We start from the raw sequence: 65,729 nt of genomic DNA, 5'->3' as shown, positions 1-65,729 counted from the left end.
TCAAAACAGATACAACTCTCATATATCACCTCCCTTAAACTCTAAACTTTCTCATGAAGACAAGAAAGTTTCAATTCAAGGTGGCCTGAAGGCTATTCCATGAGCTGGGGGGTCATAAAACTTAAACGCATTTCTCTCCAGGTCAGTGGAGACCTGCAGGACCTCCAGAAGCAGCCAGTCCAGAGAGTTGGTCTGAACATGGCTGAATCTCCAGTTAATGGTGAGCTACAAAAAGTAGCCAATGAGTCAGGGACTCCCAGACTCCCAGCCAACAGAAGTATACAAAATGCAGTGATGTGTATGAATATTGTCCCCAGTGATAAAACACAGTGCTGAATGATGAATTTAAAGGTTTTAAAGCAGAGGCAGCCGCATGGATGTAGACTATACCACCATAATCAAGTACTGGGAGAAGCGTTGCTTGAACAATCTTTCTTCTACTTTCCAGAATTCTAGGATTCTCAACTTTTTTGTCACTTTGTCAATGTGTGTTTTAAAAGACAGCTTATTGTCAATCCAAATAAGTACTTATAATGGAGAACGTGCTCAATTTGGGCTCCCTTCAATGTGCAAATATCTAGGTTGTCAGAGTCAATATTATAAGACCTAGAGAACAACATAAACTTGGCTTTATTAGCATTTAGCACTGAGATCAGCAAGTGATTTTTTAATTGAGTCAAAACCATGCTGAAGGTCATGAATGGGCTCCTGTACTGAAGGGAGAACAGGGGTAAATAGCCGTATCACCTGCTTAGAGATGAATGTTGCCGGTTTTAACAGATAGACCAATATTATTTATAGTTGATGTCGGAAGTTCACATAGACCTTAGCCAAATACATTTAAACTCAGTTTTTCACAATTCCTGACATTTAATCCTAGTACAAAGTCCCTGTCTTAGGTTGGTTAGGATCACCACTTTATTTTAAGAATGTGAACAATGTGCCACAACTTTGGAAATATGCTTGGGGTCATTGTCCATTTGCGACCAAGCTTTAACTTCCTGACTGATGTTTTGAGATGTTGCTTCAATATATCCGCATTAATTTCCTCCCTCATGGTGCCATCTATTTTGTAAAGTGCACCAGTCCCTTCTGCAGTAAAGCACCCCCACAGACCAGAGGATATTTCTCCAAAAAGTATGATCTTTGTCACCATGTGCAGTTGCAAACCGTAGTCTGGCTTTTTTATGGCGGTTTATGAGCAGGGGCTTCTCCCTTGCTGAGTGGCCTTTCAGGTTATGTCGATATAGGACTCATTTTACTGTGGATATAGATACTTTTGTACCTGTTTCCTCCAGCATCTTCACAAGGTCCTTTGCTGTTGTTCTGGGATTGATTTGAACTTTTCGCACCAAAGTACGATCATCTCTAGCAGACAGAACGCATCTTCTGCCTGAGTGGTATGACGGCTGCGTGTTCCCATGGTGTTTATACTTGCATATTATTGTTTGTACAGATGAACGTGGCACCTTCAGGCATTTGACAATTGCTCCCAAGGATGAACCAGACTTGTGGAGGTCTTTTCTTTTGATCTTCCAATGATGTTAGGCAAAGAGGCATGGAGTTTGACGGAGACCTTGAAATACATCCACAGGTACACCTCCAATTGACTCAAATTATGTTAATTAGCCTATCAGAAGCTGGAATTTTCCAAGTTGTTTAAAGGAACAGTCAACATATTGTATGTAAACTAACTCCTGACCCACTGGAATTGTGATACAGTGAATTATGATTCAGTGAATTATAAGTGAAATAATCTGTCTGTAAACAATTGTTGGAAAAATGACTTGTGTCATGCACACAGTAGATGTCCTAACCGACTTGCTAAAACTATAGTTTGTTAATTAACAATACATTTGTGGAGTGGTTGAAAAACGAGTTTTAATGACTCCAACCTAAGTGTATGTAAACTTCCAACTCCAACTGTAAATAGTGAAGAACAAGACCCAAAATGGCCCCCTGTGGCACAGCTTTTGTAATATTGAGGAAACTAGATTTGATACAGTCAGTAAGCACACATTATGTCCTCTCTGTTTAGTAGTTCTTGTGTACTTGAATTGGCAGAAATGGACAGAACCAAATCCCTGCTTTACCCATATATATTATACAGTTATTATTGTTATTACACACTCAGTTCAACGCAACATGCCATTTTTTCAAAGATTTTACAATGCTACAGTTCATTTAAGGAAATCAGTCAATTGAAAGAAATTCATTAGGCCAATTCTATGGATTTCACATGACTGGGAATACAGATATGCATCTATTGGTTACAGATACCTAAAAAAAAGTAGGTGCGTGGATCAGAAAACCAGTCTCCTTCGCATAGAGTTGATCAGGCTGTTGATTGTGGTCTGTGGAATGTTATCCCATTCCTCTTCAATGGCTGTGTGAAGTCGCTGGATATTGGCGGGAACTGGAACACACTGTTGTACACAGAGCATCCCAAACATGCTGAATGGGTGACATGTCTGGTGAGTATGCAGGTCATGGAAGAACTGGATCATGTCATAGTATCTCTGTGCATTCAAATTGCCTTCGATAAAATGCAATTGTGTTCGTTGTCCGGAGTTTATGCCTGCCCATACCATAACCCTACTGCCTCCATGGGGCATTCTGTCCACAACGTTGACATCAGCAAACCGCTCGCCCACACGGCGCCATACACAATGTCTGCCAACCTCCCGGTACAGTTGAAACCATGATTCATCCATGAAGAGCACACTTCTCCAGTGTCCCATTGGCAATTGAAGGTGAGCATTTGCCCACTGAAGTCGGTTATGATGTCAAACTGTAGTCAGACCCTGGTGAGGACGACGAGCACGCAGATGAGCTTCCCTGAGACGGTTTCTGAGAGTTTGTGCAGAAATTCTTTGGTTGTGCAAACCCACAGTTTCATCAGTTGTCTGGGTGGCTGGTCTCAGACCCTCCTGCAGGTGAAGAAGCTGGATGTGGAGGTCTTGGACTGGCGTGGTTACACGTGGTTACACATGTGGTTGTGTGGCCGATTGGACATACTGCCAAATTCTCTACAGTGACGTTGGAGGCGGCTTATGGTAGAGATATTACTATTCAATTCTCTGGCAACAGCTCTGGTGGACATTCCTGCAGTCAGCATGCCAGTTGCACGCTCCCTCAAAACTTGAGAAATCTGGGGCATTGTTTTGTGTGACTAAACTGCACCTATTAGAGTGGCCTTTTGTTTACCCCAGCACACGGTGCACCTGTGTAATGATCATGCTGTTTAATCAACTTCTGGAAATGCCGCACCTGTCAGGTGGATGGATTATCTTGGCAAAGGAGTAATGCTAACTAACAGGTATGTAAACAAATATGTGCACAACATTTGAGAGAAATGTTCATCCCCTTTGGTGAAAGTATTCATCCCCTTTGGTGTTTTTCCTATTTCTATGCATTACAACCTGTAATTTAAATATATTTTTATTTGGATTTCATGTAATGGACATACACAATTGGTGAAGTGAAATGAAAATGTACTTCTTTCAAAAAAAAAAATGTAAAACTGAAAAGTGGTGCAGGCATATGTAATCCTCCCTTTGTTATGAAGCCCCTAATAAGATCTGGTGCAACCAATTACCTTCAGAGGTCACATAATTAGTTAAAAAAGTCCACCTGTGTGCAATCTAAGTGTCACATGATCTGTCACATGATCTCAGTATATATACACCTGTTCTTAAAGGCCCCAGAGTCTGCAACACCACTAAGCAAGGGGTACCACCAAGCAAGCGGCACTATGAAGACCAAGGAGCTCTCCAAACAGGTCAGGGACAAAGTTGTGGAGAAGTACAGATCAGGGTTGGGTTATAAAAAAATATCAGAAACTTTCAACATCCCACGGAGCACCATTAAATCCATTCTTAAAACATTTAAAGAATATGACACCACAACAAACCTGCCAAGAGAGGGCCGCCCACCAAAACTCCCGGACCAGGCAAGGAGGGCGTTAATCAGAGAGGAAATAAAGAGACCAAAGATAACCCTGAAGGAGCTGCAAAGCTCCACAGCGGAGATTGAAGTATCTGTCCATAGGACCACTTTAACTTCTCTAGGGTAGGGGGCAGCATTTGGAATTTTGGATGAAAATCATGCCCAAATTAAACTTCCTTCTACTCAGGCCCAGAAGATAGGATATGCATCTCAATAGTCGATTTGGATAGGAAACACTTTAAAGTTTCCAAAACTGTTAAAATAATGTCTGAGTATAACAGAACTGATTTGGCAGGTGAAAACCTGAGAAAAATCCATTCAGGAAGTAGGATTTTTTTGTGTGTACTTTTCTATTCAATTCCATTACAGTTTCCATTGACTTAGGACTCAAATTGAATTTCCTATGCCCTCCACTAGATGTCAACAGTCTTTAGAAATTGTTTCAGGCTTGTATTCTGAAAAATGAGGGAGTAAGAGCAGTCTGAATGAGAGGACCCTGCCGTGTCACTGAGCTTTTTCATGCGCATGCCCGAGACAGTGCCTTTCTTGTTTACCTTTTATATTGACAACGTTATTATTCGGTTGAAATATTATCGATTATTTAGGCTAAAAACAACCTGAGGATTTGAATATAACATCGTTTGACGTGTTTCTATGAACTTTACAGTTACAATTTGGATTTTTTTGTCTGCCTGTTGTGACTGCGTTTGAGACTGTGGATTACTGAAGAAAACATGCGAACAAAACAAAGGTTTTCGGATATAAAGAGAGACTTTATCGAACAAAAGGAACATTTATTGAATAACTGAATGTCTTCTGAGTGCAACAATATGAAGATCATCAAATCAAATCAAATCAAATTTATTTGTCACATACACATGGTTAGCAGATGTTAATGCGAGTGTAGCGAAATGCTTGTGCTTCTAGTTCCGACAATGCAGTAATAACCAACAAGTAATCTAACTAACAATTCCTAAACTACTGTCTTATACACAGTGTAAGGGGATAAAGAATATGTACATAAGGATATATGAATGAGTGATGGTACAGAGCAGCATAGGCAAGATACAGTAGATGGTATCGAGTACAGTATATACATATGAGATGAGTATGTAAACAAAGTGGCATAGTTAAAGTGGCTAGAGATACATGTATTACATAAGGATGCAGTCGACGATATAGAGTACAGTATATACGTATGCATATGAGATGAATAATGTAGGGTAAGTAACATTGTATAAGGTAGCATTGTTTAAAGTGGCTAGTGATATATTTACATCATTTCCCATTCAATTCCCATTATTAAAGTGGCTGGAGTTGAGTCAGTGTCAGTGTGTTGGCAGCAGCCACTCAATGTTAGTGGTGGCTGTTTAACAGTCTGATGGCCTTGAGATAGAAGCTGTTTTTCAGTCTCTCGGTCCCAGCTTTGATGCACCTGTACTGGCCTCGCCTTCTGGATGATAGCGGGGTGAACAGGCAGTGGCTCGGGTGGTTGATGTCCTTGATGATCTTTATGGCCTTCCTGTAACATCGGGTGGTGTAGGTGTCCTGGAGGGCAGGTAGTTTGCCCCCGGTGATGCGTTGTGCAGACTTCACTACCCTCTGGAGAGCCTTATGGTTGAGGGCGGAGCAGTTACCGTACCAGGCGGTGATACAGCCCGCCAGGATGCTCTCGATTGTGCATCTGTAGAAGTTTGTGAGTGCTTTTGGTGACAATCCGAATTTCTTCAGCCTCCTGAGGTTGAAGAGGCGCTGCTGCTCCTTCTTCACGATGCTGTCTGTGTGAGTGGACCAATTCAGTTTGTCTGTGATGTGTATGCCGAGGAACTTAAAACTTGCTACTCTCTCCACTACTGTTCCATCGATGTGGATAGGGGGGTGTTCCCTCTGTTGTTTCCTGAAGTCCACAATCATCTCCTTAGTTTTGTTGACGTTGAGTGTGAGGTTATTTTCCTGACACCACACTCCAAGGGCCCTCACCTCCTCCCTGTAGGCCGTCTCGTCGTTGTTGGTAATCAAGCCTACCACTGTTGTGTCGTCCGCAAACTTGATGATTGAGTTGGAGGCGTGCGTGGCCACGCAGTCGTGGGTGAACAGGGAGTACAGGAGAGGGCTCAGAACGCACCCTTGTGGGGCCCCAGTGTTGAGGATCAGCGGGGAGGAGATGTTGTTACCTACCCTCACCACCTGGGGCGGCCCGTCAGGAAGTCCAGTACCCAGTTGCACAGGGCGGGGTCGAGACCCAGGGTCTCGAGCTTGATGACGAGCTTGGAGGGTACTATGGTGTTGAATGCCGAGCTGTAGTCGATGAACAGCATTCTCACATAGGTATTCCTCTTGTCCAGATGGGTTAGGGCAGTGTGCAGTGTGGTTGAGATTGCATCGTCTGTGGACCTATTTGAGCGGTAAGCAAATTGGAGTGGGTCTAGGGTGTCAGGTAGGGTGGAGGTGATATGGTCCTTGACTAGTCTCTCAAAGCACTTCATGATGACGGAAGTGAGTGCTACGGGGTGGTAGTCGCTTAGCTCAGTTAACTTAGCTTTCTTGGGAACAGGAACAATGGTGGCCCTCTTGAAGCATGTGGGAACAGCAGACTGATATAGGGATTGATTGAATATGTCCGTAAACACACCAGCCAGCTGGTCTGCACATGGTCTGAGGGCGCGGCTGGGGATGCCGTCTGGGCCTGCAGCCTTGCGATGGTTAACACGTTTAAATGTTTTTAAATGTTCAAAGGTAAGTGATTAATTTTATCTCTATTTCTGACTTGTTTTCTGACTTGTGTAACTCTTCTACGGCTGGTTACTGTTTGTAATGATTTGTCTGCTGAGCTGTGTTCTCAAATAATTGTAAGGTATGCTTTCACCGTAAAGCATTTTTTAAATCTGACACCGTGGTTGGTTTCACAAGTTAATCTTTAAACCTATGTAAAATAGTTGTATATTTCTGAATTTTTATAATGAGTATTTCTGTATTTGAATTTGGCGCTCTGCAATCTCACTGGATGTTGGCCAGGTGGGACGCCCACATACCCTAGAGAAGTTAAGCCGAACACTCCACAGAGCTGGGCATTACGAAAGAGTGTCCAGAAAAAAATAAGCAAACATGTTTGGTGTTCGCCAAACGGCATGTGGGAGACTCTCCAAACATATGGAAGAAGGTACTCTGGTCAGATGAGACTAAAATGTAGCTTTTTGGCCATCAAGGAAAATGCTATGTCTGGTGCAAACCCAATACCTCTCATCACCCAGAGAACGCCATCCCAGCATCATGCTGTGGTGATGTTTTTCATCAGCAGGGACTGGGAAACTGTTCAGAATTGAAGGAATGATGGATGGAGCTAAATACAAGGAAATTCTTGAGGGAAACCTGTTTCAGTCTTCCAGAGATTTGAGACTTGGGCTGAGGTTCACCTTCTAGAAGGACAAACACCCTAAGCGTACTGCTAAAGCAACACTTGAGTGGTTTAAGGGGAAACATGTAAATGTCTTGGAATGGCCTAATCAAAGCCCAGACATCAATCCAATTGAGAATCTGTGGTATGACTTAAAGATCGCTGTACACAAGCGGAACCCATCCAACTTGAAGGAGCTGGAGCAGTTTTGCCTTGAAGAATGGGCAAACATCTCAGTGGCTAGATTTGCCAAGCTTATAGAGACATACCCCAAGAGACTTGCAGCTGTAATTGCTGCAAAAGGCTCTACAAAGTATTGGATTTGGGGGGTTGAATAGTTACGCACGCTCAAGTTCTGTTTTTTGTCTTATTTGTTGTTTGTTTCACAATAAAACATATTTGTTATCTTCAAAGTGGTAGGCATGTTGTGTAAATCAAATGATACAAACCGCCATAAAAATCCATTTTAATTCCAGTTTGTAAAGCAACAAAATAGGAAAAATGCCAAGGGGGTGAAGACTTTTGCAAGCCACTGTAACCATTTGGTAGTAATACAAGCTATGCATTCCATATTCTATGAGGTAAAACATGTTAAGGTGGAATTATCCAGGTGCTGTCTGTTCGTTAAAGCATTCTGTCACACATGGTCTTTCTCTTTTCCTCCAACCCAGCCTTTATAGACATACACACTCTGCCGTCCCATGGCCACGCCAGTGTCCTGGGCCATTGGGATGATGCCCAATGATGACCTCTGGCCCACTGTGCCCCCACCAACCTAGACCCCTGTTTCCCTGTGGGTGAGAGGGCACTCTACCAGCTGAACCCCTCAACATTCCACAACAACAGCAGAGCTGGAGCTCAGGCGGTCTGCCAGCTAAGGGGCCCCAGCCCAGCCATGCCCAGGGAAGCTCTACCTCTCGGCCCTTTCATGTCTGTCCAAGAGAGTGGTCACTGGGACTCATGTGGGTCTGGATGGAGGGAGGGAGAGACCCAGTGAAAAGTGGGGCAGCTGCAGACAGACAGGCAGAGGGTCACAGGAGAGAGAACAGAGCAGCTGTAGCCACAATCAAAGGTAAGCAGCAGGACAGACTTTTCAGAGGGGAGACAACGTGGTCAGAATTGTCCATTTTGGGTCAGCGACAACAGCATTCAAGTGATAAATGTGTCCCCAAAGTGATAGATGGCAAGATGAGCATCAAAATAAAGTGTTGGGCAATTCCATGATACAGTAGCGTACAGTAGAATAGAGTAGAATAAAGTAGAGTACAGTAGAGTAGACAACAGTACAGTAGAGTACAGTGGAGTACAGTAGAGTACAGTAGAGTAGAGTACAGTAGAGTAGAGTACAGTAGAGTAGAGTACTGTAGAGTACAGTAGAATACAGTGGAGTAGATTACAGTAGAGTAGAGTAGAATACAGTAGAGTACAGTAGAAATCAGTGGAGTAGAGTACAGTAGAATACAGTAGAATACAGTAGAGTACTGTAGAGTACTGTAGAGTAGAGTACACTAGAGTAGAGTACTGTAGAGTAGAGTACACTAGAGTACAGTAGAGTAGAGTACAGCAGAGTGCAGTACAGTAGAGTAGAGTACAGTACAGTACAGTAGAGTAGAGTACAGTACAGTACAGTAGAGTAGAGTAGAGTAGAGTACAGTACAGTAGAGTAGAGTACAGTAGAGTAGAGTACTGTAGAGTAGAGTACAGTAGAATACAGTGGAGTAGATTACAGTAGAGTAGAGTAGAATACAGTATAGTACAGCACATAACAGTGGAGTAAAGTATAGTATAGTGCAGTAGAGTGCAGTAGAGTAGAATACAGCAGAATATAGTAGAGTACAGTAGAGTAGAGTACAGTAGAGTAGAGTACTGTAGAGTAGAGTAGAGTACAGTAGAGTGCAGTAGAGTAGAGTAGAGTACAGTACAGTAGAGTAGAGTACAGCACAGTATAGTACAGCACATAACAGTAGAGTAAAGTATAGTATAGTAGAGTACAGTACAGTAGAGTGCAGTAGAGTACAGTAGAGTAGAATACAGTAGAGTAGTGTACAATAGAGTACAGTACGGTAGAGTACAGTACGGTAGAGTACAGTATGGTAGAGTACAGTACGGTAGAGTACAGTACGGTAGAGTACAGCACATAACAGTAGAGTAAAGTAGATTAGAGTAGAGTACTGTACTTTTCTTTTTTTTACTGTACTGTACTATACTGTAGTGTACTATGCTCTCCAAACTCGTGAATCATAGACGTCTATGATTGGTTCAGATTTGGTCCAGACTGGAATCATGGATGTCTATGTTTGGGTCAAATCAAGGCAGACCGGAACAAAAATCAACATCTATGGACGTTGAAGTTAAACTCGGTCTGGATGTGCCAAAAACGATGTCTGTGGACGTTACCATCAAGCCCAGTTTGGTAACTGATAACAGCATTTCTAGTTTTAATTACTTAACAATTCATAAACAAACTTGATATCAGTAAAAACACTATAACTAATTGATAGATCTACCTTTAATTGTTACTTCTATGAACTTTCATTATCCTCCCTCCTCATGAGAAATGGGAAAATGTCTTTAAGGTACATTATGTGTGTTTTTGGTGAGGGTATTACAAGACACAAGGTAATGTTTCAAACTTACACAAGGCAAATCATTTCTCCAAAGCTGCATATAAGTGTTGCTATTAGTTGGAAGGGGTCTTTACAATATAGTGTTATGTTGTATTTCTGATACCTTTTAAGTATTTTTCTCATAGATGTTTTCCAATACCCCTTTTACGTCTGTTTAACCAGAAATCAATGTCTTTGCTTATTCCTAATATTTAGGATAGAAAAATGTATATATGTCTTAATTAAAATGTTAATATGATATTTGAGCGAGAGTGACTAACAAAATCAATTGGGGCTCCCTGGAGCTCAGGGACCCTGGGCACATACCCTGCCTTGCCAGTTGGTAATTCGGCCATGATTACTACAAGTTTAGATAGCTGGCTAGACTAATTTACCAATCTAAAAAATGTAACAGACATGGATTAATTGAGTGACTGTCAGTGAAAACTGCTGATGCACGAGGAAAACTGCTGATGCACAACCAAGTATAGAAATGTCACCTTGTGTATTCTACTATTCTAACTCGCAACAGTAAGTTGAGACAATGACTGAGTTCCCCCCAAAATTACCCCGAATTGTCCTCAGATGGAGTTAGGGTCCTGAATATGTGTTTGTGGTAACATGTGTGTGACTGTGTGTGTGTCTTTGTAACAGCCCCTGCTGGCCTCTGCTCCCAATCCTACCACTGTGTCCCTCCCTCTGCCATCTGGGCCAGCCAGGGAGACTGGGCCTAAGCTGCTGTCTGACCCCCCACAACACAGGCCTCACATGGAGGTGTGAGGGGAAGGAGTCAGACCCTGGGGCCGAATGCCCACAAGGCTTCCACTAGTGTCCTGACTGGGACAAGAGTTCTAGAGCAGCCGCTGTCTGTAGCCTACAGTGGCAAGAAACTATGTGAATGCTTAAACTAATAACACACAAATAATTACACATTTTCATGTCCTTATTGAACAGCCCGTGTAAGCATTCACAGTGCAGGGTGGAAAAAGTATGTGAACCCTTGGATTTAATAACTGGTTGACCCTCCTTTGGCAGCAATAACCTCAACCAAACGTTTTCTGTAGCTGCGGATCTGACCTGTTCAATGGTCAGGAGGAATTTTGGACCATTCCTCTTGACAAAAATGTTTCCGTTCAGCAATATTCTTGGGATGTCTTGTGTGAACTGCTCTCTTGCGGTCAGGATTGTGACTGGGCCACTCCAGAAGGCCTGTTTTCATCTGCCATTCTATTGTTGATTTACTTCTGTGTTTTGGGTCGTTGTCCTGTTGCATCACCCAACTTCTGCTGAGCTTCATTTGGAGGACAGATAGCCTAACACTCTCCTGAAAAATGTCTTGATGAACTTGGGAATACATTTTTCTGTTGATGGTAGCAAACTGTCCAAGCCCTGAAGCAGCAAAGCAGCCCCAACACCATACTTTACAGTTGGGATGAGGTTTTGATGCTGTGTTCCTTCCAAACAACAACTGTAGTTTCATCTGTCTACAGAATATTTTACCAGTAGCGATGTGGAACATCCAGGCGCACTATTGCAAACTTTAGACGTGCAGCAATGTTTTCTTTGGACAGCAGTGGTTTCTTCCGTGGTGTTCTCCCATGAACACCATTCTTGTTTAGTGTTTTACGTATCGTAGACTCGTCAACAGAGATGTTAGCATGTTCCAGAGATTTCTGTAAGTTTCTAGCTGACACTCTAGGATTCTTCTTAACGTCATTGAGAATTCTGCGCTGTGCTCTTGCAGTCATCTTTGAAGGACGGCCACTCCTAGGGAGAGTAGCAACAGTGCTAAGCTTTCTCCATTTATAAACAATTTGTCTTACTGTGGACTGATGAACATCAAGGCTTTTGGAGATACTTGTGTAACCCTTTCCAGCTTTATGTAAGTCAACAATTCTTAATCTTAGGTCTTCTGAGATCTCTTTTGTTCTGGGCATGGTTCATATCAGGCAATGCTTCTTGTGAATAGTACACTTTTGTGAGTGTTTTTTATAAGGCAAGGCAGCTCTAACCAACATATCCAATCTCGTCTCATTGACTGGACTCCAGGTTAGCTGACTCCTGACTCTAATTAGCTTTTGGAGAAGTCATTAGCCTTGGGGTTCACATACTTTCTCCAACTTACACTGGGAATGTTTAAATGATGTATACAATATAAACAAGAAAAATACAATAATTTGTGTGTTATAAGTTTAAGCACGCTATGTTTGTATATTCTTGTGACTTAGATGAAGATCAGATCAAATTTGATGACCAATTTACACCAGAAATCCAGGTAATTCCAAAGGGTTCACATATTTCTTGCCACTGTATATCAAGCTCATCACAGCCTGAAAAAAAAGAAAAAAAAGAAAAAAGAATTCAAACGAAATTGTTGGACCAAATCATTCAATTCACACTGTTTAATCTAAATATGAAACTTTGTTTGAATAAATACATTAAACTGGACTACTTACAGAAACAAGTGTGGAATGAAATGTAACTGAATTAAATGTATTCATATTTTTTGACAGTAACTATGAATCTATTAATCATTCCTATTAATGGATGAAAATTGTCAGTGGAGAAAATAATTATAAACGGATAAACCACCGAATGAGAGATTAAGCACCTAACCTATCATCTAAGAGTTAATTGAATCTTATGGAATTATGCCTGCCCATGGCAAAAACAGTTTTATAAACTGGGTGGTTTGAGCCCTGAATGCTGATTGGTTGACAGCCATGGTATATCAGACCATATACCATGGGTATGACAAAATATTTATTTTTACTGCACTAATTACATTGGTAACCAGTTATAATAGCAATAAGGCACCTCTGTGGTTTGTGGTATATTGTCAAGATACTACGGCTAAGGGCTGTATCCAGGCACTCCGCGTTGTGTCGTGCAGAAGACCAGCTCTTAGCCGTGGTATATTGGCCATATACCACACCCCCACGGGCCTTATTGCTTAATTATATAGCTCCCCACTTTGAATTAAATCAAGCCTTCATAGTAGACACTAACATAGGCCTGACACATGACTAAACTTGGTAACACTTTCTACACCTTAATAACAGTAGTAACAACACATTAACAACATGGTAGTTACATAGTTATTACTATGTAATTAAATACTAATAGGGTTTAGCAGTATCAGTTATTACACAATTGGGACAAGGACTGTGTAATTTCACATCCACTTTCTGAAAGTTATTGCACATGTGTAATTATTAATGTCATGTAGTTACTCGAAACAAGGTCACAATTTGGTTGGCATTATTAACATGGTAATTCATAGGTGACTTTCAAATGTGTTACATAGTGGAACAAGAAAATGTGTAATACCATTGGTACATGTGGAATAACCTTCAGCAATTGGATGTATGCTTGTTCCAATTTTGTAATAACTGATACCAGTAAACCCTATTACCATGTAATTACATAGGGACAACTTAAAGAGACTGAACGGGAGCTTAAGCACAAACAAATCGTAACATATTGTATGAATTGGAATTCGTAACACATCATATGAATTGCAGGGGGAATTATAGAAAGAAAATGCAGGACGTAATATATTATACGAAAGTGATGATGTGTACACAAATGTGTAACATTTTCTGGGGCCCGTTTTGGCTAATGAGCACCACTTTCAAAACTACTGGCTGAAATTATGCAAAACCTTTATAACGTATCTCTTCTGTAAAGTGCTCCTTACCTCTTAGCGGTGTGCAGTTCAATCTTTCCCCACATGGGTGGCTGGTGTACTAGTAGTGTGAAGTAATCTGAAAAGGCTTTCACTGAAAGAACAGATAGAACTGCAGCTATGGCTATAACACCATGATGAAACTGAGACAGAACAGCAATATTGAATACAGCCAAATGAATCAGTTATTAACCATAGTGACCGATCCTTAGAAATATCTCCACATTCTACAAAACAGACCAAAAGAAAAAGCCACATCCAGTTATAGTTTTGCACAGACAGCTGAGAACTGCTATGTGGAACTTCAACAGAGTTATTTCCAGATGTTATGGTGAAACAGACTGTTTAAGTGAATCAGATCAGATGACCTTGTTTCCACTTCGTGTCTGATGTCAACCCCCACCACATCCAGACACCTGTCTGTTTGTCAGACACAACTGAGTCATCCAATACAGAAACAACTCAGAGAAATAGAATAGAAGAGAATGGAGCAGGATAGAATAGAAAACAACAGAATGGAGTATAACATTATCAAATTGAATAGACTAGAACAGAACCGAACAGAATGGAACATAATAGTATAGAATAAAACAGGATAGAACATAATAGAACAGAATATAATTGAATATAATAGAACATAATAGAATTGAACAGAACAGACTAGAATATAACATTATAGAATATAACAGAGTATAACAGGACAGAACAGAATAGAACAGAATGGAATAGAAGAGAATGAAACAGAAAGTAAAATAATAGAATAGAACAGAATAGAATGGAACAGAATAGAACATAATAGAGTAGAACAGAATAGGATATAACATAATATAATATAACATAAAAGAGCAGAGCAGAATAGAACAGAATAGAATATAACATAATATAATATAATACAACAGAATAGTATAGAATGAAACAGATTAGAACAGAATATAATAGAACATAACAGAATAGAACACAATATTATATAATAAAACAGAATAGAACAAAATAGAAAATAATACAACAGAATACAACAGAATAGATTATAACAGAATAAACCAAATATAATATCAATCAATCAAATGTATTTATAAAGCCCTTCTTACATCAGCTGATGTCACAAAGTGCTGTACAGAAACCCAGCCGAAAACCCCAAACAGCAAGCAATGCAGATGTAGAAGCACAGTGGCTAGGAAATACTCCCTAGAAAGGCCGGAACCAAGGAAGAAACCTAGAGGGAAACCAAGCTATGAGGGGTGGTAAGTCCTCTTCTGGCTGTGCCGGGTGGAGATTATAACAGAACATGGCCAAGATGTTCATAGATGACCTGCAGGGTCAAATAATAATCAAAGTGGTTGTAGAGGGTGCAACAGGTCAGCAACTCAGGAGTAAATGTCAGTTGGCTTTTCAAAGCTGATCATTCAAAGTATCTGTCACGATTGTTGGAAGAATAAATGGACCAAGACGCAGCGTGCGTAGTTCCACATGTTTAATTATTGAAACTCACCAAGACAATACAGAAACAAACGAAACGTGAAGTAATGGAGTGCTCACAGGCACTACACAAAAACAAGATCCCACAAAAACCCAGTGGAAAAAGGCTGCCTAAATATGATCCCCAATCAGAGACAACGATAGACAGCTGCCTCTGATTGGGAACCATACCAGGCCAACATAGAAATGAAAAAACTAGACTACCCACCCTAGTCACACCCTGACCAAACCAAAATAGAGAATAAAAAGGATCTCTAAGGTCAGGGCGTGACAGTATCTCTACCTCGCCCGCTGTCACGGAACTGAGGAGAACATCATAGAACAGAACAGAATTGAACTGAATATTATATCATAGAACATATTAGAAAAGAACAGATTAGAACAGAATATTATATCATAGAACAGATTAGAATAGAACAGAATATTAGATCATAGAACAGAAGAGAACAGAACAGCATAGAATAGAACAGAATATTGTAGAATAAAAACGACTAGAACATAATATAATAGAACAGAATAGAACAGAACAGAATAAAATAGATAAAAAATAATATAACGTAATATAATAAAACAGAACAGAATACAACAGAATAGAACATAATATTATATCAGAACAGAATAGTATATAATATAACAGAATATGACAGAATAGAATGGAACAGAATATTATATCATGAACAGATTAGAATAGAACATAATAGAACAGAATGGAACAGAATAGTATAGAATAAAACAGAATATAATAGAACAGAACAGAAAAGAACGGAATACCATATGATAGACTAGAAAATAATATTATATAATAGGAAGAATATTATTTTTATGGCAAGGCGATCCCCTAGGGGAACTCCCCCCTCCCCATTCAGCAGAAAAGGTGGCGCATGGAATTCAAAAATATTCTTTAAAAATGTTTAACTTTCACACATTAACAAGTCCAATACAGCAAATGAAAGATAAACATCTTGTTCATCTACCCATCAAGTCCGATTTTTTAAAAATGTTTTACAGCGAAAACACAACATATATTTATGTTAGACCACCACCAAATAAAAAAAAACACAGCCATTTTTCCCAGGCAGAGATAGAGTCACAAAAGCAGGATTAGAGATAAAATGAATCACGAACCTTTTGAAAATCTTCATCAGATGACACTCATATGACATGTTACACAATACATTTAAGTTTTGTTCGATAATATGCATATTTATATCCACAAATCTCGGTTTACATTGACGCCATGTTCAGAAATGCCTCCAAAATATTCGGACGAATTATAGAAAGCTACGCCAGATAACAGAAATACTCATCATAAACTTTGACTAAAGATACATGTTCTACATGTAATTAAAGATAAACTGGTTCTTAATGCAACCGCTGTGTTAGATTTCTTAAAAAACGTTATGAAAAAAGCCTAACATGCAATAATCTGAGACGGCGCTCAGACGTATATATATTTCTCTGCCATGTTGGAGTCAACAGAAATACGAAATTACATCATAAATATTCCCTTACCTTTGATGATCTTTCATCAGAATGCAGTGCAAGGAGTCCTAGTTCCACAATAAATCGTTGTTTTGTTGCATAATGTCCAATACTAGTGTCCAATTAGCTGCATTTGCTAGCACTTTCAGCTCGCGTGCCCAAAAGCTGACGCTGGTCCAGCAAAACTCGGACGAAAACTTCAAAAAGATATATTCCAGGTCGAATAAACTGGTCAAACTAAGTAGAGAATCAATCTTCAGGATGTTATTTTCATATATATCCAATAACGTTCCAACCCGATCATACGTTTTCATCTGCAGCCAAATGGAACGACAGTGACACCCACAGAGAAATGCGCCACAGGGAAATGGCATTCTGCCTGGACAGTGTCCATTTCCCCTCCCATTCGGTCAAAGTTCACACCAGAGGCTCCATTCCACGTTCTACTGAATGAGGACATCTAGTGGAAGGCGTAGGAACTGCTACCAGATCCATATCTGGTTTGGAAGGGAAGGGGCGATGATGTCAAATTTGACCCACATTCAGAATTTCACTTCTTGTTTGGAAGATTGCCTGCCCTATGAGTTCTGTTATTCTCACAGACATAATTCAAATAGTTTTAGAAACGTCAGAGTGTTTTCTATCCAATAGTAATAATAGTATGCATATATTAGCAATCTAGGACAGAGTAGGATGCAGTTTACTATGGGCACGCAATTCATCCAAAGTGAAAATACTGCCCCCTATCCCCAACAAGTTTTAAGTGATAAGGACTGAGAAACCAGTGTTTGGAGGATACATTAGCAGGGGTTTTGTGCCAATACAGCATATATCCTCTAAACACCGGCTTCAAAGGCATTATCACTTTTATACAACAGGATACCAACATATTAAAATAATGATTTACATATTTTCATTATTTTCATTGACTAACTTATTCACACTATTTCATCCTTCCACAAGATATGGTCCCGACACAAATCTAGGGTAGCTACCCAAGACAGCTGGTTGTTCGTTCTATCGGTTCGGGTTGCCAGAGACGCGACCCAGTCGTTCAGTCTTTTTGTTCTGTATCTATGGACTCACGTTCATTCTAAATGTTCCATTGCCATACTGTCTGACAACGTTCTTATCACTTGCTTGCTAGCTAGCCAACTAAGGCTAACTTACAGTCACAATCAAAAAAGGGCAGCCAGAATAACAGCAAAGTAACAGCATTTATATTTGTTTAAGCTGTTTTCTAGTGACATTTATTTGGATAGATCCATAACAAATGAACTAATGAGGTGCGATTTCGCGTAGAAAATGTGCTCACTTGTCCGGACACTTGTTCAGAGGAGCTAGCCAACAACACAGCAAACACAATCACTGCAAACTGAAGCTGGAAAGACTGTAAACTAGCTGCACTTTGTAAGGATTAGACACATCCGTTGTATAAAGCTCTATAGTAACATTATAATCTAAACGCAGCAAAAAAAGAAACGTCTTCTCACTGTCAACTGTTTATTTTCAGCAAACTTAACATGTGTAAATATTTGTATGAACATAAGAAGATTCAACAACTGAGCCATAAACTGAACAAGTTCCACAGACATGTGACTTACAGAAATTGAACAATGTGTCCCTGAACAAACGGGGGGGTGAAAATCAAAATGAACAGTCAATATCTGGTGTGGCCACCAGCTGCATTAATGCCTTAAGTACTGCAGTACATCTCCTCTTCATGGACTGCACCAGATTTTCCAGTTCTTGCTGTGAGATGTTACCCCACTCTTCCAACAAGACACCTGCAAGTTCCTGGAAATTTCTGGAGCGAATGGCCCTAGCCCTCACCCTCCGATCCAACAGGTCCCAGACGTGCTCAATGGGATTGTGATCCGGGCTCTTCGATGGCCACGGCAGAACACTGACATTCCAGTCTTGCAGGAAATCACACACAGAACGAGCAGTATGGCTGGTGGCATTGTCATGCTGGAGGGTCATGTCAGGATGAGCCTGCAGGAAGGGTACCACATGAGGGAGGAGGATGTCTTCCCTGTAATGCACAGTGTTGAGAGTGCCTGCAATGACAACAAGCTCAGCCCGATGATGCTGTATGTGACACATCGACCCAGACCATGATGGACCCTCCACCTCCAAATCAATCCCGCTCCAGAGTACAGGCCTTGGTGTAACACTCATTCATTCAAAAATAAATGCGAATTTGACCATCACCCCTGGTGAGACAAAACCGTGACTCACATTTCACATGATTTATTACAAGACTTAGTTGAGGTTTAGGTATTATTGAATGATTTGTCCCAAATACAATGCTATTTGTTTTTTTTAAATATTTAGGACAAACTTATTCCTTGCCACCCATTCTGAAACTAGCTGCAGCTCTTTGTTAATGTGTCCTCATGGTCCACCCCCACAATATGTCTTCATGGTCCACCCCCACAGTGTGTCCTCATGGTCCACCCCCACAGTGTGTCCTCATGGTCCACCCCCACAGTGTGTCTTCATGGTCCACCCCCACAGTGTGTCCTCATGGTCCACCCCCACAGTGTGTCTTCATGGTCCACCCCCACAGTGTGTCTTCATGGTCCACCCCCACAGTGTGTCCTCATGGTACACCCCCACAATGTGTCTTTATGGTCCACCCCCACAGTGTGTCTTAATTGTCCACCCCACAGTGTGTCTTCACGGTCCACCCCCACAGTGTGTCCTCATGGTCCACCCCCACAATGTGTCTTCATGGTCCACCCCACAGTGTGTCCTCATGGTCCACCCCCACAGTGTGTCTTCATGGTCCACCCCCCACAGTGTGTCCTCATGGTCCACCCCCACAGTGTGTCCTCATGATCCACTCCCACAGTGTGTCCTCATGGTCCACTCCCATAGTGTGTCTTCATGGTCCACCCCCACAGTGTGTCTTCATGGTCCACCCCCACAATGTGTCTTCATGGTCCACCCCCACAGTGTGTCCTCATGTTCCACTCCCACAGTGTGTCTTCATGGTCCACCCCCACAGTGTGTCCTCATGTTCCACTCCCACAGTGTGTCTTCATGGTCCACCCCCACAGTGTGTCTTCATGGTCCACCCCCACAGTGTGTCTTCATGGTCCACCCCCACAATGTGTCTTCATGGTCCACCCCCACAATGTGTCTTCATGGTCCACTCCCACAGTGTGTCCTCATGTTCCACTCCCACAAGTGTGTCCTCATGGTCCACTCCCATAGTGTGTCTTCATGGTCCACCCCCACAGTGTGTCCTCATGGTCCACTCCCACAGTGTGTCCTCATGTTCCACTCCCACAAGTGTGTCCTCATCGTCCACTCCCACAAGTGTGTCCTCATGGTCCACTCCCATAGTGTGTCTTCATGGTCCACCCCCACAGTGTGTCCTCATGGTCCACCCCCACAGTGTGTCTTCATGGTCCACCCCCACAGTGTGTCTTCATGGTCCACCCCCACAATGTGTCTTCATGGTCCACCCCCACAGTGTGTCTCGGTTTGTTCAATCTACTATCATCAAATCTGAGTATGTTCAGTCTGCTACCATCAAGTCTGAGTTTGTTCAATCTGCTATCACCAAGTCTGAGTTTGTTCAATCTGCTATCACCAAGTCTGAGTTTGTTCAATCTGCTATCACCAAGTCTGCAAACTGGTCTCTTCCTCGGGACAATAATAGATTGTTATCCACGGTGCATGATGTTGGTCTGGCCCTTGTGTCATGTGTGCATACTTCACAATGGCCTTATTTGATGCTCATTGCTTGTTCTGCAGGCATGTGCCTCATCGGTTGAGTGTGGTTAAGGTTAGGGTTAGATTTAAAATCAGTTTTTAGACTTTGTGGCTGTGCTAGCTAGTGACCAATCTGCAGAGCTGCTTCCAGAACAAGATTTCTGATGAAAAACGCTAACCTGCAGACAGTATTGGCCATTTGAAAGTGATCACAATCGAAACTGGAGTGCAGTGAATTTCCCTAATGTGGTGTGCTGTTCCTATTTGGATCCAGTGCTGTTCCCTGATATGGCAAGACTGATCAATGGTGTGTGGCTGGCTTGCTCAGCCTGGCCCGTCCTTCTCTCTCTATTGCTCTGAAATTAAATAATTATCTCAAGGGTGCTCCCCCTGGGTACATATAGAAATAGAATTTAGCGTGGTTCATTTCAGCACAGCTGAAGGCGGTTCTGTGGCAACAGGCTCACAACAGCAGGGCTGGATCTTCGTCCCACTGGATCTCAGCTCGCCACTGTGTCTGTCTGATGCGGAGGGAGGGTGCAGGGGAACAACATGGGGAATTGTGGGCATGATAGAGCCAGGCATGATATTAACAGCAGCTCTCTGTCCTTCCTCCTCCCCTCTAGTACTATAGATTAGTACTACACAGACCTGAGCTATCAGAGCTATCACCATATATTCTGTGACTCTCCTTTTATTCATGTGCTCTGTCTTATGCCAGTCTGCTGTGCAAGGTAATGATTAGGAAGCTCCGTAGCCAATAAGACTATGGCTGAACCCCCCCCCCCCCCCCTTCAGCCCTATCATATACCCAGTGTGTACACCCTGGGGATTTTATAGACTTCGATATGTCACACAGCCAGCCAATAACAGATCTTTCTGGGAGGCTCCATCTCTAAGGGTTTTCTGTCTGGGTAATTCCAGGGTGGGTTATCTTTTGTGAAACACACAATTTGATCTGTTTTTCTCCCTATAACTGCTGTTATCTAGTGTGATGCTTTCACAGCTCAGACCAAAATGAATTTAGAATTTACTCTAACTTTTTACAACGCAAACAAACGTTCCCTCAGCCAGTGTTTCCCAACTCCAGTCCTTCAGTAACCCCAACAGCCCAATTCCAGTCTTCCAGTTCACCAACAGCCCAATTCCAGTCCTCCAGTTCACCAACAGCCCAATTCCAGTCCTCCAGTACATCCAACAGCCCAACTCCAGTGCTCCAGTTCCCCCAACAGCCCAACTCCAGTGCTCCAGTTCCCCCAACAGCCCAACTCCAGTGCTCCAGTTCCCTTAACGGCCTAACTCCAGTCCTCCAGTTCCCCCAACGGCCCAACTTCAGTCCTCCAGTTCCCCCAACAGCCCAACTCCAGTCCTCCAGTTCCCCCACGGCCCAACTCCAGTCCTCCAGTTCCCCCAACGGCACAACTCCAGTCCTCCAGTTCCCCCAACGGCCCAACTCCAGTCCTCCTGTTCCCCCAACAGCCCAACTCCAGTCCTCCAGTTCCCCCAACAGCCCAACTCCAGTCCTCCAGTTCCCCCAACAGCCCAACTCCAGTCCTCCAGTTCCCAATGACAGTTAAGCTGAAGGACTGTTTCCAGGTATGGCCGTTTAGATTTGCATTTAGTGGACATATTCCCCACAAAGTGGGGTGGTTGTTCGCAACGATGTGATGTGCCATTTCTGTTCAAGGTTAAGCAGATCGACTTTTCTGATTTTGAGTGGGCATTGTTTTAACAAAGCTTTTGACCTTTTCTTCGCAACCTTTGTATCTGTAACGGATCTCGTCCTCCTCTTCAGAGGAGGAGTAGCGAGACGGATCGGAAAACCAATGCGCAGCGTCGTAAGTGTTTAAAACTTGTTGAGGATAGGGGGCAGTATTTTCACTTTGGATGAATTGCGTGCCCATAGTGAACTGCATCCTACTCTGTCCTAGATTGCTAATATATGCATATTATTATTACTATTGGATAGAAAACACTCTGAAACTGTTTGAATTATGTCTGTGAGTATAACAGAACTCATAGGGCAGGCAATCTTCCAAACAAGAAGTGAAATTCTGAAAGTTGGGACAACTTTGACGTCATCGCCCCCTTCCTTTCCCAACAAGATAAGGATCTGGTAGCACTTCCTACACCTTCCACTAGATGTCCTCATTCAGTAGAAAGTGGAATTGGGCATTTTGCTGTGAACTTTGACCGAATGGGAGGGGAAATAGTCAGTGTCCCGACAGAATGCCATTTTCCTGTGGTGCATTTCTCTGTGGGTGCTACCGCCGTTCCATTTGGCTGCAGATGAAAACGTATGATCCGGTTGGAACATTATTGGATATATATGATAATAACATCCTGATGATTGATTCTCTACTTAGTTTGACCAGTTTATTCAACCTGGAATATATCTTTTGGAAGTGTTTGTGCGAGGTATCCTGGACCAGCAGTCAGTTTTTGGTCATTTGAGCTGAAAGTGATATCAAATGCAGCTACTTGGACACTAGTATTGGACATTATGGAACAAAACAACGATTTATTGTGGAACTAGGACTCCTTGCACAACATCCTGATGAAAGATCATCAAAGGTAGGTGAATATTTATGTTGTAATTTCGCATTTCTGTTGACTCCAACATGGCGGAGAAATACTTTTACATCTGAGCGCCGTCTCAGATTATTGCATAGTAGGCTTTTTTTGTAACGTTTAAAAAGAATCTGACAGAGCAGTTGCATTAAGAACCAGTGTATCTTTAATTATATGTGTAACATGTATCTTTAGTCAAAGTTTATGATGAGTATTTCTGTTATCTGGCGTAGCTTTCTATAATTCCTCCGGAGGAATTTCTGAACATGGCGTCAATGTAAACCGAGATTTGTGGATATAAATATGCATATTATCGAACAAAACATAAATGTACTGTGTAACATGTCATATGAGTGTCATCTGATGAAGATTTTCAAAAGGTTAGTGATTCATTTTATCTCTAATCCTGCTTTTGTGATTTTATCTTTGGCTGAAAAAAATGGCTGCATTTTTCCTTTGATTTGGTGGTGGACTAACATAAATATATGTTGTGTTTTCGCTGTAAAACATTTTAAAAATTGGACATGATGGGTAGATGAACAATATGTTTATCTTTCATTTGAGTTATTGAACTTGTTAATGTGTGAAAGTTAAATATTTCTAAAGAATATTTTTGAATTCCCTGCGCCACCTTTTCAGCTGAATGGGGGGGTGGAGTTCCGAGGGGAACCTTGCCATAACAGATTTTAATCAAAACACAACAGAACACTGGAACAAAACAATAAACGTGAATAAACGAAACAGTCCCGTGTGGCAACAAGCACTGAGAGGGAAGACAAACACCCACAAGTCAAAAGTGAAACCAGGCTACCTAAGTATGATTCTCAATCAGGGACAACGCCTCTGCTTGAGAACCATACAAGGCCGAACACAGAATTCCAAAATTATAGAAAATCATAGATAGGGTCTCGAGTGAGAGCAAGAGAAATTTGAAGTTTAATGTTCTTGCTAAGGATGTTAATAATTCCTGGTGACTTGGTGTCCGGTAATTCCCTGTCTAGTCCTTTTGACCTTTGATCTTTTACGAACTTATAGAGAACATTGGTCTACATTTTGATTGTCCTTTAAACCTTTGTTACCCTTGTGCTCTGACACTATTTGTGGCTTGGGCGCAGGAACTAGGCGAACAGGTCGATTGTAGTGGTCGTCGTTTCGATGGCGATGTACTTAACAGTTATTTTGAACGCGGTGGTTATTGGAATCATGGTTTTGTTGTAGAAACCGTTGTTGTGTGTCATCTCTCAGCACTCCAATACCTGATACTGTACCCTCTAACTGGAGTGAGTGCTTCTGGTCACACTTCAAAACCGAGTGGTCAGGGCTCTTAGCAATGTGGGCTTTTGATGCCTCAAAAGCTGTGCTTGCAAGCTCTCTGAGTTGTAAGACAGGCAAGCCAACGTGGGTGGCAGGGCCCAAGTAGGTATTGAAGGTGGGATACATGTTCGACAGAAACATTTGTTTGAATGATAACAGCTTTCCCATTCCTGATTCAGTGAGTAGGCCAAAGTAAGCTGAACGAAGCCTATGATAGTACGCTTGTGGGTGTTCATTCCAAGCTTGTTTGACAGTCTTAGCCAGTGAGCTATCGTGTTTGCGAGTCACAAAACAACTGAATTCTCATTTCAAAGCTGGGGCAAGTTTAGTGTAGTCGTTAAGCATGTGTTGCTGTTGTAGGCAAATGAACCTCGTCAAGTGGTTTCATAGGACTATGTAACTCAGTTAGTAGAACATGGTCCTATGTAGTAACTCAGTTAGTAGAACATGGTCCTCTGTAACTCAGTTAGTAGAACATGGTCCTATGTAGTAACTCAGTTAGTAGAACATGGTCCTCTGTAACTCAGTTAGTAGAACATGGTCCTATGTAGTAACTCAGTTAGTAGAACATGGTCCTCTGTAACTCAGTTAGTAGAACATGGTCCTATGTAACTCAGTCAGTAGAACATGGTCCTATGTAACACAGTTAGTAGAACATGGTCCTCTGTAACTCAGTCAGTAGATCATGGTCCTCTGTAACTCAGTTAGTAGAACATGGTCCTCTGTAACTCAGTCAGTAGATCATGGTCCTATGTAACTCAGTTAGTAGAACATGGTCCTCTGTAACTCAGTTAGTAGAACATGGTCCTCTGTAACTCAGTTAGTAGAACATTGTCCTCCGTAACGCAGTTAGTAGAACATGGTCCTCTGTAACTCAGTTAGTAGAACATTGTCCTATGTATCTCGTTGAGCGTTGGACTAGTAACCGGAAGGTTGCAAGTTCAAATCCCCGAACTGACAAGGTACAAATCTGTCGTTCTGCCCCTGAACAGGCAGTTAACCCACTGTTCCTAGGCTGTCATTGAAAATAAGAATTTGTTCTTAACTGACTTGCCTAGTAAAATTAAGGTAAAAAAAATAATAATAATAAAATTGATAGAACCTGGTCCTCTGTAGCTCAGTTGGTAGAACATGGTCCTATGTAGTAACTCAGTTAGTAGAACATGGTCCTCTGTAACTCAGTTGGTAGAACATGGTCCTATGTAGTAACTCAGTTAGTAGAACATGGTCCTCTGTAACTCAGTTGGTAGAACATGGTCCTATGTAGTAACTCAGTTAGTAGAACATGGTCCTCTGTAACTCAGTTGGTAGAACATGGTCCTATGTAGTAACTCAGTTAGTAGAACCTGGTCCTCTGTAGCTCAGTTGGTAGAGCATCGTGCTATGTAGTAACTCAGTTAGTAGAACCTGGTCCTCTGTAGCTCAGTTGGTAGAGCATGGTGCTATGTAGTAACTCAGTTAGTAGAACCTGGTCCTCTGTAGCTCAGTTGGTAGAACATGGTCCTATGTAACTCAGTTGGTAGAGCATGGTGCTTGCAGTGCCAGGATATTGCATGTGATTCCCAAGACCACCTGCAAGTAAAATGTATGCAAGCATGATTAAGTTGCTTTAGATAAAAGTGTTTGCTAAATGGCATCTATTATAGGTGAGATGTGCCACTGTCTGTTTTGGGTTTTTAGACTTGCAGCACAGTCAAACTGTGTTCTCTCTAACGTTCTGCTCATCGCTGTCTGTCAAAGTGTTACGTAGTTTTCTAGGAGGTGTCTGCATAGTATGGAACCATTATTCCAATGGTGTTGTGGTCTTACATTGTCACGCCTAGCAGTTGAAGTCCTATTTGATGGTATTGAAGTATTGATCCACTCAAAGCAGACTTAGCCTAAACCAAGAAATTAGAGCTTGTTTTTCTTCCGACATGATTGGAATAAGGCTTTAACCCCTGCAAGTGATTCCAGTGAAATGCATTGTTTTTGTTGCAACAACAAGACACAAACAGGGGGAGAGAGAGAGAGGTGTTGAGGTTTCTGGGAGATGTCTGACCCTTAGAGCTTTAATATACTAGCAGTGCAGAGGTCATGTGACTGTGCAGTTACATCGGTTTCAATACAAATCGCATGGTTCGGTGAATGATAAAATAATGCAATGTAGGATTAAACACCACCTGAACGCACAGTGAAGAGTAAGCCTAATCGCAGCAGACATTTGTGTGTGTTCTCAGTGTGAGTCAACCTCTCGGGGCTTACCAGATGTGCACTTGCTCCAGAGCTGTCCATTCCATCCCATATAAAGCCATGTGGGAACCTGGGGGATCCCTCACTCTATCCCTCCCTGTCCCTCCCTAGGAGTGGAAGGGCCACGCCTTCCTTCAGCCATGCAGCCTGCAGATGGGGAGGCCAAGGAGAGGAAATGAGATGTGAGGAGCCCCGAACCTGGTCTGCCTGGGAAACAGAGCACGTTTTGTTAGCCTTGGACTCCAGCCTCGTTCACCCTCTTTCTCTGCCCCTCCCTCTCCTCTCTCCATCTCTCGCTCATATATTTCCCTCCACTCTCTGTCCCACTCCATTCTAGCCGCCCACCTGCTTGTGTTTCCCATGCTGCAGTTAAGTTATTTTGCCCCTGGCCTGACACAGACTGTGTCCACTCGCTACTGTGTGACTGTGAAAACAGAGCTATGTGAATGGAGAATGGAGAATGGGATAATGGTATTTGGGCGGCCGTCTGGTGGTGACATAATTTCCTGTTTGTGGGCCAACTGAATGGGTCTCTCTGAGAGGGGGACAGCTGAATGGGTCTCTCTGAGAGTGGGCCAGCTGAATGGGTCTCTCTGAGAGGGGGCCAGCTGAATGGGTCTCTCTGAGAGGGGGCCAACTGAATGGGTCTCTCTGAGAGGGGGACAGCTGAATGGGTCTCTCTGAGAGGGGACCAGCTGATTGGGTCTCTCTGAGACGGGGCCAGCCGAATGGGTCTCTCTGAGAGGGGGACAGCCGAATGGGTCTCTCTGAGAGTGGGCCAGCTGAATGGGTCTCTCTGAGAGGGGGCCAGCTGAAGGGGTCTCTCTGAGAGGGGGCCACCAGCTGAATGGGTCTCTCTGAGAGGGGGCCAGCTGAATGGGTCTCTCTGAGAGGGGTCCAGCTGAATGGGTCTCTCTGAGAGTGGGCCAGCAGATTGGGTCTCTCTGAGAGGGGGCCAGCTGAATGGGTCTCTCTGAGAGTGGGCCAGCTGAATGGGTCTCTCTGAGAGTGGGCCAGCTGAATGGGTCTCTCTGAGAGTGGGCCAGCTGAATGGGTCTCTCTGAGAGTGGGCCAGCTGAATGGGTCTCTCTGAGAGTGGGCCAGCTGAATGGGTCTCTCTGAGAGTGGGCCAGCAGATTGGGTCTCTCTGAGAGGGGGCCAGCTGAATGGGTCTCTCTGAGAGTGGGCCAGCTGAATGGGTCTCTCTGAGAGTGGGCCAGCTGAATGGGTCTCTCTGAGAGTGGGCCAGCTGAATGGGTCTCTCTGAGAGTGGGCCAGCTGAATGGGTCTCTCTGAGAGTGGGCCAGCAGATTGGGTCTCTCTGAGAGTGGGCCAGCTGAATGGGTCTCTCTGAGAGGGGGCCACCAGCTGAATGGGTCTCTCTGAGAGGGGGCCAGCTGAATGGGTCTCTCTGAGAGGGGGCCAGCTGAATGGGTCTCTCTGAGAGGGGGCCAGCTGAATGGGTCTCTCTGAGAGGGGGACAGCTGAATGGGTCTCTCTGAGAGTGGGCCAGCTGAATGGGTCTCTCTGAGAGGGGGCCAGCTGAATGGGTCTCTCTGAGAGGGGGCCAGCTGAATGGGTCTCTCTGAGAGTGGGCCAGCTGAATGGGTCTCTCTGAGAGGGGGCCAGCTGAATGGGTCTCTCTGAGAGGGGGCCAGCTGAATGGGTCTCTCTGAGAGGGGGCCAGCTGAATGGGTCTCTCTGAGAGGGGGCCAGCTGAATGGGTCTCTCTGAGAGGGGGCCAGCTGAAGAAAGGGTGGCTGACCAGATCCTTCGTCCTCCTCCCTGTATTCCATCAATTCATCCATGCTCTCATACTCAATTCACCAAGTGGTGCTTGAACTCTGGGCCAATGATGTCATCATCCCCTGGATGCAGCAGATCAGAGACGAAGGTAGAACAATACACTACTAGGCTCTGGTCAGTCAAAATCTGTAAACGGGTTTCCCGATTCAATCAAAAGCATTATTCTTCTAAATGTGATATCGCAACCCAAAGTTAATTGTTTTAAACTACTTCCTGGAATCTTGTTACTTGGTTTGATGGAACAAGTCTCCCAGCTTCCAGGGCTCACTAAAATACATGTATTAATATAATCTGATGACTTTTGTAGTGTGGATATCCTAAATATCTCCCTCACAGGTCTACATGGATTCTCTCTAGCGTATGGTGAAGCACAGAGGGAAATGGATGGCACCTGCACCGTTCGGATAAGCATCCCTTTTGGCCCCCCCAGGCTGTTTCCTGTGCAATCATCTATGGTTAAGAGCAGACCTGTGTGTGTGTGCGTGTGTGTGTGTGTGTGTGCAGAATGAGTGCTCTGGAGCTACTAGGCTGCTGGAATCACATGGTTGCTCTGCTGCTGTCTCTGTCAGAACACTGATGGAAGACTGTACTGCTGTCTCTCAGTCAGAACACTGATGGAAGACTGTACTGCTGTCTCTCAGTCTGAACACTGATGGAAGACTGTACTGCTGTCTCTCAGTCAGAACACTGATGGAAGACTGTACTGCTGTCTCTCAGTCAGAACACTGATGGAAGACTGTACTGCTGTCTCTCAGTCAGAACACTGATGGAAGACTGTACTGCTGTCTCTCAGTCAGAACACTGATGGAATGCTGTACTGCTGTCTCTCAGTCAGAACACTGATGGAATGCTGTACTGCTGTCTCTCAGTCAGAACACTGATGGAAGACTGTACTGCTGTCTCTCAGTCAGAACACTGATGGAATGCTGTACTGCTGTCTCTCAGTCAGAACACTGATGGAATGCTGTACTGCTGTCTTACTGGCAGCAATATCCTTGCCTGTGAAGCCCTTTTTGTGCAAAGCAATGATGACGGCACGTGTTTCCTTGCAGATTCCAAGTACCACCCTCCTTTTGAAGCTTCCAGTCTGTTATCAGCATGACAGAGTGATCTCCAGCCTTGTCCTCGTCAACACTCTCAAATGTGTTAACAAGAGAATCACTCACTCTATTGTCCCTCTAACCACTCTGACATCAATGCAAAATCAATGGCAAATCAAATCAAATACTTCATGAGAGCATTTTCCTGTTGCACAGTGAGAGCCAGCTCCTCATAGCTGGTTAATGCGTGGAATTAAATGTGTTCCTTTAAAGCCCATGTTGCGCAACATTTCTATAGGCTATGCAATTGCGTGAGAAAACACGCAATTGTTTTGGTGGCCTCTATTAAAAAGAGGATGCTCCCATCAGCTTTTTATAGGCCTACTGTATTTATTTCTCAACTTTCCTAATATTAAGCACAATGCTTTGCTATACAACCGGAGTAGCATGCCTTGCTGGCATGAAAATTAACTGTGGAAAAGTGTCCTCCTATTCGCTATGCAAGTGTGACATGTAGTGTGACATGTATTTTTCCTCCTGTTCTGACGGGTGCATGATAATGGACCATTCTAGATCACATATATTATTTAGTTTCTGTAAAGACAAGATTCAAGTAAGAACAGTCTAATGGGTGAGAATATTATAACTTGTGAATGATGCCCATTATGTGCAGTCTAAGGCAATAAATCAAATCAAATGTATTTGCATATACCTTACATCAGCTGATAGATCAAAGTGCTGTACAAAAACCCAGCCTAAAACGGCGCAAGGATTTTTTTGCGACTTCTTGATGTCATAGTTGTATTATGTATCCTAGCTCATAGCCCATAGGCCCACCATTTTCTTTTATTCCCTTTTCAATCTAAACATCCATGTATTCTCATAGTTATTACAGTTATTTTAGAGAGTATGTTTGAGTTCATGATTTTCTCTGGGAAACCCATTGAGATTGTCCTCTGTTCCTTTTGGCCTCTTGGGCTTGCTGTAGTAATTGCAGGACCGATCTGCACATAGAGCAGCAGTCTAATTGAAAGCGCCACTAGAGTTTTATCTCAGAGCTAGGAGCGCAGCACGGTGACGTGGGCACGTACTGCACCGTGCACGACTCTCCCTTGCCAGTCCCCTCAGAGACAGACAGACAACACTTGGCAGCCGAGCAGGGACCTAGCTTGGATTGTGATTGTCATTGCTGTGTGTTTCGCAGACCGAAAATAAAAACATCCTCAGATCTAATGTTGTAGAGCAGGATGGGAATGTTGCGGCAGAGGCAATGGATGTGAGTGAGACCTCAGAATAGCAGCTATCTGGCACTCAGTCTTACTCACAGAAGTCTGTCACTAGGTAGGGGAGTGACACTTTTTACTCTGGTGTTTTACTCTGGTTTCAGTACCGGTATATTTAACAATACTCTTTTCAACATGAATAAAAAGACCAAGGTGTTGGGTTGAAATAGGTACACTTGTTATTCTAACATGGAGTTCTAAAACATCAAACACACTCTTTCCATCAGCCCCATCGTGGGGTTGGTTGTCGCACAGTACGGGGCTGGTTGTCACAATGTTTGCTAGTAGCATGACATGCTGAGTAAATGTGTGTGTGTGTGTGTGTGGGGGGGGGGGGGGGGGGTGACAGGAAAAATATGTGTGTGAAAGGGAGGCAACGTAGTGAGCTCTTTATATCACAACACAAACAAACTGGGGATCTATTGTGGCAGTAGAAATGTCCCCTAACAATTATATGGTTATAATAGGTTGAATTATGACAAGGTCATTACCATGTAAAAGACCCCATGAGCACTAACATAGGGGCACATCAGATTTGGTGTATATTGAAAGCTAGGGGTTGAGTCTATATATATTTTAAATTAAGGCATACAGTTGAAGTCGGAAATTTACATACACCTTAGCCAAATACATTTAAACTCAGTTTTTCACAATTCCTGACATTTAATCACATTAAAATGTATACTTCTTAGGTCAGTTAGGATCACCACTTTATTTTAAGAATGTGAAATTTCAGAATAACAGTAGAAAAATGATTTATTTCAGCTTTTTTTTGTTTTTGTTTTATGACATTCCCAGTGGGTCAGAAGTTTGCATACACTCAATTAGTAGTTTGTAGCATTGCCTTTAAATTGTTTAACTTGGGTCAAACGTTTTGGGTAGCCTTCCACAAGCTTCCCACAATATGTTGGGTGAATTATGGCCCATTCCTCCTGACAGAGCTGGTGTAACTGAATCAGGTTTGTAGGCCTCCTTGCTCGTGCACGCTTTTTCAGTTCTGTCCACAAATGTTCTATAGGATTGAGGTCGGGGCTTTGTGATGGCCACTCCAATACCTTGACTTTGTTGTCCTTAAGTTGAGGAAGTACAGTTCCCGCTCAGCCCAGTCAAAACTGTTCGCTGCTCTGGCCCCCCAATGGTGGAACAAACTCCCTCACGACGCCAGGACAGCGGAGTCAATCACCACCTTCCGGAGACACCTGAAACCCCACCTCTTCAAGGAATACCTAGGATAGGATAAGTAATCCTTCTCACCACCCCCCCTTAATGATTTAGATGCACTATTGTAAAGTGGCTGTTCCACTGGATGTCAGAAGGTGAATTCACCAATTTGTAAGTCGCTCTGGATAAGAGCGTCTGCTAAATGACTTAAATGTAAATGTAAATGTTAAGTAATTTTGCCACAACTTTGGAAGTATGCTTGGGGACATTGTCCATTTGGAAGACCCCTTAACTTCCTGACTGATGACTTCAATATATGTTGCTTCAATATATCCACATAATTTTCCTTTTTCATGATGCCATCTATTTTGTGAAGTGCACCAAACCCTCCTGCAGCAAAGCACCCTCACAACATGACGGCCGAACAGTTATATATTTGTTTTATCAGACCAGAGGACATTTCTCCAAAAAGTACAATCTTTGTCCCCATGTGCAGTTGCAAACCGTAGTCTGGCTATTAATGGCGGTTTTGGAGCAGTGGCTTCCTCCTTGCTGAGTGGCCTTTCAGGTTAGGTCGATATAGGACTCGTTTTACTGTGGATATAGATACTTTTGTACCTGTTTCCTCCAGTATCTTCACAAGGTCCTTTGCTGCTGTTCTGGGATTGATTTGCACTTTTCACACCAAAGTACGTTCATCTCTAGGACACAGAACGCGTCTCCTTCCTGAGCAGTATGACGGCTGCATGGTCTCATGGTGTTTACACTTGTGTAAAAAATATGTGGATATATTGATATATTGAAGCAACATCTCAAGACATCAGTCAGGAAGTTAAAGCTTGGTGGCAAATGGGTCTTCCAAATGGACAATGAACCCAAGCATACTTCCAAAGTTGTGGCAAAATCACTTAAGGACAACAAAGTCAAGGTGTTGGAGTGGCCATCACAAAGCCCTGACCTCAAGCCCATCGATAACTTGTGGGCAGAACTGAAAAAGCGTGTGTGAGCAAGGAGGCCTACAAACCTGACTCACTTACACCAGCTATGTCAAGAGGAATAGGCCAAAATTCACCCAACATATTGTGGGAAGCTTGTGGAAGGCTACCCAAAACGTTTGACCCAAGTTAAACAATTTAAAGGCAATGCTACCAAGTAATAATTGAGTGTATGTAAACTTCTGACCCACTGGGAATGTGATGAAGGAATTAAAAGCTGAATTAAATAATTTTCTCTACTACTATTTAGTCAGCCACCAATTGTGCAAGTTCTCCCACTTAAAAAGATGAGAGAGGCCTGTAATTTTCATCAACTATGTCAACTATGACAGACAAAATGAGAAAAAATGTTTTTAATGAATTTATTTGCAAATTATGGGTGATTACAGGCCTCTCTCATCTTTTGCACCATTGTATATTCCTGTGACATCAGGTGGTGTAGGTCCTGGAGGGCAGGTAGTTTGACCCCCGGTGATGCGTTTTGCAGACCTCAAAACCCTCTGGAGAGCCTTACGATTGTGGGCGGAGCAGTTGCCGTACCAGGCGGTGATACAGCCCGACAGGATGCTCTCGATTGTGTATCTGTAAAAGTTTGTGATTGTTTTTGGTGACAAGCAAAATTTCTTCAGCCTCCTGAGGTTGAAGAGGCGCTGCTGCGCCTTCTTCACCATGCTGTCTGTGTAGGTGGACCATTTCCATTATGTGCACGCCGTGGAACTTAAAACTTTCCACCTTCTCCACTACTGTCCCGTCGATGTGGATAGGGGGCTGCTGCCTCTGCTGTTTCCTGAAGTCCACCATCATCTCCATTTATGTTATGTGCTTCTGTCCACTAGAGCTGGGAATTTCCATGGGCCTCACGATACAGTACTATAACGATACTTCGGTGTCGGTACGATAGGTAATGTTATTCTCATGATTTTCATGATTCTACAGTATAAGTATTGCGATTTGATACTGTGATTTTATTACGATTTGATGTTCTAAACCTATTGCTCACCATATGTCTGCTGCAGAGGGACAGGAGAGAACATTACAAAATGAGCAGTCATGGAAATAAAAGTGCTGAAAACATGTTGGCTCACTATTTAAAAATAAGATGGACACAGGTACAGCTTACTAGCGCTAGCTAACGCTACCTAGCAAAAAATATACACTACCGTTCAAAAGTTTGGGGTCACTTACAAATGTCCTTGTTTTTGAAAGAGGTACACATTTTTGTACACTCCTCCCACTCCTCTTTCTATTCAGGGTAGAGCCAGTTTGCGCTGTTCTGTGAAGGGAGTAGTACACCGCGTTGTATGAGATCTTCAGCTTCTTTGCAATTTCTCACATGGAACAGCCTTCATTTCTCAGAACAAGAATAGACTGACGAGTTTCAGAAGAAAGTTTTTTAGTTTCTGGCCATTTTGAGCCTGTAATCGAAACCACAAATGCTAATGCTCCAGATACTCAACTAGTCTAAAGAAGGCTAATTTTATTGCTTCTTTAATCAGGACAACAGTTTTCAGCTGTGCTAGCATAATTGCAAAATGGTTTTCTAATGTTAAATTAGCCTTTTAAAATGATAAACTTTAGCTTAGCTAACACAAAGTGCCATTGGAACACAGGAGTGATGGTTGCTGATAATGGGCCTCTGTACGCCTATGTAGTTCTTCCATAAAAAAATCAGCTGTTTCCAGTTACAATAGTAATTTACAACATTACCAATGTCTACACTGTATTTCTGATCTATTCGATGTTCTTTTAATGGACCAAAAATGTGATTTTCAACGGTAGTGTATAGAGTCCAAAATAATATTGCAATATGTAACTAGCAATTTTTTTCCCTCATCACTGCTGTCCACGAGAGATTACCCATGCCATTAAAGAATGCCATAGATATGACGACGGTTTCTTCATTCAGTTGTTTATTTATTCTGTAGCTAGCTAGTGAACTTGGCCCTCTAATCCTCCTGCTTTACTAAGCTTTAGATTATTCAGTCAGGGTGTTGAACCTCGACCCTCCTCTTCCACCCTGGGAGCCAAAGATGTGTCCACCACCCCACATGGTGGCCCCAGCTGTGGTGCAGGGAGACTGGCTGTCTGTCTAGGGCCCCAGCATCCAGCACTGGTTTTGTCAGTGAGTGTGGCAGCTGCAGGGCTGTGGCGGGGCGCAAGGGGACGAGCATGGTGAAGGCGGGCGGGCGGGGTGGGAGTCGCAGAAGGGACAGAGAGAGGGCATGGCACAGCCCCCTTTAGTCCTCCTCTCAACAAGGTCCCCATCCCCATTGTAGCAGAGCCCTCCTGGTAATAAAGCTGGCCGCGGGGCACACAAAGCCCCCAGATGGCACTCAGAAACATCCATAATAATGGACACCAAACAAAAAGGCTAGCCCATCCAGTGTGAGGATTAGAGTTCTACTTGGCCCTCCTTTACCCTGCCCAGTGAGGCTGCGTCTGGAAGGGTGTTAACCCCCGCCTGAGTGGTCCACTATACATCTCCTCTCAGCTATGCCCTCATGCCAAGTGTGTGGCCATGTGTGCATTAAGAGGGGGGAGGGAGACATATTTTAATCTGGGCAGACATTTGATCCATTTAAAAATGTAATACTTGGATAGACAGTTCAGTTAAAAATAAGTGTAATGTTTATGACGCAATTAGCTTTGATCTTTGACATCCATCCTTTGTACTGGTTTCTGACACTATTAACTTTGATCTTCGTCATGCATCCTTTGTACTGGTTTCTGTGGCACACCCTGATCTGTTTCACCTGTCTTTGTGCTTGTCTCCACCCCTCCAGGTGTCACCCATCTTCCCCATTATCCCCAGTGTATTTATACCTGTGTTCTCTGTTTATCTGTTGCCAGTTAGTTTTGTCCATAAAGCCTACCAGCGGTTTTCCCCTTGCTCCTGTCTGTTTCTAGTTCCTGTTTTCTAGTTTTACCGGTTTTGACCATTCTGCCTGCCCTGACCCTGAGCCTGCCTACCATCCTGTACATTGTCACACCACACTGGATTGTTGACCTCTGCCTGCCCTGCTGTTCTGTACCTTTTGGACTCTGTTCTGGATTACTGACCTCTGCCTGCCCTTGACCTGTCGTTTGTGCCTGCCCCCTGTTCTAGTAATATGCTTTGTTACTTCGACAACATCTGCATCTGGGTCTTCCCTAAAACGTGATATTCTGACACCATTCATTTTCACCATCCGCCCTTTGTACTGGTTTCTGACACCAGTGGCTATGATCTTCGTCATCCATCCTGCTGTTTATGCAGATGGTACCAAGTCACAAGTGAGGGAGGCACCTCCTCCAAGATGAATATACACAGAACGGAAAGATGAAAATACACAAATGTGACCAGATCTTCTGTGCCACCATAGAGGGGACACAAAGTGGGACCGAAAGGGGCGAGGGCTGGCCTGGTTGCAGGTGGAGCTCTTTGGAGACGTAAAGCCAATCTCGCCGCAGCATGAAGTGGACCTTACCACTCTCTCCCTCCGTCTCTTTGTCTCTGGGAGATACTTTTGGTCATGTAGTGTATGTGGACACCTGCTCATCAAACGTCTCATTCCAAAATCATGGGCATTAATACGGAGTTGGTCATGCAATAAAATGCAAATTAATTACTTAAAAATCATACAATGTGATTTTCTGGATTTTTGTTTTAGATTCCGTCTCTCACAGTTGAAGTGTACCTATGATAACAATTATTACAGACCTCTACATGCTTTGTAAGTAGGAAAACCTGCAATAACGAATGTGTCAAATACTTGTTCTCCGCACTGTAGTTAGTTTTGATATTTCAACCTGCGTGTCCTGATTGCATCTGGTGTGGATGGACAAAATCGACATGCATGCAATGGTGCATGCAGACATAGTCAGCATGTAAGGGGCGTAGCCTGAACCATGAAAAACAGCCCCAGACCATTATTCAACTATGCCTTTTGGCTGGTAGCATTTTCCTGGCATCCACCAAACCCAGATTAGTCCATCAGACTGCCAGATGGTGACGCGGGATTCATCACTCCAGAGAACATGTTTCCACTGCTCCAGAGTACAATGGCTGCAAGCTTTACAACACTCCAGCCAAAGCTTGACATTGCGAATGGTGATCTTAGACTTGTGTGCGGCTGCTCGCCCATGGAAACCCATTTCAAGAAGCTCCTGATGAACAGTTATTGTGCTGACGTTGCTTCCAGAGGCAGTTTGCAACTCAGTAGTGAGTGTTGCATCCAAGGACAGACAATTTTTAAGTGCTACCCACTTCAGCACTCGGTTGTCCTAGACTTTTCCACTTCACAAAAACAGCAGGGCAGCTCCAGCAGGGCTGAAATTTGACGAACTGACTTGTTGGGAAGATGGCATTCTATGACGGTGCCACGTTGAAAGTCACTGAGCTCTTCAGTAAGGCCTTTCTACTACCAGTGTTGTCTATGGAGATTGCATGGCTGTGTGCTCGATTGTATACACCTGTCAGCAACAGGTGTAGCTGAAATAGCCAAACCCACTAATTTGAAAGGGTGTCCACATACTGCTGTATATATAGTGTGGGTATATAGTGTATATACCGTGTGTATATAGTGTATATATAGTGTATGTTCTTTCTTCATTCACTTATCTTTTCTTCTCGTGTCTACCAGTGGATTTGTTTCATGCAGTTGGTCAGGCCTTCATCATTAACGAGATATTGACTGTAGCCACACAGCTGGCCCCCACCACACCGACAGGCCCTGTCTGGTATAACTAGCACCAATCAAAGAGCATGTTGCACACAAACTGTCTATGAGGGGCACATTCATATCTGTCTTGATCTTCCACTGAACAGCAGAGAGAGGCTGGTAAATCGGCTAACATCTCACCAGTTCCACAATCCCTTGAGGGAAATTGGTTTTGTTTGTTTTTAATCATCATTAATATTGATGCTAATGTCAATGCTGAGGTACTATAAGGTTAATGCAGCTGATGTTCTTAGTGTGTCTAGTATGGTATGTCTGACTTAACTTTCCTGTCTGGTCTGACACATACTGGCTGGCTATCACTAAATCCATTAATCATCTCCCAATCTCAGGGGAAATTTGTCACTCACTGACTGAGCCCAGAGTGCATTCATATGCAGACAGTCAGTCACACATGGCAACTGTATTTGCAAACGTATCATCTCCTAGCCACATGCAAATATTGGAACAATGACCCATGAGTAAACTCTATGTGTCTAGGGCTGGCACAATTACCATAGAACCATGTTACCAACGGTTAAGGATGAAGACCGCCATGAAAATAAAATAAACCGCTGAAAATCATTACTATTGTTGATCTTTCATGGACAAACAGCTGACTGAAGACGGGACGGCCAGGCATTCATGCCGGTTGAGTCAGTTTCTGCAATAACATAGACTATTAAAACTTCTTAGGGCTGCAATCCCGTTAACGGGATGATATGACAACAGCCAGTGAAAGTGCAGGGCTCCAAATTCAAAACAACAGAAATCTCATAATTCAAATTCCTCAAACATACGTGTACCTTATATCGTTTTAAAGGTAATCTTGTTGTTAATCCCACCACAGTGTCCGATTTCAAATATGCTTTACGGCGAAAGCACCACAAACAATTACGTTAGGTCACCACCAGGCCACAGAAAACCACAGCCATTTTTCCAGCCAAAGAGAGGAGTTACAAATAGACATAAAATTAATCACTAACCTTTGATGATCTTCATCAGATGACACTCAAAGGACTTCATGTTACACAATACATGTATGTTATGTTTGATAAAGTTCATATTTATATTAAAAAAACTGAGTTTATATTGGTGCGTTACGTTCACTAGTTCCAAAAACATCCAGTGATTTTGCATAGCCACATCGATTCAACAGAAATACTCATCATAAATGTAGATGATAATACAAGTTATACACATGTAATTATATATATACCTCTCCTTAATGCAACCGCTATGTCAGATGTAAAAAAAAATTAACGGAAAAAGCAAACCATGCAATAATCTGAGACGGCGCTCAGAAAATTAATCAAATTAGCGGCATGTTGGAGTCAACAGAAACCAGATATTACATGATAAATATTCCCTTACCTTTGATGATCTTCATCAGAATGCACTCCCAGGAATTGCAGTTCCACAGTAAATGCTTGATTTGTTCGATAAAGTCTGTTATTTATGTCCAAGTCGCTACTTTTGTTAGCGTTCGGTGCTCCAAACGCACAAGCGTTTAACTTCAAAAAGTTAAAAGTTATATTACAGGTCGAAGAAACATTTCAAACTAAGTATAGAATCAATCATTATCATCATCATCATAAATCTTCAATAAAGTTCCAACCGGAGAATTCCTTTGTGTCTACAGAAGCAACTGAACGCAAGTCGATATCATGTGGAATGCGCGAGACCAGTAAATGGAGCTCTGCCAGTAAGCTGACTCATTCAGCTCTTATTCAGTCCTACAACACAGCAGAAGCCTCATTCAAGTTTCTAAAGACGGTTAACATCCAGTGGAAGCCCTAGGAATTTCAATTTCATTCATATCCCAATGTGAATTCAATAGGGCCTGGGTTGAAAAAATGCCAACCTCAGATTTCCTACTTCCTGTTTGGATTTCTTCTCAGGTTTTTGCCTTCCATATGAGTTCTGATATACTCACAGACATCATTCAAACAGTTTTAGAAACTTCAGAGTTTTTCTATACAATACTAATAATAATATGCATATATTAGCAACTGAGACTGAGGAGCAGGCCATTTACTCTGGGCACCTCTGGGCACCTTTCATCCAAGCTACTCAATACTGCCCAAAACATGAATATAATGGTCTTGGAACCTCTAACCCTGGCAATTTGACTGGTAAACTTATGGGTGTACTCAAATAGGCTGCCTGGTCCATGGTAATGTAGAATGTTCCTTCAAATTATGTTAACTGATGTGGCTCATGCCATGGAATGTATATGTGAGTTTAATCAATAAATCACAGGACATATTGATATGTACACTTCCTGCTTTTTCTTCCTGCTTTTACTTCCTGCTTTGCTCCTATGGGTACACTAACAATGGCTGCCAGTACACCCATTATGCCATCATTGACTTGAATGATGATGCCTGTTCTATTCATTATATTTCTATAGCAGCACATGCAGTCAGGAGCGGAGGAAATTAGAAAATATGTGTCAATATTTAAAAAAAAAATGCTATTTGAACAGTTATTGCGGTGACCGCAGTCATTTGGCTGGCCAATGACCATCATCAAAAATTCCATGACTGTCACAACCCTACTTGTGTTATCATCACTCTCCTAAAGAGGTACTTTTGACATTACCAAGGACTTTATGGCTTGATGACTCTTCCGTGTGCATTACAAAGAACAGGAACCAACGGTTAAGTGGTGAAATTGTTGAAATGTGTTGTTGCAGCCAAGTCACAAAAACATGCTCCCCTCTTTGTCTCTTTTGTTTCTCTCTCTTCTCACTTCCTATTCGAGAAGTAACTTCTGGGCACTCCCCCCAGACCTGAACCCAGAATCTGAAAAAAACCTAACTGTCTGACAGACAGGAAGTGAAAGTACCATGGGAATATAGCAGCCTTTCAGGAGTGCTGAGGAGGAATCCAGGACTAAGAAGAAGCAACAAAACACAACAAAGCATTTTGTACAACACTAGGGAGGTGACAGGGGAGCTATTGCCAAGGTAGTAACATGGTGCTGTTCAACTGACCAAACGTTGTTATGACACATTGTCACGCCCCTGACCGTAGATTACTTTGTATGTTTCTATTTTTCGTTTGGTCAGGGTGTGATGTGGGTGGGTATTCTATGTTGTATGTCTAGGTGTTGTGTTTCTATGTTAAGGCCTGGTATGGTTCCCAATCAGAGGCAGCTGGTTATCGTTGTCTCTGATTGAGAACCATACTTAGGCAGCCTGTTTTCCCACTATGGGTGTGGGTAGATGTTTTCTGTTTTGTGTGTATCACCGGACAGAACTGTTTCGTTCCCCCTCGTTGTTATTTTGTTTAGTGTTCCATTTTGATTAAATTTACAATATCAACACTCAACACACTGCACCTTGGTCCTCTCCTTCTTCCACCTACGACAACCGTTACACACATAGGCACATTGTAGGTCATCATACATTTATCTTCCTGCTTGTAGGATGTGTCCTTGCTAGATTAAAGATGCACCTGCAGAATTTGCTTCACCTTTTCCTGGCTTCTAAAATTCCAATAGGGATCGGCGCCCCATCAATGGGACAATTGTAAATCATGCAGCGACTTTAGAGAAACAACAAATGTTGGTACGTGTAAGTGTCTCATATTGGCTGAAAGGTTAAATTCATGTTAATATAACTGCACTGTCCAATTTACAGTAGCTATTAATGCAAAACAATGCCATGCAATTGTTTTTTCACCTCGTTAGGTTTGATAAATACACCTCTGAAGATGAAATGTGTCGTTTTGTTAGATAAAATCCTTTTTCATATCCTAAAAAGGTCCATATAGCATGCACGATCGATTTTGTATTTCCACGTGTTCAATTTGCAAAGAAAGAAATCTGTGAAAATCTCACACTAAACGTTGTTTCAACCAGTCAAATCCTAGAACGTAACGGGACTTCACTATATCATTAGGGGTGTAGTATATCCTATAGGACATCATATTTGGTCAGAGAGCGACGCCGTCATGGCACGCCGATGACCCGGCCGGTCTTCACTTGAACGACTCTAACTTTGTCAAATCAGCACCAATCGGGGTCAAACAAAGCTAGCTAGATAGCCAATGAGCTGGGCTTTACGGGAGTATCTGGAAACCATGTATCTGTTGTAAAATGTAGCTACTAACCTTGTAGGACAGCATGCCTTTTCATTTTGGACAAAAGTTTTAAGAATATTCAGAGTTATGAAGTTATGAAAACTGGTTGTTTTGCAAATGTTGAACTTATAATATGGCTACTAATACTATAAAAGCTAAATCAAAGTCCAAGTATACAGATTTGACGATATTCTTGCAAAAAAATGTAATATGAATGAAGTGTCTCCTTCACTATTTGCCAAAGTGTACCTGGGTTACTCCACACTAAATGTCATGTAGTTCGCTCATACTTCAAGTTATCCGTCTGAATCTTTGCACATACAGTGCTGCTATCTTGTGGACACCATCATAATGACAACCAGAGTGATGGCTGGAAATGGGATCTTTCTGTTGCATTTCAAAGATGGTGGTAGAAAAAATCTGGTTGTTTTTTTCTTTGTATTTTCTTCTACCCTATCTATTGTGTTATATTCTCCTACATTCAGTTCACATTTCCACAAACTTCCAAGTGTTTCCTTTCAAATGGTACCAGGAATATGCATATCCTTGCTTCAGGGCCTGAGCTACAGGCATTTAGATTTGGGTGTCATTTGCAAAAATTGAAGTAAAAAGGGCTTTCCCTTAGGCAGGACATGATGTGACCCAGTAGACAGGACATGATGTGACCCAGTAGACAGGACATGATGTGACCCAGTAGGCAGGACATGATGTGACCCAGGAGACAGGACATGATGTGACCCAGGAGACATGACATGATGTGACTCAGTACACAGGACATGATTTCACCCAGGAGACAGGACATTGTCACCCAGGAGACAGGACATTATGTCACCCAGGAGACAGGACATGATGTCACCCAGGAGACAGGATATGATGTGACCCAGGAGACAGGACATGATATGCGACAGGACATGATATGAACCAGGAGACAGTACATGATGTCACCCAGGAGACAGGACAAGGGATAGTCAGCTCTATTACACTGAACAAAAATATAAAAGCAACGTGGAACAATTTAAAAGAGGTTATAAGGAAATCAGTCAATTAAAAAATCAGTCAATTAGATTCATTAGGCCCTAATCTATGGATTTCACATGACTGGGAATTCAGATATACATCTGTTGGTCACAGATACTTAAAATAAAAAGGTAGAGACATGGATCAGAAAACCAGTCAGTATCTGGTGTGATCCCCATTTGCCTCACGCAGCACGACACATTTCCTTCACATAGAGTTGATCAGGCTGTTGATTGTGGCCTGTGGAATGCTGTCCCACTCCTCTTCAATAGATGTGTGAAGTTGCTAGATGTTGGCGAGAACTGGAACACAGTCGTACACGTTGATCCAAAGCATCCCAAACATGCAGGCCATGGAAGAACTGGGACATTTTCACCTTCCGGGAATTTTATACAGATCCTTGGGGAGGTGCATTATCTTGCTAAAACATGAGGTGACAGCATTGGAAGAATGGCCTGACAATGGGCCTCAGGATCTCTGCAATTGTGTTTGTTGTCTGTAGCTAATACCATAACCCCACAGCCACCACGGGGCACTCCGTTCACAACGTTGACATCAGCAAACCGCCCGCCCACATGATGCCATACACGCTGTCTACCATCTGCCCGCTACTTTTTAAACCGGGATTCATTCATGAAGACAGGAGTTAAATTGACTTGCCAGATGTGGAGGTCCTGGGCTGGCGTGGTTACACGTGGTCTGTGGCTGTGAGGTTGGTTGGACGTTCTGTGAAATTCTCTAAAACAACGTTGGAGGTGGTATATGGTAGAGAAATGAACATTCAATTTTCCGGCAACAGCTCTGGTCGACATTCCTGCAGTGAGCATGCCAATTGCACGCTCCCTCAACTTGAGACATCTGTGGCATTGTGTTGTGTGAAAACACTCCACATTTTAGAGTGACCTTTTATTGTCCCTAGCAGTAGGTGCACCTGTGTAACGATCATGCTGTTTAATTTGCTTCTTGATTTGCCACAACGGTAAGGTGGATGGCAAAGGAGAAATTCTCACTAACAGGGATGTAAACAAATGTGTGCACAAAATCAGAAAGAAATACGTTTTTGTGAGTGTAGAACATTTCTGGGATCTTTTATTTCCGCTCATGAAACATGGAAACAACACTTTATATGTTGCATTTATATTTTTATTCAGTGTAATAAGGAACAGCCAATCACCCTGACTGGAGTAAGTCAGTGTAAAGATTCTCAAAGCTATACCTACAAAACTACTGAACTGCCAGAGCAAGGAGGGACATGTTAGCACGTCGCTAAATTTGGATGCCATTTAGAGCAGGTATGGGCAGCTTTGACTGTGGTGGGGTCACAAGAAATCTGAACTCATCAGGAGGGGCCGCCATGGGACGGAAAGAAGATTTAGCAATTTTATAACTAATTTAATGCACATTTTTAAGGTTTAAAGTTAATCTGTTACACATTTTTTCTTACACATTTTGCCATATGGTGGAGAGAAATGTTTGCAGTTTTAAATATGATATCTGAGTGAAACTGACTAACAAAATCAACGGGGGCCCACTACAAGTTTAGATAGCTGGCCACTAGACTAACTTACCAATAAAAAAAATGTTAGCTGACATGGGCTAATTGAGTGACTATCAGTGACTGACATAACAAGAGAAAAACTGTTGATGCACAACCAAATTTTGAAGCTGCACCTAGTGCAACATGAAGTTGAGACCCTGACAACTGCAACAGGCAATATACATCTTATGAGGTGGTGTTGACTGGGAGGGCCTGTGACGGGATGATACAAAAGACAGCCAAGAGGTAAAATGCATTTTGTTATAAAGGAAAGAAAACGCTTTTTGAGTGTACTACTTGTTTCAGCTTGGCTGGCTAATTAACCTACTATTTTATCAAACCGAGTATTTTTTAATACACATTTCACATTACACAGATTACCGTTGTTGATGAAGTTGTCTGTTTCAACAGGGCAGTAACTCGGGTCAAGCTTATTATAGGTCATCACTAGTTACCACAGACACAAAGTCAAACAGGCTGCCTATTTGTGACCGACTGCCTCGATTTGGTCTTATGTAGTAACATTTGTAATTGTGTTTTTTACAATGGATAAAAGTAGAGACTAAGAGCTAGAAAATGGTATCTCATACACTGCAGTTGAGGAACAAATGGGAAAGTAATTCTGCTTTGAAATTTGATCAACTTGTAACCTCACTTTTTATTAAAACAGATGGCCCGTATATGTTTTGGGACATCTATTGGAGAGCTCTTCTTTGTCTACACCCATTCAGCATTGTTCACACCCTCTTAAGCCTTAACCACATCCATCTCTTTAAAGCATGTGAGGCCATGTGCTAAACAGTGAGTATGGTAGCGTACAACCAAAGATTTCAAGACTAAAGTCTGTTTTATTCTAATTCTATTTACATGTCTGTAGACCGTTGTCGCAGTGACATCATGAACATTCTATTGTCATCCGACATCAAACTTGACGTTGTCGGTATGAAAAAGTATAAACACAAAAATGACAGGCTGCATGACATCAGCAGTCTAGGGTCCAAAATAGCATAACTGGTGCATTTTAACATCAATAACCAATTAATTTAGTATATGTCAATCTAGCAAATCGGGCAACTAAAAGCAACTTCCTACACAATGATTTGGGTTTGTTTCTAGCTTGTAAGAAGGTGTAATTATCAAATCAAATCAAAGTTTACTTGCCACGTGTGCCAAATACAACAGTGAAATGCTTACTTACAGGCTCTAACCAATAGTGCAAAAAAGGTGTTAGGTGAACAATAAATAAGTAAAGAAATAAAACAACAGTAAAAAGACAGGCTATATACAGTAGCGAGGCTATAAAAGTAGCGAGGCTACATACAGACACCGGTTAGTCAGGCTGATTGAGGTAGTATGTACATGTAGATATGGTTTATGCAAGTATGAAGAACAGAGAGTAGCAGTAGCGTAAAAGAGTTTTTGGCGGGTGGTGGGTGGCGAGACACATTGCAGATAGCCCTTGTTAGCCAATGTGCGGGAGCACTGGTTGGTCGGCACAATTGAGGTAGTATGTACATGAATGTATGGTTAAAGTGAATATGCATATATGATAAACAGAGAGAAGCAGCAGTGTAAAAGAGGTGTTGAGGTGGGGGGCACACAATGCAAATAGTCCGGGTAGCCATTTGATTACCTGTTCAGGAGTCTTATGGCTTGGGGGTAAAAACTGTTGAGAAGCCTTTTTGTCCAAGACATGGCACTCTGGTACCGCTTGCCATGCGGTAGTAGAGAGAACAGTCTATGATTGGAGTGGCTGGGGTCTTTGACAATTTTTAGGGCCTTCCTCTGACAGAGGTCCTGGATGGTAAGCAGTTTAGCCCCAGTTATGTTCTGGGCCGTACGCACTACCCTCTGAATTGCCTTGCGGTCAGAGACCGAGCAATTGCCGTACCAGGCAGCGATAGAACCAGTCAGGGTGCTCTCGATGTTGCAGCTGTAGAACCTTTTAAGGATCTCAGGACCCATGCCGAATCTTTTCAGTTTTCCTGAGGGGGAATAGGCTTTGTCGTGCCCTCTTCACGACTGTCTTGGTGTGTTTGGACCATTCTAGTTTGTTGTTGATGTGGACAGCAAGGAACTTGAAGCTCTCAATCTGCTCCACTACAGCCCTGTCGATGAGAATGGGGGCGTGCTTGGTCCTCCTTTTCCTGTAGTCCACAATCATCTTCTTAGTCTTGGTTACCTTGAGGGATAGGTTGTTATTCTGGCAGCACCCGGCCAGGTCTCTAACCTCCTCCCTATAGACTGTCTTGTCGTTGTCGGTGATCAGGCCTACTACTGTTGTGTCATCTGAAAACTTAATGATGGTGTTGGAGTTGTGCCTGGCCATACAGTCGTGGGTGAACAGGGAGTACAGGAGGGGACTGAGCACACACCCCTGGGGAGCTCCAGTTTTGAGAATCAGCGTGGCAGATGTATTGCTACCTACCCTCACCACCTGAGGGCGGCCCGTCAGGAAGTCCAGGATCCAGTTGCAGAGGGATGTGTTTAGTCCAACGATACTTAGCTTTGTGATGAGCTTTGAGGGTACTATGGTGTTGAATGCTGAGCTGTTGTCAATGAATAGCATTCTCACATAAGTGATCCTTTTGTCCAGGTGTGAAAAGGCAGTGTGGAGTGCAATAGAGATTGCATCATCTGTGGATCTGTGGATCCGGAGCAAATGTCCTGGTAATCCATCTAGCCCCGCAACCTTGTGTATTTTGACTTGTTTAAAGGTCTTACTCACGTCGGCTACGGAGAGCGTGATCACACAGTCGCCCGGAACAGTTGATGCTGTCATGCATGCCTCGAAACGAGCATAGAAGTGGTTTAGCTCATCTGGTAGGCTCGTATCACTGGGAAGCTCGCAGCTGTGCTTCCCTTTGTAGTCTGTAATAGTTTGCAAGCCCTGCCACATAACACGAGCGTAGGAGCCGGTGCAGTATGATTCAATCTTAGCCCTGTATTGATTATTGTCTGTTTGATGGTTCGTCGCAGGGCATAGCAGGATTTCTTGAAAGCTTCCGGGTTAGAGTCCCGCACCTTGAAAGCGGCAGTTCTACCCTTTACCTCAGTTCGAATGTTGCCTTTAATCCATGGCTTCTGGTTGGGGTATGTACGTGCGGTCACTGTGGGGACGACGTCCTCGATGCACTTATTGATAAAGCCAATGACTAATGTGGTGTACTACTCAATGCCATCGGAAGAATCTCGGAACATGTTTCAGTCTGTGATAGCAAAGCAGTCCTGTAGTTTAGCATCTGCTTCATCTGAACAATTTTATATAGACCGAGTCACTGGTGCTTCCTGCTTTAATCTTTGCTTGTAAGCAGGAATCTTTTAGGGATAGTCACTCTTTAAAAAATGTTCATTTTTACCAGTCATGAAACATATGGCTTCATTCCCACAACCAGAACAATGGGAAACCAAAAATGTTCGTTCCCACAACTTCCGAGTAACCAAATGTGCTAGCTGGGAGCCTACTCTTGGTAGTTTTCCTCATACCCTGCTGTTTTCATTATACCCTGCTGAACAACAGTAAATTACATTAGGCCAGTCAACAGTTTATAGTAATGAGTCTTCTTTAATAAGACTGGATGAGTTGAGTACACACTTAGAAAAATAACTTATATCTAGAGCCTCTTCATGAATGATGTACAGTAAGCTGTCAAATAACTAGACTAACCAGCTCAATGCAAAACAGTGTCTAAATGGAAAGAGGAAGTTTCTTCAGAGCAGTATGTTGCATGTTGAGAAAAGGCTAGTCCAATTTAATGTCACAATGTGAGAGTTTGTGGCTGGGGATTGGGGATGGAAAGATGTGTCTGGCAGGCTCTGGGATTCTGTTCCAAGTGGCACCCTATTCCCTATATAGTGCACTACATAAGGCTCTGGTCAAAGTAATGTTCAATGTAGGGAATAGGGTGCAATTTGGGATGTAGCCCGATGTGTCTGTAGATGGCCCAGACAGAGAGAGACCTTTGAGTCTCGGACTTGTCTGATAGGGAGGCAAGGCTTCACTAATTGGTATGCTGGGTGCATGGCTGGAGCACAATTAAGCATTTTCTAGCAGGATTAGACAAAGACGAGGACTGTTTCGGTCGAAAGCAACTCTTCATTGTGACCCCCCCTTCTCTTCTCTCATCTAATACCCCTAAAAAAGACAACTGTCTTAGTGTTCGGAGAGTTTAACCTTCGGTGTGCAAATGTGGAAGTCTATGGTGCCAATAACCCAGTAAAACAAATATTCATTTGATAGGGTTCCATCATCCCTTCCTGTTTTTAGCCTGCCTGCTTCAGTAAGATAGTTTGAATAATTGTCCTGTGATCTGTTGGAAGTGGACCTATGATGAAAATTACAGGCCTCTCTCATCTTTTTAAGTGGGAGAACTTGCACAATTGGTGGCTGACTAAATACTTTTTTGCCCAGCTGTATGACATAACTGAGTGCAGGCAGGCTCAGGGAGCAGGTTCTCTGGGGTTGTCTCCCTCTCCTTATTCACTCTCCTATTAGTATCAACATCAACACACAGAGAGAAGCATGCTGTTAGCACAGATCCCCAATCCATGATTCATACTTCCCCCCTGACTGCACGTCTCAACTTTATACAACAGCAACAGGAGCACTCTCCTCTCCACTGTGGCCTATTGGCTAATTATAGCTGCTGCTGATGTGGCCCACTGGCTAATTATAGCTGCTGCTGATGTGGCCCACTGGCTTTTTATAGCTGCCACTGCTGTGGCCCACTGGCTAATTATAGCTGCTGCTGATGTGGCCCACTGGCTATTTATAGCTGCCACTGCTGTGGCACACTGGCTAATTATAGCTGCTGCTGATGTGGCCCACTGGCTATTTATAGCTGCCGCTGCTGTGGCCCACTGGCTAATTATAGCTGCTGCTGATGTGGCCCATTGGCTAATTAGAGCTGCCACTGCTTTGGCCCACTGGTTAATTACAGCTGCCGCTGATGTGTGCCCGCTGGCTAATTATAGCTGCCGCTGTGGCCTGCTGGCTATGTATAGCTGCCGCTGTGGCCCGCTGGCTAATTATAGCTGCCGCTGCTGTGGCCCATTAGCTAATTATAGCTGCCGCTGCTGTGGCCCACTGGCTAATTATAGCTGCCACTGCTGTGGTCCACTGGCTGTTAATAGCTGCCGCTGTTGTCCACTGACTATTTTTAGCTGCCGCTGCTGTGGCCCACTGGCTATTTGTAGCTGCCGCTGCTGTGGCCCACTGGCTATTTACAGCTGCCGCTGTTGTGTACCACTGGCTAATTTTAGTTACCGCCACTGTTGCCCACTGGCTATTTATAGCTGCCTCTGTGGCCCTCTGGCTAATCATAGCTGCCACTGCTGTAACCCACTGGCTAATTATTGTTGCCGCTGTTGTGGTCCACTGGCTAAATATAGCTGCCACCGCTGTGGCCCACTGGATAATTATAGCTGCTACTGCTGTTGACCACTGGATAATTACAGCTGCTACTGCTGTGGACCACTGGATAATTATAGCTGCTGCTCTTGTGTCCCACTGGCTAATTTTAGTTGCCGCCGCTGTGGCCCACCTGCTATTAATAGCTGCCCCTGCTGCTGTGGCCTGCTGGCTAATTATAGCTGCCTCTGCTGTGACTGACTGGCTAATTATAGCTGCCATGGAGGGAGGGGTGGGATGGTAGGGGGTTGTGAACCAGAACATCTGTTTGTTGTGGGAAGTTATAGTTAATTATAATTATAGTTGCCGCTGCCGCTGTGGCATAGTGGATAAAAATAGCTGCCGCTGCTGTGGCCCACAGGTTAATTATAGCTGCTGCTGATGTGGCCCACTGGCTCTTTATAGTTGCCACTGCTGTGGCCCACTGGCTAATTATAGTTGCCACTGCTGTGGCCCACTGGCTAATTATAGTTGCTGCTGATGTGACCCACTGGCTAATTATAGTTGCCACTGCTGTGGCCCACTGGCTAATTATAGCTGCTGCTGATGTGGCCCACTGGCTAATTATAGCTGCTGCTGATGTAGCCCACTGGCTCTTTATAGTTGCCACTGCTGTGGCCCACTGGCTAATTATAGTTGCCACTGCTGTGGCCCACTGGCTAATTATCACTGCTGCTGATGTGGCCCACTGGCTAATTATAGTTGCCACTGCTGTGGCCCACTGGCTAATTATCGCTGTTGCTGATGTGGCCCACTGGCTATTTATAGTTGCCACTGCTGTGGCTCGCTGGCTAATTATAGCTGCCGCTGTGGCCCGCTGGCTATGTATAGCTGCCGCTGTGGCCCGCTGGCTCATTATAGCTGCCGCTGCTGTGGCCCATTGGCTAATTATAGCTGCCGCTGCTGTGGCCCATTAGCTAATCATAGCTGCCGCTGCTGTGGCCCACTGGCTAATTATAGCTGCCTTTGTGGCCCTCTGGCTAATCATAGCTGCCACTGCTTTAACCCACTGGATAATTATAGCTCCCGCTGCTATGGCCTGCTGGCTAATTATAGCTGCTGCTGCTGTGGCCCACTGGCCAATTAGAGCTGCCACTGCTGTGGCTCGCTGGCTAATTATAGCTGCCGCTGTGGCCCGCTGGCTATGTATAGCTGCCGCTGTGGCCCGCTGGCTCACTATAGCTGCCGCTGCTGTGGCCCATTAGCTAATTATAGCTGCCGCTGCTGTGGCCCTCTGGCTAATCATAGCTGCCACTGCTGTAACCCACTGGATAATTATAGCTCCCGCTGCTATGGCCTGCTGGCTAATTATAGCTGCTGCTGCTGTGGCCCACTGGCCAATTAGAGCTGCCACTGCTGTGGCCCACTGGCTAATTCTTAATGCTGCTGCTGTGGCCCACTGGCTAATTATAGCTGCTGCTGATTTGGCCCACTGGCTCTTTATAGTTGCCACTGCTGTGGCCCACTGGCTAATTATAGTTGCCATTGCCGCTGTGGCCTAGTGGATAAAAATAGCTGCTGCTGCTGTGGCCCACTGGTTATTTATAGCTGCCACTGCTGTGGCTCGCTGGCTAATTATAGCTGCCGCTGTGGCCTGCTGGCTAATTATAGCTGCCTCTGCTGTGACTGACTGGCTATTTATAGCTCCCGCTGCTGTGGCCCACTGGCTAATTGTACCTGCTGCTGTGGCCCACTGGCTAATTGTAGCTTCCGCAGCTGTGGCTGACTGGCTAATTATAGCTGCCAGGGAGGGAGGGGTGGGAGGGTAGGGGTTGTGAACCAGAACATCTGTTTGTTGTGGGAAGTTATAGTTAATTATAATTATAGTTGCCGCTGCCGCTGTGGCCTAGTGGATAAAAATAGCTGCCGCTGCTGTGGCCCACAGGTTAATTATAGCTGCTGCTGATGTGGCCCACTGGCTCTTTATAGTTGCCACTGCTCTGGCCCACTGGCTAATTATAGTTGCCACTGCAGTGGCCCACTGGCTAATTATCGCTGCTGCTGATGTGGCCCACTGGCTCTTTATAGTTGCCACTGCTGTGGCCCACTGGCTAATTATAGTTGCCACTGCCGCTGTGGCCTAGTGGATATAAATAGCTGCTGCTGCTGTGGCCCACTGGTTATTTATAGCTGCCACTGCTGTGGCTCGCTGGCTAATTATAGCTGCCGCTGTGGCCCGCTGGCTCATTATAGCTGCCGCTGCTGTGGCCCATTGGATAATTATAGCTGCCGCTGCTGTGGCCCATTAGCTAATCATAGCTGCCGCTGCTGTGGCCCACTGGCTAATTATAGCTGCCTTTGTGGCCCTCTGGCTAATCATAGCTGCCACTGCTGTAACCCACTGGATAATTATAGCTCCCGCTGCTGTGGCCTGCTGGCTAATTATAGCTGCTGCTGCTGTGGCCCACTGGCCAATTAGAGCTGCCACTGCTGTGGCCCACTGGCTAATTCTTAATGCTGCTGCTGTGGCCCACTGGCTAATTATAGCTGCTGCTGATGTGGCCCACTGGCTCTTTATAGTTGCCACTGCTGTGGCCCACTGGCTAATTATAGTTGTCACTGCTGTGGCCCACTGGCTAATTATAGTTGCCACTGCCGCTGTGGCCTAGTGGATAAAAATAGCTGCTGCTGCTGTGGCCCACTGGTTATTTATAGCTGCCACTGCTGTGGCTCGCTGGCTAATTATAGCTGCCGCTGTGGCCCGCTGGCTATGTATAGCTGCCGCTGTGGCCCGCTGGCTCACTATAGCTGCCGCTGCTGTGGCCCATTAGCTAATTATAGCTGCCGCTGCTGTGGCCCACTGGCTAATTATAGCTGCCTTTGTGGCCCTCTGGCTAATCATAGCTGCCACTGCTGTAACCCACTGGATAATTATTGCTCCCGCTGCTATGGCCTGCTGGCTAATTATAGCTGCTGCTGCTGTGGCCCACTGGCCAATTAGAGCTGCCACTGCTGTGGCCCACTGGCTAATTCTTAATGCTGCTGCTGTGGCCCACTGGCTAATTATAGCTGCTGCTGATGTGGCCCACTGGCTCTTTATAGTTGCCACTGCTGTGGCCCACTGGCTAATTATAGTTGCCATTGCCGCTGTGGCCTAGTGGATAAAAATAGCTGCTGCTGCTGTGGCCCACTGGTTATTTATAGCTGCCACTGCTGTGGCTGCTGGCTAATTATAGCTGCCGCTGTGGCCTGCTGGCTAATTATAGCTGCCTCTGCTGTGACTGACTGGCTGTTTTTATAGCTCCACTGCTGCTGTGGCCCACTGGCTAATTGTACCTGCTGCTGTGGCCCACTGGCTGGCTTGTAGCTTCCGCAGCTGTGGCTGACTGGCTAATTATAGCTGCCAGGGAGGGAGGGGTGGGAGGGTAGGGGTTGTGAACCAGAACATCTGTTTGTTGTGGGAAGTTATAGTTAATTATAATTATAGTTGCCGCTGCCGCTGTGGCCTAGTGGATAAAAATAGCTGCCGCTGCTGTGGCCCACAGGTTAATTATAGCTGCTGCTGATGTGGCCCACTGGCTCTTTATAGTTGCCACTGCTCTGGCCCACTGGCTAATTATAGTTGCCACTGCAGTGGCCCACTGGCTAATTATCGCTGCTGCTGATGTGGCCCACTGGCTCTTTATAGTTGCCACTGCTGTGGCCCACTGGCTAATTATAGTTGCCACTGCCGCTGTGGCCTAGTGGATATAAATAGCTGCTGCTGCTGTGGCCCACTGGTTATTTATAGCTGCCACTGCTGTGGCTCGCTGGCTAATTATAGCTGCCGCTGTGGCCCGCTGGCTCATTATAGCTGCCGCTGCTGTGGCCCATTGGCTAATTATAGCTGCCGCTGCTGTGGCCCATTAGCTAATCATAGCTGCCGCTGCTGTGGCCCACTGGCTAATTATAGCTGCCTTTGTGGCCCTCTGGCTAATCATAGCTGCCACTGCTGTAACCCACTGGATAATTATAGCTCCCGCTGCTGTGGCCTGCTGGCTAATTATAGCTGCTGCTGCTGTGGCCCACTGGCCAATTAGAGCTGCCACTGCTGTGGCCCACTGGCTAATTCTTAATGCTGCTGCTGTGGCCCACTGGCTAATTATAGCTGCTGCTGATGTGGCCCACTGGCTCTTTATAGTTGCCACTGCTGTGGCCCACTGGCTAATTATAGTTGTCACTGCTGTGGCCCACTGGCTAATTATAGTTGCCACTGCCGCTGTGGCCTAGTGGATAAAAATAGCTGCTGCTGCTGTGGCCCACTGGTTATTTATAGCTGCCACTGCTGTGGCTCGCTGGCTAATTATAGCTGCCGCTGTGGCCCGCTGGCTATGTATAGCTGCCGCTGTGGCCCGCTGGCTCACTATAGCTGCCGCTGCTGTGGCCCATTAGCTAATTATAGCTGCCGCTGCTGTGGCCCACTGGCTAATTATAGCTGCCTTTGTGGCCCTCTGGCTAATCATAGCTGCCACTGCTGTAACCCACTGGATAATTATAGCTCCCGCTGCTATGGCCTGCTGGCTAATTATAGCTGCTGCTGCTGTGGCCCACTGGCCAATTAGAGCTGCCACTGCTGTGGCCCACTGGCTAATTCTTAATGCTGCTGCTGTGGCCCACTGGCTAATTATAGCTGCTGCTGATGTGGCCCACTGGCTCTTTATAGTTGCCACTGCTGTGGCCCACTGGCTAATTATAGTTGCCATTGCCGCTGTGGCCTAGTGGATAAAAATAGCTGCTGCTGCTGTGGCCCACTGGTTATTTATAGCTGCCACTGCTGTGGCTCGCTGGCTAATTGTACCTGCTGCTGTGGCCCACTGGCTAATTGTAGCTTCCGTAGCTGTGGCTGACTGGCTAATTATAGCTGCCAGGGAGGGAGGGGTGGGAGGGTAGGGGTTGTGAACCAGAACATCTGTTTGTTGTGGGAAGTTATAGTTAATTATAATTATAGTTGCCGCTGCCGCTGTGGCCTAGTGGATAAAAATAGCTGCCGCTGCTGTGGCCCACAGGTTAATTATAGCTGCTGCTGATGTGGCCCACTGGCTCTTTATAGTTGCCACTGCTCTGGCCCACTGGCTAATTATAGTTGCCACTGCAGTGGCCCACTGTCTAATTATCGCTGCTGCTGATGTGGCCCACTGGCTCTTTATAGTTGCCACTGCTGTGGCCCACTGGCTAATTATAGTTGCCACTGCCGCTGTGGCCTAGTGGATATAAATAGCTGCTGCTGCTGTGGCCCACTGGTTATTTATAGCTGCCACTGCTGTGGCTCGCTGGCTAATTATAGCTGCCGCTGTGGCCCGCTGGCTCATTATAGCTGCCGCTGCTGTGGCCCATTGGCTAATTATAGCTGCTGCTGCTGTGGCCCATTAGCTAATTATAGCTGCCGCTGCTGTGGCCCACTGGCTAATTATAGCTGTCTTTGTGGCCCTCTGGCTAATCATAGCTGCCACTGCTGTAACCCACTGGTAATTATAGCTCCCGCTGCTGTGGCCTGCTGGCTAATTATAGCTGCTGCTGCTGTGGCCCACTGGCCAATTAGAGCTGCCACTGCTGTGGCCCACTGGCTAATTCTTAATGCTGCTGCTGTGGCCTGCTGGCTAATTATAGCTGCCTCTGTGGCCCACTTGCTAATTATAGCTGCCTCTGTGGCCTGCTGGCTAACTATAGCTGCCGCTGTGGCCCACTGGCTAATTATAGCTGCCACTGCTGTGACTGACTGGCTATTTATAGCTCCCGCTGCTGTGGCCCACTGGCTAATTGTACCTGCTGCTGTGGCCCACTGGCTAATTGTAGCTTCTGCAGCTGTGGCTGACTGGCTAATTATAGCTGCCAGGGAGGGAGGGGTGGGAGGGTAGGGGGTTGTGAACCAGAACATCTGTTTGTTGTGGGAAGTTATAGTTAATTATAATTATAGTTGCCGCTGCCGCTGTGGCCTAGTGGATAAAAATAGCTGCCGCTGCTGTGGCCCACAGGTTAATTATAGCTGCTGCTGATGTGGCCCACTGGCTCTTTATAGTTGCCACTGCTGTGGCCCACTGGCTAATTATAGTTGCCACTGCCGCTGTGGCCTAGTGGATATAAATAGCTGCTGCTGCTGTGGCCTACTGGTTATTTATAGCTGCCCCTGCTTTGGCTCGCTGGCTAATTATAGCTGCCGCTGTGGCCCGCTGGCTCATTATAGCTGCCGCTGCTGTGGCCCATTGGCTAATTATAGCTGCTGCTGCTGTGGCCCATTAGCTAATTATAGCTGCCGCTGTTGTGGCCCACTGGCTAATTATAGCTGCCTTTGTGGCCCTCTGGCTAATCATAGCTGCCACTGCTGTAACCCACTGGATAATTATAGCTCCCGCTGCTGTGGCCTGCTGGCTAATTATAGCTGCTGCTGCTGTGGCCCACTGGCCAATTAGAGCTGCCACTGCTGTGGCCCACTGGCTAATTCTTAATGCTGCTGCTGTGGCCTGCTGGCTAATTATAGCTGCCTCTGTGGCCCACTTGCTAATTATAGCTGCCACTGTGGCCTGCTGGCTAATTATAGCTGCCGCTGTGGCCCACTGGCTAATTATAGCTGCCACTGCTGTGACTGACTGGCTATTTATAGCTCCCGCTGCTGTGGCCCACTGGCTAATTGTACCTGCTGCTGTGGCCCACTGGCTAATTGTAGCTTCCGCAGCTGTGGCTGACTGGCTAATTATAGCTGCCAGGGAGGGAGGGGTGGGAGGGCAGGGGGTTGTGAACCAGAACATCTGTTTGTTGTGGGAAGAGAGGGCCTCCAGATGACAGCTGTTGTTATAGCCCCTGGATGCAGGGAGTAGACGAGTTGGGATGAGAGGGAGAGAAAGACGCTGTTTACTCGGGTATCCATTTTACCCCTGGTGATTATTAGTCCTGGCAAAAAAGGTTTTAATTTATTACAACAAATGCACACTCATCTACATTATAGTTTGTTGTATTTTCATCATGAAAGTCTCTCTCACAGCCTCTTTCTCTCCCCCCTCTCTCTTTCTCTCCCTGTATTCCTCTGTGTCCCTCTCGTCCTGCCTCCCTTTGTCTTGCACTCACATCTCATGATCCTATAGGCTGAAACACATAAGTTTGTGTAGTAACAGTGTTAACCCAAGTGTCAGTCCAGTTGCGAGACAGAGCCTGTACTGGGGTGAGGGGGATTAGGCTTCGAGAGGTGTCTCAATCTTATCCCTCCCTCTGTAGTTCACACTGCCCTCTTCCCAATGGCAGGCTGGCTGTGTGATGAGGGGAGAGCCATGGGAAGGGACAGATTGATCAGGCACAGCTGCCCCCTGTGCTTCTCAGTAGTGAAGCATCTCTCACGGCCAGTCCGTGTTTTTTTTATTACAAAAAAATAAATATGGTTTTCATGTGTTTGATGCTCCATTCCAGCCATTATTATTAACCATCCTCCCCTCAGCAGCCTCCACTGTCACTACTGTAGATTACTCTGGATAAGAGTGACTGCTAAATAAGTAAAATGTAAAATGTAAATGTAAAGTTCTGTAACTTTATAGGAAACATAATGGTACTGTAACTGCCAAAATAAAAGAAACGCTTGGGCAAATGAGGGATACAAAGTGGATTGAAAGAAGGTGCTTCCACACAGGTGTGGTTCCTGAGTTAATTAAGCAATTAACATCCCAACATGCTTAGGGTCATGTATAAAATTGTCCAGTTGCCCATTATGTTGGCTACCATGGCTAGAGGAAGAAATCTCAGTGTCTTTGAAAGAGGGGTCTCAAATGAGAATAGGGGGTTTAAAGGGTGTGTGTGTGTGTGTGTGTGTGTGTGTGTGTGTGTGTGTGTGTGTGTGTGTGTGTGTGTGTGTGTGTGTGTGTATGCGTGTGTGTGTTTCTCAGTCACCAGATCTCAACTCAATGAACACTCATGGGAGATTCTGGAGTGACGCCTGAGACAGCGTATTCCACCACCATCAACAAAACACCAAATTATGGAATTTCTCAAGGAAAAATGGTGTCCCTCCAATAGAGTTCCAGACACTTGCAGAATCTATGCCAAGGCGCATTGAAGCTGTTCTGGTGGCTCGTGGTGACCCAATGCCCTGTTAACTTCTTCGGGTTAGGAGACAGTATTTGAAGTTTGGATGAATGAGGTGCCCAAAGTAAACTGCCTGTTACTCAGGCCCAGAAGCTAGGATATGCATATAATTGGTTTGATAGTATTGGATATAAAACACTCTAAAGTTTCCAAAACTGTTAAAATAATGTCTGTGAGTATAAGAGAACTGATATGGCAGGTGAAAACCAAAGGACAATCCATACAGATTTTCTTTCTTCAGCTCACCACTGATTACAATGTCTGGGAATGGGAATGTAAAAGGAATACCTCCCAGATTGCAGTTCCTAGGGCTTCCACTAGATGTCAACAGTCTTTAGAAAGATTTTCAGGCTTATTTTTTGAAAAATGAGCTAGAATTTGTATTTTTTCTAAGTGGTTCCCATCTTGGTTGTAATGTTTGTTGCTCGTTCCGTGGAGGGCGCGCACTTCATTATATATCTCCGGTAATGATTTCCGGTATTCTCCGTCTTAAATTTTATAGTTTATTTACATATTAGGGTACCTGAGGATTGATTAGGAATGTTGTTTAATATGTTTGGAAGAAGTTTATTAGTAATTTACGGGATTAATTTGTGTGCATTTTGAATGAGGGAAACCGGTGGATTACTGAGTCAAGTGCGCCAATGAAACAGACTTTTTTGGGATATAATAAACGACTTTATCGAACAAAAGGACCATTTGTTATGTAGCTGGGACCCTTGTGATTGCAACCAGATGAAGATCTTCAAAGGTAAGTCATTTATTTTATCGCTATTTCTGACTTTTGTGACGCATCTGCTTGGTTGGAAATGTATGTAATGCTTTTGTGTGCTGGGCTCTGTCCTCAGATAATCACATGGTGTGCTTTTGCCGTGAAGCCTTTTTGAAATCTGACAAAGTGGCTGGATTAACAAGAAGTTAAGCTTTTAACTGATGTATAACACTTGTATTTTCATAAATGTTTAATATTACCAATTTTGTCATTTGTATTTTGCTCTCTGCAATTTCACCGGATGTTGGCCAGGTGGGACAGTAGCGTCCCAATGATTCGCAAGAAGTTAAGACACTACGTTGTTGTTTCCTTTATTTTGGCAGTTACTTGTATTAAATTACATATATACTGTACAGCTGAGTATAACTACTGTCCCAATCTATGTACAGTACAGTACACTAACCACTCCAGGATGTATAGTACAGTAACTACTCCAGCAATAGCCAGACAGAGTAGTGTACTACTGTCTGAAAGCTCTCCCCTCCCATCTCCACGTCTGGACAGGAGTTGCTCGACTAATCTCAGGATTAAAGGGTGTGTTTTAGAATCTGTTTTTAACCTACTATAAAGTTGCGCGCCACATCGAGCAGCAGAGTAAGTGAGTAGCCAGAGCCTTGGCACGCTGGTAATCCACAATGACTTTCAGCTGGCTAATCACAGGCCGGCCTGGCGGAGAGTGAAGGCCAGAGGCCAATCAGTGAGGCCGCTGGGGTGAGGAGAGTCTTTGGCCGGAGGACTACTTAGCCTTATCTAGAGGGGGAGGGGTTTAGGGGTTTGGTTCTGAGGATCTTGGGGGCCATAAGAGTATTGCGGAAGGAGCATGTGGCTGGGTTTTTCAGGTATAGGGGAAAGCTAGAGTGTAGGCTATAGGGAGAGAGAGATGCTCTGTACCCTGTACCCGGAGTGGCAGGTGGTTAATGGAAACGTGGGTGGATGAAGCTTTCCAATTACCATGCTATTGTGGGCGCAAATACAATTACATTTAGCATATGCCTGTGTAACAGCGGATTAGGATCGGCTCTGGACCATGGTGCTGCTGTTGTGGTCCTAATTCCTCTGCCAGCAAGATATTGACTTTGAACTTACCACCTTCGAGCTCAGTGTTAATGTTCATTAGATTTGATTCAGTTGGGGTGGATGGGGTGTTGATGATGATAGGGTCGTGGTGGGGTCAGGGGATTCTGACTTGCTATCATCCACATATTCCCTGTCCATAGTGCCCTAAAGAGGCAAAATGGGATTCAAACAACAACAAATAGTTGACCCCACCACTTTTTTGGTAAACAGGTGGGATGGCCAATGCATGTTTCATTTTGGAGGCTCCCGGGTGGAGCAGCAGTCTCAGTGCTAGAGGAGTGACTACAGACCCTGGTTCGATTCCAGGCTGTATCACAACCTACCGTGATTGGGAGTCCCAGAGGGCGGCGCAGAATTGGCCCAGCGTCGTCCGGGATTGGCCGGTGTAGGCCGGGGTAGGCAGTCATTGTAAAGACAGAGCTATGGATGCAAGGAGATTATAGTTTAACCATGTTTTGAAGCTTTAGAGTGTTTGTTTACACTCACATTGTTATAGACAATGGAGTAAATAAAACAAACTTATATTTTGGGTTGTGAGGGAGTAAGAACTAAGTGGATGAGGCATTTATGAAGATATATTCATCAATGATCAATTGCTATAAATCAGTGTTTTAAAAGTGTTTTACAAATTGTACCCAATTGCGGATTGCCCCTTTAAAAGGATAAAATGAAAATATCTGACCGACTTAGTTTTTGGAGAGAAATGTTCCTTTAACCAATGGTCAGGGGAGTAAACTGGCTGCTGAGACCTAGAAAAGGGTGCTACGATTTCATTGGAGATTGTACTGTATGAGTGTATTAATGGTCCTCCCAGACACTCTTGCTACTTCTCTGCTCCTACCTGTACCTAATCTCCTGCCATCACAGCCCTTTCAGATCAGCCAGCCACAGTGGCAGGCCCCGGGCACCCTGACATGTCTCTCTGACCGCTCAGCCTGACCCTGTAAGTAGCCAGCACTGAATGGGAGCTCTCACTGTCCCCGTAATAGCTTATTGGTTCCTGTGAAGAGGGGGAAGTTATTAATAATGTGCCCTTGCCTGCTGGTTTGTCACAGCAGTTTGGGTGACTATGCTTCCTGTCAATTCACACTCAGAGCCCTAATGGTTCATAGTATTGGTTGTTCTGAGGACATGGAGAGAATAGGTCTAATCTGGATCTGTTTTCAAAAATAGGCTACATCTGTCTGCACAAGATGTAATTGTAGTTGGAAATGTATTTAATGACCTGACATGTCATGCTAATGCAAAAGCAGTCTGAATGTACCTCTCAGTAGAACCTCTCCTATCTGTCTATACAGGAGTCAGTTATACTTCTCCTGTCTGTCTATACAGGTGTCAGTAATACCTCTCCTGTCTGTCTATACAGGTGTCAGTAATACCTCTCCTGTCTGTCTATACAGGTGTCAGTAATACCTCTCCTGTCTGTCTATACAGGTGTCAGTAATATCTCTCCTGTCTGTCTATACAGGAGTCAGTAATACCTCTCCTGTCTGTCTATACAGGTGTCAGTAATACCTCTCCTGTCTGTCTATACAGGTGTCAGTAATATCTCTCCTGTCTGTCTATACAGGTGTCAGTAATACCTCTCCTGTCTGTCTATACAGGTGTCAGTAATACCTCTCCTGTCTGTCTATACAGGAGTCAGTAATACCTCTCCTGTCTGTCTATACAGGAGTCAGTAATACCTCTCCTGTCTGTCTATACATGAGTCAGTAATACCTCTCCTGTCTGTCTATACAGGTGTCAGTAATACCTCTCCTGTCTGTCTATACAGGTGTCAGTAATACCTCTCCTGTCTGTCTATACAGGTGTCAGTAATACCTCTCCTGTCTGTCTATACAGGAGTCAGTAATACCTCTCCTGTCTGTCTATACAGGTGTCAGTAATACCTCTCCTGTCTGTCTATACAGGTGTCATTAATACTTCTCCTGTCTGTCTATACAGGAGTCAGTAATACCTCTCCTGTCTGTCTATACAGGTGTCAGTAATATCTCTCCTGTCTGTCTATACAGGAGTCAGTAATACCTCTCCTGTCTGTCTATACAGGTGTCAGTAGAACCTCTCCTATCTGTCTATACAGGTGTCAGTAATACCTCTCCTGTCTGTCTATACAGGTGTCAGTAGAACCTCTCCTGTCTGTCTATACAGGAGTCAGTAATACTTCTCCTGTCTGTCTATACAGGTGTCAGTAATACCTCTCCTGTCTGTCTATACAGGTGTCAGTAATACCTCTCCTGTCTGTCTATACAGGTGTCAGTAATACCTCTCCTGTCTGTCTATACAGGTGTCAGTAGAACCTCTCCTGTCTGTCTATACAGGTGTCAGTAATACCTCTCCTGTCTGTCTATACAGGTGTCAGTAATACCTCTCCTGTCTGTCTATACAGGTGTCAGTAATACCTCTCCTGTCTGTCTATACAGGTGTCAGTAGAACCTCTCCTGTCTGTCTATACAGGTGTCAGTAGAACCTCTCCTGTCTGTCTATACAGGTGTCAGTAATACCTCTCCTGTCTGTCTATACAGGTGTCAGTAATACCTCTCCTGTCTGTCTATACAGGTGTCAGTAATACCTCTCCTGTCTGTCTATACAGGTGTCAGTAATACTTCTCCTGTCTGTCTATACAGGTGTCAGTAATACCTCTCCTATCTGTCTATACAGGTGTCAGTAATACCTCTCCTGTCTGTCTATACAGGTGTCAGTAATACCTCTCCTGTCTGTCTATACAGAAGTCAGTAATATCTCTCCTGTCTGTCTATACAGGTGTCAGTAATACCTCTCCTGTCTGTCTATACAGGTGTCAGTAATACCTCTCCTGTCTGTCTATACAGGAGTCAGTAATACCTCTCCTGTCTGTCTATACAGGAGTCAGTAATACCTCTCCTGTCTGTCTATACAGGTGTCAGTAGAACCTCTCCTGTCTGTCTATACAGGTGTCAGTAGAACCTCTCCTGTCTGTCTATACAGGTGTCAGTAGAACCTCTCCTGTCTGTCTATACAGGTGTCAGTAATATCTCTCCTGTCTGTCTATACAGGTGTCAGTAATACCTCTCCTGTCTGTCTATACAGGAGTCAGTAATACCTCTCCTGTCTGTCTATACAGGAGTCAGTAATACCTCTCCTGTCTGTCTATACAGGTGTCAGTAATACCTCTCCTGTCTGTCTATACAGGTGTCAGTAATACCTCTCCTGTCTGTCTATACAGGTGTCAGTAATACCTCTCCTGTCTGTCTATACAGGTGTCAGTAATACCTCTCCTGTCTGTCTATACAGGTGTCAGTAATATCTCTCCTGTCTGTCTATACAGGTGTCAGTAATACTTCTCCTGTCTGTCTATACAGGTGTCAGTAATACCTCTCCTGTCTGTCTATACAGGTGTCAGTAATATCTCTCCTGTCTGTCTATACTTCAAGTCAATCACACTTCTGTGAAATCAAACTGTCCACTTAGGAAGCAACACTGATTGACAAAAAAATTCACATGCTGTTGTGCAAATGGAATAGACAGCAGGTGGAAATTATAGGCAATTAGCAAGACACCCCCAATAAAGGAGTGGTTCTGCAGGTAGGGACCACAGACCACTTCTCAGTTCCTGTGCTTCCTGGCTGATGTTTTGGTCACTTTTGAATGCTGGCGGTGCTTTCATTCTAGTGGTAGCATGAGACAGAGTCTACAACGCACACAAGTGGCTCAGGTAGTGCAGCTCATCCAGGATGGCACATCAACGCTAGCTGTGGCAAGAAGGTTTGCTGTGTCTGTCAGCGTCGTGTCCAGAGCATGGAGGCGCTACCAGGAAACAGGCCAGTACATCAGGAGACGTGGAGGAGGCCGTAGGAGGGCAACAACCCAGCAGCAGGACCGCTACCTCCGCGGAGGAGCAGGAGGAGCACTGCCAGAGCCCTGCAAAATGACCTCCAGCAGGCCATAAATGTGCATGTGTCTGCTCAAACGGTCAGAAACGGACTCCATGAGGGTGGTATGAAGGCCCGACGTCCACAGGTGGGGGTTGTGCTTACAGCCCAACACCGTGCAGGACATTTGGCATTTGCCAGAGAACACCAAGATTGGCAAATTCGCCACTGGTGCCCTGTGCTCTTCACAGATGAAAGCAGGTTCACACTGAGCACATGTGACAGACGTGACAGAGTCTGGAGACGCCGTGGAGAACGTTCTGCTGCCTGCAACATCCTCCACAGTTTGGCGGTGGGTCAGTCATGGTGTGGGGTGGCATTTCTTTGGGGGGCCTCCATGTGCTCCCCAGAGGTAGCCTGACTGCCATTAGGTACCGAGATGAGATCCTCAGACCCCTTGTGAGACCATATGCTGGTGCGGTTGGCCCTGGGTTCCTCCTAATGCAAGACCATGCTAGACCTCATGTGGCTGGAGTGTGTCAGCAGTTCCTGCAAGAGGAAGGCATTGATGCTATGGACTGGCCCACCCGTTCCCCAGACCTGAATCCATTTGAGCACATCTGGGCCATCATGTCTCGCTCCATCCACCAACGTCACGTTGCACCACAGACTGTCCAGGAGTTGGCGGATGCTTTAGTCCAGGTCTGGGAGGAGATCCTGGGTAGCCTAGTGGTTAGAGCGTTGGACTAGTAACCAAAAGGTTGCAAGTTCAAATCCCCGAGCTGACAAGGTACAAATCTGTCGTTCTGCCCCTGAACAAGCAGTTCACCCACTGTTCCTAGGCCGTCATTGAAAATAAGAATTTGTTCTTAACTGTCTTGCCTAGTAAAATAAAGGTAAAATAAAAAAAATCCCTCAGGAAACCGTCCGCTACCTCATCAGGAGCATGCCCAGGCGTTGTTGGGAGGTCATACAGGCACGTGGAGGCCACACACACTACTGAGACTCATTTTGACTTGTTTTAAGGACATTACATCAAAGTTGGATCAACCTGTAGTGTGGTTTTCCACTTTAATTTTGAGTGTGACTCCAACTCCAGACCTCCATGGGTTGATAAATTTGATTTCTATTGATAATTTTTGTGTGGTTTTTGTGTGGTTTTGTTGTCAGCGCATTCAACTATGTAAAGAAAAAAGTTTTCAATAAGAATATTTCATTCATTCAGATCTAGGATGTGTTATTTTAGTGTTCCCTTTATTTTCTTGTGCAGTGTATATGAAATAGAAAACAATTAGAGAGTGTAATTTCCACACATTTGTAACCCTCATTGAAGGTTTCAAAGACCTCTCTGATGAGGATAGGCTACCCGTCCTGTTGGGGGAGGAAACAGAGAACATTGAGTTGGTGCCTCCATAAGTTGAGGGACAGTGTCTGACAGACCAATCAACCTGCACATTTCCTCTACTGTATGCTTATTGTTCAATGTATGGTTATTTTGACCCTTGGTTATTGTTGTTATTGTTGTCCCAGTGACAATTTTGATTCTTATTATTTTATTATTGTATATCTCCAAATTAAGCTTTGGCAGTATGTACATTGTTACATCATGCCACCAAAGCACATTTAATTGAAAAATGTAATTGAGAGGGATGGGGAGAGAGAGAAATAAGAGATGGAGGGATGGGGAATGAGAGAGAGAGGGATGGGGTGAGAGAGAGAGAGAGAGGGATGGGGGTGAGAGAGAGAGAGAGAGAGAGAGAGAGAGAGAGAGTGAGAGAGAGAGTGAGAGAGAGAGTGAGAGAGAGAGAGGGGATGGGGAGAGAGTAAGGGATGGGGTGAGAGAGAGAGAGAGGGATGGGGAGAGAGCGAGGGATGGGGTGAGAGAGAGAGAGAGGGATGGGGAGAGAGCGAGGGATGGGGTGAGAGAGAGAGGGATGGGGAGAGAGCGAGGGATGGGGTGAGAGAGAGCGATGGGGTGAGAGACAGAGGGATGGGGGAGAGAGAGACAGAGGGATGGGGGAGAGTGAGAGAGGGATGGGGAGAGAGACAGAGGGATGGGGAGAGAGAGAGAGAGGGATGGGGGAGAGAGAGAGACAGAGGGATGGGGGAGAGAGAGACAGAGGGATGGGGGAGAGTGAGAGAGGGATGGGGAGAGAGAGGGATGGGGAGAGACAGAGGGATGGGGAGAGAGAGAGGGATTGGGGAGAGAGAGGGATGGGGGAGAGACAGAGGGATGGGGGAGAGACAGAGGGATGGGGGAGAGAGAGATGGATGGAGGAGAGACAGAGGGATGGGGGAGAGAGAGGGATGGGGGAGAGAGAGGGATGGGGGAGAGACAGAGGGATGGAGGAGAGACAGAGGGATGGGGAGAGAGAGAGACAGAGGGATGGGGGAGAGAGAGTGGGGATGGTTGCACAAGCAAAAAATGACTAGATAAGGAGCCTGGCTCTTATTCACATTGGATGCTCCAGAGATTCTGGCTGGCAGACTTCCTCTCCTCTGCATCCATCACCGCCTC

General features: G+C 44.4%; 1 protein-coding gene across 1 annotated transcript; it reads left to right on the top strand.

Annotated features, from left to right (window-relative positions):
• The first annotated feature begins 9,722 nt into the window (after positions 1 to 9,722).
• LOC135511349 (uncharacterized) lies at positions 9,723 to 21,611 on the top strand. The gene is made up of 5 exons (XM_064932893.1): positions 9,723 to 9,755; positions 10,603 to 10,722; positions 19,037 to 19,204; positions 19,296 to 20,087; positions 21,411 to 21,611. Exons 1-5 carry the CDS (start codon positions 9,723 to 9,725, stop codon positions 21,609 to 21,611), a joined length of 1,314 nt encoding a protein of 437 aa, XP_064788965.1.
• The last annotated feature ends 44,118 nt before the right edge of the window (positions 21,612 to 65,729 follow it).

This window comes from Oncorhynchus masou, chromosome 24 (assembly GCF_036934945.1).
Source record: "Oncorhynchus masou masou isolate Uvic2021 chromosome 24, UVic_Omas_1.1, whole genome shotgun sequence".
Lineage (NCBI taxonomy): Eukaryota > Metazoa > Chordata > Actinopteri > Salmoniformes > Salmonidae > Oncorhynchus > Oncorhynchus masou.
Note: the sequence above shows the minus strand (reverse complement) of the source record. Positions and strands in the feature narration are given on the sequence as shown.

Bases quoted from the DNA above. Each gene is read 5' to 3' on its own strand.
- LOC135511349 (XM_064932893.1), top strand. From the start codon at position 9,723: ATGTCTGTGGACGTTACCATCAAGCCCAGTTTG. The intron at 10,723-19,036 runs GTGTGAGGGGAA...CCACCCCCACAG, and splicing joins AACACAGGCCTCACATGGAG to TGTGTCCTCATGGTCCACCC. The intron at 19,205-19,295 runs GTACACCCCCAC...CCACCCCCACAG, and splicing joins CCCCACAGTGTGTCCTCATG to TGTGTCCTCATGGTCCACCC.